We start from the raw sequence: 72,089 nt of genomic DNA on the forward strand, positions 1-72,089 counted from the left end.
ATACCTGAATGCTTTCGCAAAAAGGATGAGAGACTTCTCCATCGGAATCGCCATGGATTTCTTTGTCATCTCTACCCATCATATGATAACAGGATCACGCAACATGAATCAATGGGTGTGTGTTGTTTGCTTTGCATTTATGAACCTAGAACCCTAAATTTTAGGGGAATGAATTAAAACCCAATATACATATACATCAAATCACGCAACATGAAACAATTGAAAAACTAAAATTGCTCTTTAGCTTTAATTTTATAATTAGGATAATGACAATTTACCTGGGAATACAAATGAAGATGAACAATCACCAGCCATCATCCCCTGACAACCCCTTGACAACCTTCGAACACCACCTCACACCCTCACCTGCAAATCGGAAAAAAAATAAGAAGGGAGAACAAGGGTTGTGATCGAACCAGAGGAAGAAAGAGGAAGAATAGGCACATCTTTTCTTTCTTCTTTTTTCTTTTCGCTCTCAAACTCTGGCTGTAAATAGGAAAGCGCGAGAGATATTGAGAGAATAAACACAAGAGAGACAAAGATATTGATTCAGGTACGGTTGAGAGGTAAGAACATATAATCATTTGAAGAAGAAGGAATTTGTATGGGTGAGGGTAGGGATGAGGAAAACTTGTTTCCTGTGAGATCCAGAGCACAAAAGCCCTAGTTCTTCCAATTTTGGGATGGCGTGTCTTTAACGTCTCAGAGGGAGAAAATGGTGGATAAAAGAGGATAGTCGACATCGTTGACCACTGTATGGCTGCCAAGCTCCAAAAATACGAAAGGGAGGAAGAGTTACAACCGCATAATGAGGTCTAGGGTTTACAGAGAAAAGGAGAAGCAGATAATGAAGGTTGTCGGCGGGTGGAGAGGATGAGTTCGTTATTCCTTCCCGAACAACAACAAATTGATCAGAGAACAAAACCGAGGTCTAGGGTTTACATGGAAACCCTAAAAGATGGATGAAACGCGGGGTTTTTAATTTTTTAGGATTTCATTTCCCCCTGCTATTAAAGGATGGAACGCGCGTTCCGTTAAAATTTATAAAGCGACATCCTTAGATGACACACATGTGCCCTCCGTGTTTTTTTTGTTTAGACACTAATTTAAACGAACGCAATAATGCGTGACTTAAATCCTTAATTTTTTTGAATAGATGACACTGTTTTAATGTCACTCTCTTTTGGGTAACATAAATCAATGAGTGTCGTGGTTTGCGCGTCGTAAAAGGGTCTTTTTCTTGTAGTGACACGCCATCCTTTTGGAGTTGGGCGATGTGTTTCTTGTTGATGTGCCCAAGACGACAATGCCATGGGCATGACTTGTCTAAAATATTAGAAGAGTCAATATTATACACATTTTGCCTAATTTATTCACACAAACAATGGTCTCATGCACACCATCACAAGGATAAGCTTTAAAAATAAACGCACCATTAAAATATATTGAAATAGCACCATCATTATTATCAAAACCATAATGACATCCTTGTCTAAATAAAGCATGAAAATACATAACGTTTTGATCCATTTATGGCGAATAACAATTTTCCAAATCAACCTTAACACTATAAAACATAAGCTCATAAGCCCCAATCTTGGTAACAACCAATCTTTGCCTATTTCCCATGATCATGTTTAGCTCCTCATGCTTGATCTCTTCACTTTTCTTTAGTCCCTGCATATATGAACAAATGTGTAAACCACATATTGTATCAAGAACCCAATAATTAGAAATACAAGTGTTATTAAATTGAATAGAATACGTACCAAAAAAAGAGCCCAGTGCTTTCCCCTTGGCCTATTTCACTTCCTGCAAGTACTTAGGGAAGCTACTTCTCCAATGACCTGTTTGGCTTTTGGCCATAATAAAAACACACGACCTATTTTGGATCAACAACATGGGGAGTATTGAAGTTGGCATTTCCTTTGGATCCACTAGACTCTCCATAATGGGCCTTCCATTTCCATTTAGATTGAGAAGGGGCCTTTCTCTTATTTCCTCCGCTTAGTTGGATGGCCATGATAGGGGCAGTTGCAGAACTATTGGAATGAGAATTTTTCATTCCCGTCTCAGCCGTTTGCGACAGATTATGAAGCTCAATCAATGTGGACTCAGTATTGTTCAAATGATAAGTTAAAATAAACTGATCATAACTGCAAGCCAGAGAACTGAGGACCATGTAAATGTCAAGGTCCTTGTCAAATTTCATGTTGATATTTTCCAGCCTTTCCATGTGCCTTTTGCATTTTCTGCACATGAGCGCACATACATTCCCCTTCTTGCAACTTGCACGCCATAAGACACTTGACCACTTCATAATGCTCTTGTCTCACCTTTTTATGAAACATTTGAGACAAGGTCGTGTTAAGCTCATATGGCCAATAATCCTCATAAGTTTTTTGGAGCTCAGGTGCCATAGTTGCAATTATAATGCAAGAGACCTTGGTCGCATCATCCACGTGTTGATCATAATCAGCAAGCTCCTCAGGAGTAGCAGTTTCTTTGTTAATTTCTAGAACTAGAGTAGTGAGAACATACTCTTTGTTCTTGTACTGAAGCATCATCTTCATATTTCTCATCAAGTCCATGTAGTTTGGACTGACAAGCTTGTCCTTAACCACACACGCCCCACTAACGACTCATAAATATTGATGTGTGTTTTCATGGATTAACATACGTTTTCACATTTTCCTAAAGTAACTAGAGTGTGATTTAAAAAAAAAGGTTCTATTACTTTATATCATTATACTTTTAATGAGATTATGTCTTATCGAACCCGTTCTGCTAACAACCCTCCACCACATAGGAGAGTGGTGGGTGAAAATGACACTCATTCAACAGTCATTTTATAGGTTGTTTCCTAATACCCTCTCTATAGCATGGCTTCGTAAATGAGGCGTACTAGCAATTCGAATGATTCATATTATACATATAGTATTAAACATTTAATACATAAGTATAGGGGTGTATTTTAAATATTTTAAAAAACAAGGTTTAGAAACTAATTATTTAAACATTTTAATTTATTAACAATTTAAACCAATTATTTATTTTAATATTAATTTTTTAATCAATCAAATAATTAAATGTAATTAAAATCATTAAACTAATTCACAAATTGAAGATTTAGGAAATCAGATTACCAAGTTAAATATTCAAATTTTATACAATTAAAATAATATTAACTAATTTGTTTTGTTAAATTCTACTAATAACGTTCTTGTCAAACCCCACGTCGTGGCTGCGACAGAATAACGATTTTGTCAAAGTCCAAATTTGTTTTGTTAAATTCTACTAATGCGCTTTCAATTGTTAGACAACCTAATATTTTGATACCAGTAATGGGTTTAACATGTAATAATGTAGAAAAATTCCTTATATTCTTAAGGGTACATGCAACCTAATAGATATATGTCATAACACTATTGAAGCAAAATACTATTAAATAACAAAACTTTAAACCCTAGTAAAAATTGAAATACATAAAAGGTTACATACCTCTGATTTGTTATTATAAACAAATCCTTTGATTCCAAAAATATCAATATGAAAGTCTATTTGAAAACAAGCTCCCATTGTATGCGAGCCTCTAATGGTTCACACCCACAAGACAAGAACCCTAGAAAGATTAGGAGAAAGGAGCATATTTTCGGATTTGGTATAGAGAATAGAGTGGCCGAAAATTCCAAGGTATCATACCCTATTTATAGATGATTAGGAAACATCTAGAAACCCTAATTTGAACATAAAATAATATTATTTCAAAGAAGGCATTTATCTAGTTCGTTGATTATCTAAATGGAGGCTTCCAGAAACCCTAATAGGGTCTCCTATAACCGTCCATAGGAAGAAGGTTCTGGGACCTCTCCTCTGCTCAACTTTTGAACAACTACAAATTTAGTCGTTCAACCTTTAATTAATTATAATTAACCCATAATTAATTCCAAATTAATTCTAATTAAGTCTAAATTAATTATAACTATTTCTAATTAATATATTAATAATTCATTTATTTATATCTCCTATAATCAATCTAAGCAATTTCTTGGTTACGAGGGCAACCCAAAAAGAACTTTACTTTTATTCATCAACATTGTACCAATTTAGTTAAGACCTTAGACACCTTAATCCAACCACCTTGAATCTCTTAGCTGCAAGTGGTGCTTGACCATGCACCATCTCTTTCTTCCTCCGTCGGACCTCTACTCTGGACTTTAGGATCATATTCTCGATCTGCATTGGAAACACCCACCCTTCTCAAATGGGATCAAAAATGCGACTTGCGACATGGTCTCCACTATGTTCATCAGACCAACAAAAAATCATATCTCGAATATCCCTTCATTGTAAAACAAAAACAATTCACAGCGAATTGGACTTTGTCTCCTCGGGGGCAGAAACTGGTGTGTAAAACACTTTCCCTCTCTTTTATCTAGCGACTGATAACAATCTGATATCTTCTTTCTCGAACATGGGAGGCTAACATATGTAACCCTATAGCAACAAATGAAAACATAAGTCATTAGTCGACCATCCTGACAAGGGTTGCAATCTTCATGTCGATCATTAGAATTGTCTCCTTCTTGAATTCCACTACTTAAATTGGTCTGCACCATTCAAACCCAATTCACCATGGCCACTTAGGCCCAGATAAATACTATAATCATTCTTATTTCACCTTACTATAGGTAAACAACCGATAGAGACGACGACAAACTACAAACAAACCCAGTTTCATACCACGCTATCTACCATCTACCAACTCCTTACTAACCTTTTGACTCTTTATGATCCTCGTACGGATCTTGTGCTTCTGGTAGTATGAACCCATATTACCTTCCATACTTATCCGCACTCGTCCCAAGAATTACCCTAAAGTTTCAAAGTCACTACACTCGACTATTGCTAGGTTTACTAACACACACCTATATGATCAAAATAGTTACAAGTTAATATTCATAGACTCTTATTTTAGGATTTTTTTTTCCAACTACGCTCTCGTACTACTAGAAGTCTCTACTAACATTAATGGCCGCCTTCTTTATTCAACCTATATATAACCCAAGATTAGATAAACAACTGAATAAATGATTCCACCCTAAGTGCACAGCCAAACAAGGAGCATGAAATAAGGCTAAATCAAGCATTCTAAGGCTATAGAATCCTAGTCATACAACTCTAAGCATACACTTAGAAACTAACAATGTCAACATAAACTTCAATTAACACATGTCACACCCCCAAACCAGGCGGCGGAAACGTTCGGGGGCTGTCGTGACTCAATTGAATACCATAACATTGTATATATATGAAACGTAACAACATTCGTCACCATGCATTAATATTGTACAACCACTAAAGTTTACATGAAGTACATTGTTTAAACATTACATTTCCAAAATAAACTGTTCGATTCGTACATAAATAAACTGCAAGCCATCACTGAATACGATTTCCTTTGATTCACTGGTTCCCTGAGAATACAAGTATTTTGAAAAACGTCAACATATGAAATGTTGGTGAGTTCATAAGTTGTATTTGAAAAACAATGTTTCGTGTCGTTTGAAAACCGCCAGAAAATCCGATATTTTCTGAAAATAGTATAGTCAAAAAGGTGTGAAGATCTATAGGTATGCTTGTTTGTTTTCTATACTTGTAAAAATTGTTTATTGAAATTGTATGTATTTCGAATCTGCATGTATTGAAAACCCTAGGAAAACCCGATGTTTTCCTAATTCTTTGAATTCCATGAATTTACTTTGAAACCATTGCAACGCATGAAGTTATCATTACCAGACGACATTGGATTAGTTTTGAGCATGATTATCTGCTACAAACACGCGTTACACAAACGACTAGTCTATAGCAATACTAACGATCCCGTAGGCATCGTCCGTACTAATCACGTTATCCAACCGTCCTGACTACGTGTAGTCCCACATCCGAAGAGAAAGAGGACACGAAGGCCTCGATGACTCCATTAGCCGGTTGGGGATAAAAAGGTACGAGGGGTCCCAGACCCGCCTCGCAAAAAGGCAGACTCTACTAGCGACACTAAAGGACCCTTGGGGACCAGTAGTCTACAAGCCATTGAAAGTCCGGTTACGTCGTGTCGGATTGGTAAAACCCAACACTTCGTAAGATGAAGTCTTTGGGCCTTAAGATCAGGTCGTCGGGCTAGCTAGGCTCAACGAGCAAGATTTTACACTTGTGGGGCCCAAAGATAGTGCGTAGGCGTCTGTGCACATTCGCATATATAATGAATTCCCAATCGTTAGTTGTATGAATCGTAGTATTGAATTTTCATAGTATCGTCGTGTTAGTAGTTTCGGATTTTTATTGGTCGAGACCGAACCAATTCGTTTAACAACGACTTTTGGGTGTTGTAATGTATTGTATTTTGTCGATAGTCGTAGTACCATTATTTGGTCATATTGCATGTATTGAATTAGTCTTGGAAATTTTTTGTTTTCAGCCCCTCCTTGTTTGTAAAATTTACTTTTTCAACCCTTTATTTAAAATACTTTCCGGTTTGGTCCTTAAATCAATTTTCTTGACATTTTACCACCAAAAATTATTGAAATAAATATTTTCCAGCATATTTTTCATAGAAAACAGCTTAAGTCCCTGAAATTTCAGTTTTTCTCGGTTAATACCCTTCTTTTCGCAATTTTGACAATTTTGGCCCAAATTGTAAAATTTTTGCAACTTTGGTCCTTTTTAAATTTAAAAAGCATTTTAAACCTTTGAAAAGGACTTGGATCACTTATGGTCCACTGTTTACAGAAAATCACAGTTTTGGCCCTCCAAAACAGAAAAATTCGCATAATGGGCCTCATTGGGCCGGAATTTTCATTTTTAGCCCATTAAGCTTGAAATTTATGTTTTTAACCCTCTAAATGAGTATAATTCCAGAAATTATTTTATTGAAACTGTTTTGACACACTTCATCCATCAGAATTCGTGAAATGTCAATTTGGGCCCTTAATTTTGTATTTTTCACATTTTAGGCCCAAAATTTGTGTTTTTAGCTTAAAGAAAATTGTTACTAAACCACTTAGCTATTTCTCTTGAAACACTTTGTATGTAGAAATACATTTGAGGCTAAAATCATATAACATAAGTTACATCTCGGTTTTGAGGAGTTTTATGGCTAGATCCATCATTAAAGCACTTAAAAGCATACATATAAGCATGGAAATCATACAAGGCATATAAACACATATAGATCTACACTTTCACTTGCATTCCCCCCCCCCCCCCCACAAAACTCATAAAAACAGAAAATAGGGGGTATGAAGGTCACCTTGAGTGTGGGGGCTCGGTTTTGCAAAGAAAATGGAAGGAAAATGAAGTGTTTTTGGCCTTAGCTCCCTTCCTTGGTAGATCTCGAGTTTGAGATGGTTCTAGGGTGCAAGATCACGATTTTTGCATAGATTAGGAAGGGATTTTGATAAAACAAAGAATTTAGTTCATAGATCCAAGCAACTCTTACCTTAGATGAAGAATTTTGTGGAGATTTCCTCTTGAATGCCTCCTAATTTTCGAGATTTTTGGAGAGGGGAGAAAGGAGTGTTCTTGAGTGATCTAGAGAGAATTTGTGAGAGATTTGTGAATGTGTGTGTGTGTTTCGGCCGAGAGGGAGAGAGATAGGAAGAAGAGATGACCCTTGAAGTGATATGCATGGAGATATGGACTAAGGTGCATGGATATCCAAGGGACAATAATGAGGTGGCAACCCAAAGTCAACTCTCTTCCTTATCTTCTTGGATTTGGGCCTTGGGCCGAGATTTTTGGGAGGGAAAGAAAAAAATTGGGCCTTTGCCCCTAAGCCCACTATTAGAGTTAGTTTGGGTGTTTATTGGTCTTATAAAATAAAATTGTGATTTTTATGCTTTTAATAAGCTAGATTAGGTTAATTATGGATCAAAGCTTTTAATTTATTTCATTCTAGGTCCATTATGGCCCATAATATTGAAGTAAATGAATGTGGGTCCAATTAGAGCCCAATTAGGGTTCTAAGCCCATGATAATCTAATTGGAAGCTTATTGGTCCATGTGGATCCAATATGGGAGTCCTAGTCCAAAATGGACTTAAACAAGGACTTCTAGGGTTTCCAATTGTTTGATGACTATTTGTAGTACTTGTATGATGTATTTGATTGAAGTTTTTGAATTCACATTAGCTTGAATGTATAGATTACATGACACAAAATTTCCAGTTGTGACAACACATAACAAGGAATTCCCATGCTACAAGACATATTAAATATTAGGCAATTATAATACGCGATTCTTGAAAGATGCTTAGCCTACTTACCAACATGCATTTCTAACAGAACACATATCAATATATATATATATATATATATATATATATATATATATATATATATATATATATATATATATATATATATATATATATATATATATATAGATAAACAAGTATGGATATTTCAGGAGATCACTTTCCTTCGAGCTTCGGTTGACTGTACACATCACATATCTTTTCCCTTTTTATTAAATTCTTTTTTCGAAAACATTTGTAAAAATTCTCATGTCCTAGTTTAAGTTTGGAATCACACAAGTGTTCATCCAAATCCCTCAAAACAAGGCTTTCATTCCAACTTGTAACGCCCCAATTTTCATAATAAATTTTTAATTTTTAATTGAAGATAACTACCCAATTTCATGAAGCTAATATCAAGATAAAATCATTTGCTCATAAAATTGTTGATGTATGTGTACAATCACATTTTTGCCTTCTCACAATCCGAAGAAGTATATGAAAACATTTACTCCACAAATATAAGCATAAAGCTTAACGAGTTCCCCAAAATATCACATACAACACATAATATCCAACATAATAATAACGAGTATGTTTCAACTAACCGGTGTCTTTCAACCTAACGGTATGTTTCAACCCAACGACCAGTTTCAACCCAACAATCATGTAAACATACACGCAACAAGCAAAACCCTACTAGTCTAGTTAAGCATACAATCATGACATAGCAATTGTCTTAAGTAATACATTGAGGAGACTCGCCTCAACGAAATCCATAAATCACTATTGTACGCGGATAAATGTAAAGGCCGATCTCACAAACAACCTAGACATTAAATAAAGGTCAAACCTCTAAGCAACCAAGATCTAAACTTTAAGCCTATAAAATGACTAAACGTACCATAAATCTTGCATGAATTAATATGATTGCACAAGGTCCTAACTTTCCAAGTCCAAAAGGTCTAGAGAGCATTCCAAGGTACTTAAAACGTGTTGGAGTTCTCTCAACTCCATTAACATAAGAAAAATGGACCAAAAAGTGAAAATACAAGAATTAACTAATTCTAATGAACTAAAGAGCAACGTATGAACTTTATACTCACAAAGGTTCAAAAATTAAGTGACTTTGTTGAATCTAAACTTGGAACTACCTTTCTTGTAACAAGGGAAATCTTCTTGATCTTCAAGCTTCACCAAAATGGAAGAAATAAGCTCTTAAATCACCAAAATGCTCAAGAATAAGAGGGAGAGGGTTAGTGTTTCTTTGGAGGTTGAGAATGACATCTCCTAGGATTTTGTGATCTTTAAATAGGCCTAATTCTCGAGAAAAGGCCATTAGCCCACAGGCAGGATGCATCGCGTCCTATTAAGTATGTCCCATGTCGTTCAGTATTTCTAATATTGCAGATTCCAGAGAATTAAGCATTTAATCTTCTAACTTTGGTTCATACTTCTACCTAGGGATGGGTATGAGACGGAACCGGTACCGTTACCGATTTCTAGAAAACCGAATTTGATCGAAAATCAATCTCGAATACCGAACTGAATTAACATTACCAGTACCGGTATTGTGAATGGTACCAGTTTTCGGTACTAGTACTGGTACCGACAGTACCGAATCTCAAATTTCATGATTTTGGAGTACCGAGTATCGTCACATGTTTTTAAATTCGGTACGGGATTAGGATTTGGTACAAACTGCTCATCATTACTTCTACCTTTCCTTGGACTTTGAAACCACCATTAAAATAATAGAAAAACACAACTGGAACTAGGGTGTTACATCAAAACCCTGCCTAAAGCTTAAATCCCTCAAAGTTTGACCAAAAGTCAAACTAGTCAAAAAGTCAATGGTCAACGTGTAGTGACCCATCTTATGGCCGTGTCGCTAACACTAAAAGATAAAACAGACGCGATTGGCCATCACGACTTGTGTCATGACACCTTAAGGTTCGCGTCGCTAATTTCGGTCAAAACAACAAATTTTCACCAAGCTCTTAATCTCTTAAGTCCAAAGCCTAAAACTTCAAATCTGAACCTCATAAAGATTATAGTGGATAAAGTTTCCAACTTTATCCAAATCGAATGCTCAATCTTTCACAAACTCTAACTCTAACTCAAAATGAGTTCCAAAATGACTTGATTCCTTGCATGGATCCAAAGGAGTCCCAAACATGCATTCAAAAGGCCTTAGAAATGTTTAGAGGTCTATTAATGACAAGTCTAATGTTCCAAAGTTCTCCAAACTCCAAAAGCTTCTAGCATAAGGGACCAAAGAGACCAAGAACACATCTATATTTTAGATCTTAACATGAAAACACCTAAAGCAAGGATCTTGTTCACCTACATAGGTCCATAAACAATGTGGAAGGTTTGATCTTCTTTGAAATGGACTCATCACTGCATCAAATGACATCAGATGCTTCTTTTCTTCACCAACAATCCACTCAAGGCTCAAGATCTCCCAAAACATTCAAAAAGGGGGTAAGGCTTTACTATACGAGGATGGAGGTTGAAAGATAGATCAAACCCTAAAAATTTTGGTTCCTTAAATAGGGTCTAAAATCCAAGACCTAGGGGTTTGGGCCCTGGCGTCCACGCATCGTAACTCACCCCAACATCGTGTCGCTACTTATGACAAAACCTATATCTCGCGTCACTGATTCCACACCCCCCCCCCCCCCCCCCCCCCCAAATAAATTCGAGAATAACCCGTATCATAAATGGATGTTACAGTTTGCGACGAAATTTGTAACACGTGTCTACCTTGGTATATGTGGTGTCATTTTGTTTTTTCTGATTTTAGGAATTCTTTTGTAAATTTATTTTTTATATAGTTGCTACATGTTTGTTAAATACTTGATATATATTTTATACATGCAACCTATCATTCGTCAAATACGTTGTCGTGGCCGCAAAAACTAAGTTAATAATCGTACTAAGTTATAAACCTAAAAAAAAAAAAAAAAATCATGTTTTATTTCCTTAACATAATAACTTTACTCCATTCACGTGCGGATATAAATAGACCTCGATCTTCTTTACCAAATGTCTTTTGCTTCGTTCATTTTCCTTTACGTGTCCCCCAAATCTCTCTCTCTCATAGCAGCTTGGCCCCCGGCGGTGATCCACAAGATTCGGTGGTGTTTTTTCCATCACAAAACCTCATCTTCTTCCTGTAGATTCTCATATATTTCACCCGATCATAATCCACAGCCATGACTCCTGAGTAGTAAGTTCTTCGCCTTGCATCAATTTCAAATCTTTTTACCGATTGAGTCTTCTTTTAGTATGACCAATTCTTCTTCTTTTTTCATAATAGCCTACATAATTCTTCAATCAGGCGATTTATGTAATTGGATCGTGGTTTATAGATTTGATTTAGATGATTAAATTATGATATATGAGAGATGGATAAAGTTAGGGTTTTGAGTTTTTGACGTTTGATTGCTGTTGGATCGGGTTTGATCGTATATAATTTGTATACATATCGAGACGCGAGAGGGTAGATCACATAAGATACAAGCGATCTCATAATCTGCTACTCAAGAAAGGAGTATCAGATCAGGTGAGTTCGTAGTGTGTCAGATGGAGTATTAGGAGATAGATTCCAAGCCTTTTCTGCTCGAAATTGAGAGTTTGATGTTTGGTGCAAAATTTCTACCATAGGCTTTGGTCTTTTCTATCTGATGCAATAAGATTTTAATTGACCTAGCTTTGTTCTATAGCATAAAGCATTGAATGCTTGCTGTTTGCACTTGTCATTAAGGATCAATATATCCTTTTACCAGTGTTTTAGTCATTATAGAGAACAAACAACCTTGCTTTTGGTTTTGTTGCTTGTACAAGGTTAAGATTTGATAAGTTAGTTAGCGGTTTTTTCTTTAGAAAGTTTATTAAGAGATTAAGATCCAATTGAGAATCTTATTACTCAAGTCTTTTGTTGATGTGCCATTTAGCAGCTCTCAGTAGGCTACACATAGAGTATTCTAGTCATTATTTTATCATGTGTTACAATTTGATGCAAAATCTCAACCAGTGTGATTCAAGATATTTTGTTCTGTTTTTTTTTTCTCAGACACTATTGGAACCATATCATTCTGTTGATTTTAAAATCTAAATTATTATTTATTTACCACCATCATTATCTTTGCAGTGACTACCTATTCAAGCTTTTGCTTATTGGAGATTCTGGTGTAGGAAAGTCATGTCTACTCTTGAGGTTTGCTGTAAGTGCCTTCAATCTTATACACAATTCATCTTATTTAATCTACAAATGTTTATATTACTTCTTTTGAGATATCCCTTCAATCTCTTGATTTTCTTACCTTTTTTTTTTTTTTTTTTTTTAAATTTGTTATAGGATGATTCTTACTTGGACAGTTACATAAGCACCATTGGAGTTGATTTTGTAAGTAAACATTCCAACAAGTTAATTTATATAACCTGAATACAAATCTTGAAATTCAGTTTAACCTTTTTTTTTCTTAAATTTTCTGATAGAAAATCCGTACTGTGGAGCAAGATGGCAAGACTATTAAGCTTCAAATAGTAAGTTCATGTCATGTTTTTATCTCTAATTTAAATTACACAGAATCTTCTTTCTTTGATTTGTGATTATACTTTTTCTTTTTTTTTTTTTTTTTTTTTTTTACTAATGTGTAGTGGGACACTGCGGGGCAAGAACGTTTTAGGACAATCACAAGCAGCTACTACCGAGGGGCACATGGCATCATAGTGAGTGAACTTCTTGAATTACCTATTTTGCCCCTTGTGACATTATCATCTTTGCAAATTACTATTTGGTATTGACTTGAATCTATAAGCTAGTGTTAGTATCATGGAATGTAATGACTCATTCCATCCAACTAATTTCTTTATTTTGTCTATAATGAAGGGTATTTTAGACATTTGACAAAGTGATATATGATTTTTTTTTGTTGTTATGTGATCAGGTGGTTTATGATGTGACAGATCAAGAGAGCTTTAATAATGTGAAACAATGGCTGAGTGAAATTGATCGTTATGCAAGTGAGAATGTGAACAAGATTCTTGTTGGAAACAAATGTGATCTTGTTGCAAATAAAGTTGTTTCAACTGAAACAGCCAAGGTATAAATTTTTCTAAATTGTATGTATAATTAATTTAAATACCAAATTTATATTGTTTATATTTTATATTTTCAGGCATTTGCTGATGAAATCGGAATTCCTTTCTTGGAAACAAGTGCAAAAGATTCCACCAATGTGGAACAGGCTTTCATGGCCATGACTGCTTCCATCAAAGACAGGTACTCAATAATTTATAAATTTCCAAAAAAATATAAATCTTTTTTTGTAATGAAGTGGATTTTTTACATGCATAAATTGGTAAAAAAAAAAAGTTATAACAAGCTAAAAGTTGGCTTTATAAATTTGTAAGAAATTCAACTTTGTTGCATAAATTGGTGAAAAATAAGTCCAATGATCAAGTCATGAACACTTTCCAACACTAAACCCTAAAGGCGTGTTTGGTTTGCGGATTCCAACGGAATTGGAATTTGAGATTCCATTCAATGGTTGCCAAATAGACTTAATTTATTTTCATTCTTTCTTTTTTATTAAAGACCAAAATGCTCTTATTATATACATATATACTCTTGAGATAAATAGAAATATATTATTGAATTCCATTCTGGCGAACCAAATTTTCAGATTCCAATTCCGATTCCAATCTTGAATTTACCTATTTACCAACCATTAATTTTCAAGCCCTCCTCAAGAGTTCTTTACCTAACAAATCTTGGAGGGCATTTTAGACATTTACCATATGACAAAAACACTTTAGCACAAACACAATTTTCTTCCACAAATGGGAGTAGTACTCAAACTACAATTTTTCTAGGGCATTCTTGATGAGAACAAGGAGGGCATTCTCGTCTTTTGTCCTATGTCCATGTCAAATGCAGTTTAACTTGTTTTGTTATGTATTTTAAAGATTTGATGTATGGATGCAGGATGGCGAGTCAACCCTCATTGAATGCATCAAAGCCACCAACGGTCAACATTCGTGGTCAACCCGTCTCACAGAGCAGTGGATGCTGCTCTTAGTGTGATTGCTTGTATTTGGATGGATGACGTGGAAAAAAAAATGTAAAAGTATCGTTTGTGTTAGCCATGAACTCTTTTTTTTTTTTTTTTTTTTACTTTGTTGGGATTGTATAAAAGTCAAGAATTCTTTAGTTTAATGTTTTTAGTGGTTTGTTTGGTATGTCCAAAAAAAACACAAATTTGTTGTCATCGATTTATGTGTTTGATCAGATACTATTTCGAATTTGTTAAAATCGTGGTTTAAAGTTTTTATTTTTATGTTTTCATTGTTTATACTTTATATGCAATTAAATATATTTGAAGTCGATTTTACTTAAATCAAGTCTTATTCAAGAAATTTACCATTTTGCTAAAGCAGCCATTATTAACTTGTTGGTTTGTCAAATGTTGGTATGTATTATAGCAATTAAATGAAAACCAGAACATTTTTTCTTCTTTGTGGTCAAGAGGAAAAATCTCTAGTGAATTAAATATATTAAAGACAAAAATAAAAGAACAAAAAGGACACTTGAAAAGCAAAGTTTAAGGCTAAGGATATGGGGAATGGGACTCGTTAGGATGCATCACCCCCTGGCTTTAGCTTGCGTCAAGGGGCTCACTATGCATTTGACTAGGCATTTATCCCTCTTTTAACCAAATATTTTTAAAACTCAACCTTTTTTAATATAAAAAAGTCTCATTTTTACAATAATAATAATAATAAATAAAATCAAATTTTCAAAATTTTTTCTAACCACTATAAATAAACAATTAAACCTCAACATTTCACCACACATAAATACCATTCTTTCTCTAAAAAAAAATTCTCAATTCTCCAAATACATGTCTTTATCTAGCCAAACCAAAACCCCAAAGAAGAAACAAAAAAAAAAACTTCAAACCCCGGCAACACATCTTCACCAAACATTGTTATCGATTTTCTCTCGATCAACTCATCCATTCACCCGCTAGTTACTATTATCTGCTCCACAATTGTATCCATTTTATCCATACTTTTCTCAATTCCAATCTCAACCCATACCATTTTTCCAACCCAAACCCCAAACAATTTTCCTATCACAACCATACCCGATCCATGTCCCGAACTTGATCTGCTTGAGTCGGTTCAAGAAACTCAATTCAATGGATAATGAGTGTCACTTTACTAGTCAAGTATACCTGAAATGGAGGACTGTAAACAAAAATTCAATGGAGTTCAATGACATCTACATGAATGTGACTTGCAAGCCGCAAAACGATGCAAATGAGGTAAATGTCATAGCAAAAGCTCGTCAAATTTATAAGGCAAAAGTCGATAGAGCTTTTGCGAATGACGCGTTTTGGGAAGGTGTGAAGAATAAACCAAAATGGCTTGCTCTTAAAAGTGTTGATGATTTTGCGAGTATGTCCAAACGAAGTTAAACTTCCGAGACAACCCATAGTCAGTCTTCTTATGTGCATATCCGGATTGAACTGAACAATGACGATCCATATGAAGTGTCAACTTGTCCTATGGGACAAGATAAAGCAAAAAAGAAAGTTAAAAGGTGTTCAAAGTCCATCGAGTGAAATGGAGGCGACGAGGAACGAGCGTCAACAGTTGGACAGTAAGCTTGAAAAATATTTGGAAGTGGGAACGGAAAAAGAAAGGAATCATGTGCTAAAGTTTTTTTTCAAAAATGAAGCAAAGTTGTCCGAAAAGAATCATCGGAATGTGGCAAATACAAAGGCGGAGATTGCAAAACAATATAATTTGGATAAGTAGTAGGATTTATGTCTTAAATCTAGTTTTAAATTATGTTTTAGGTTGTGTTTTAAATTTTAAAGTCATGTTTTAATTTATTAAGCCGTATTTTAAGTTTTAATTTATTGTAACCTTTTTATTTAATATTAAATGTTTGCGTTTTATAAAAATATAATTTGTTCAAGGTTAAAAAATCAAAAATAAATCTAATGTACTAGGGGTACTATCACTCCTTATGAAATGTTAAAGAAAACATGTCAGTGAGTGACAACAAAAAGATGATATGGCAGCATAAAAAATGTTACCATGAAGCCGAACTTTAGAACGTAGGAAGATGAGAGATATAGGAAAAATCATACAACTAAAGCTAAGTACAAAAAAAAAGTCTTAACAATGCTCAAAATATTTTCCTTCCAACAATCTGATTCCATAAATATTGTCCAGGGGAACCTCCTCGACTTCCTTTTTCATTTTCCACTAAGATATTTGGAGAAGATGAATCTCGAAACTACTATCTTAGGGATAAGGGTAGATTTTTTGTTTTTTTTTTTTTCCAACCATTTGAAGCCATGATTATCAACACCATTGGTGGATAGCTCAATTGGATTTGAACTAGATATAAGAACCACATGGATGGGACAAATAGTGCGGCTATGGCCAAAAACTTCGCAATGGTCACATCTCTTGCGAATTTATCTCAAATTCACATACTTACTTACTAAGATCCACACATATAATTATCATTTAATTAGATTTATACACAGATGATGAGGTTCACACTGTGAATTTGAATGAATTGTAAGGTTAAAAAAAATTATTTTTTTCTATATTAATATAGATTTTTATTTACAGAGAACACAAAAATTTAATTTTTGATATATTCATTTTTATTTTTGACAATAAAATAAGTCCTATAAATTAAAAAACCAAAAAAAAAAAATGTTATAATCTTATGCATGCAACTAAAAATATACAACTTTATATTTGGTCGTCAATTGTCTGAATTTAGATGTTGAATTTTTTTTCATTGGTTCCTGTTAATTTATGATATATATATGGAAAATAAAAAGAACCCTAAAAATTATAAAATACATAAAAAAAATACTTAGAGACCACAAGTCTTTTTTTTTTACTTTATATATAAAAAAATCGCAGTTGTTTTTTTTTTCTTTTAATTCGTTGAAAAAAATTAAAATTTGATTTTTTTTTTCAAAAAAAATTTCAGCTAAATTATATAAAAGTTAGTGAATTTTAAGAAATAAAGTAAAAAAAATTGTGATCTCTAAGTATTTATTTATGTATTTTTAGGATTTTTTCCATTGAACCTAAACTTTTATATATATATATATATATATATATATATATATATATATATATATATATATATATATATATATATATATATATATATATATATATATATATATATATACACACACAATTTTAGCATACATATTAAAAATATATTTAATAATGTTTTTAAAAAGTTTTATTTTGGACCGATTCGTCTTTAAAGTTGTAAATGCCATGCTTTTAAAAAAGAAAATACAAGATCGAGTTTCAAAATAATTAATCTATAAAAAATAAAAATATTAATATAATCAATTATTATAGTTTTTAACAGAAAATTAACCGAACTCAAAACACCCCCAACTAACCCAAAATAATTAGTCTATAAAAATAAACTTTATTCTTTGGTTTTTGGTTTGACTCATTAATCTTAAGTTCATTACATAGTTGACTAGCAAAATTGATAATTAAAAAATAAATTTTTTTAGTAGTTGAATTGACATGTCGATCAATCAACATCTTTTTTTCTTTTTTTCTTTTAAAGATGTCAAGATCTACATAATGGAAAAAGTCCCCCGCTCCTTTAATAAAGGATTTAAAGAGAGTTATAAACATTTTTTATGCCTTTTCTATAACTTTCAACATGTTTGACATATTTTAACTTCATTCAACCTGTTTTTTTAGCCAATTATTTTATCGATCCCCACATACCCAAATCGCACATCTTCTATATCATTCCTTTAAAAGATGGACTCCACTGAGTTCTAATCATATCAAATAAACAAGACTGACAATCACATCTTTAACATCATATAACAAACCCAAAATTATCTTTAACATCATATACCATGAGTCGCAAGACAATTGAATCCATGATATTTTCTTTTTAACTTGATAAATTTAGTAATGACATGTCTAAAACGCCGATTCTTTTTTACCTAATCACTTAATGGATTAAATACATAATTTTGATAACTATAAGCATGACCCTTTTTACTTAAAACAGACATAATGATTCAATAGATTAAACCAAAAGAAAAAAAAAAACTTATATGCTATAACACTAGCCTTTCACTTATTCGTTCTTCTTTTTCCTTCGTAACTTCTAGAGTATAAAACTATAAATATTGTTGAAATGGATAATTATTATGAAACAAACCTAATGTATTTGGTAACATAAAGGTTATGTTGGTCTTGTTACTTTTGATAGCTTTAATAAAATTCAGACATTTGTTCATGTTCGTTTAAACAAACGCTTAAGGATTCCATTCAATGACCTTAACAAACAAACAGTATACTTTTCATTCAGAGCCTTATAAATCATTAAAGAGGTTATTACAAAATAATTTTTGTGTCATTTCCTCAAACATGCAATATTTTTAAACATCATTTATCAACAAAACAAAGGGAAGAAGCCTAAAAACCAATAAAAGGAAACCAATACATAAAAAGCATATAACAAAATACAACAAAAAGAAACAAGTAAAAATTGTCATCTATCTATTTCATAACAAAACTGAGAAACAAGCGTTTTGAGTTTTGACCCACAAATTAATTGGTCTCCATATGCCTCAAAATCTCTAAAAAAAAAAAAAAAAAAAAAAAAAAAAAAAAAAAAAACTTGAAAAGGTTCTCACAAAATAAACGACAAAACAAAGGTTACAAGTAGAGAGCATATAGGAAAAACCAATAAATCCACATTTAAAAACGTGACAAGTTTTTAGCAAACCCTTTTTTCTGACACATGAAAGTTTTATTAAAAAAACTTCCATTATTTTTCTTGTATTCCCGCCATTTTACTAAAACTTTTTTTTATAAAATCACCATGGCGGGCAGCAGGCAGCTCACTTGCCCCCCAGTGTCGGGAAGTGACTCGGGTCTTCAATTTTAGGAGCTTCCGGTGCATAGTTTGACGAACCACCACCACCACCACCACCACCGCTAAACCGCCCACCACCACCACTGCCGCCACCTCTAGCACCGCCACGTCCACGCCCACGGCCGCCAGGGTTGTAATATCGTTCGCCTTCAGCGGGTTTCAAGAACTCGTTGATGCTGAGTGACTAAGCAACAAAAAAAAACAATAAGGGTAAAATTGTCATTTTCAAAATTTCGACCAATTTGAATAAAAATATAACACTCAATGTTGTTACCTTTTTAGCCCTCTCTTCTTTCTCAGCAATCTCTTTACGTTTATCTTTCTCAGAACCCTAGAAAAACAAATCAATATTTGGTTACAATTTTTTTATAAAAAAATAAAAAAAATTGGAGATTAAAAAAATAAAAAAATCGTTACCAATTTAACAAAAACATCATCGTTGGTTTTCTTGTTGGAAAGCTGCTGCATGGATGCAAGCTCTTTGTCAACTTCCACTTTCCTTTCTTCAGTCTTTAGTGACTCAAGAGCTTTTCTTTTTTCCTCAAGAACTTTTTGATATTCTTCAAGTGTCATTTCCTGATTTACAAATACCAAAACCTTTTTAAAAAACATATTTCTTAAAAATAAAAAATAAAAAAATTGATATTTATTTACCTTATTCTCAGGCTCCTCCACACGTTCATTTGCAGGATTCTCTTTCTTCCCATCAACTGCTTCTTCTTCAGCATTTGGCTTTTCAGAAACCACGGTTTTCTCACCTTCAATCACTGCTTCCTCAATTTCACTATCAAAAAAAAAATATTTGTTTAAAAAAAAAGACAAAACTAATTATAAAAAAAGTGAAATAAATAAAAATTTTATACCGATTGATGTCATCAGCTTGTGTTCCCCAGTTCCCACGACCAGCTCCCTCGCGTTTGAATTCATTCCTGAACATAAAATAAAATGTTAAATGCAATAAATAAATAGCAATGTACTTTTTATATATTTTGTTATAGCTTTATATACTTTCATTTCTTCATATTAACTCATTTATCCTTTAAAATATTTTATGTATCAAATATGATTATAAAAACTACTTCAAAAAATAAGCGATTGAAAGTAGAATGATATAATTGGGTAAAGGGTAAAATGGTAAATAAAAGTTTTACCCGCGCCCGGTCCCACTACGGCGTTCATATGTCCGGCGAGGACGTTCACCCTCCTCTGAGTCTCCATTACCAAAAGAACCACCACGGCCGCCACGGTAACCGCCACGAGAACCACCATAACCACCAAGACTACCAGCGTTACGTCTCTCAAAAGATTTACCATCCGCCTCTTCACCACCACCACCACCACCACCGGAAAATCCACGATTACCAAAACCACCCTCGTTGTTTGATGAATCTCTATTGAATCCTCCACCACCACCACGGCCACGGCCATACCCACGGCCGCCACCACCACCACCACCACGGCCGCCATAACCGCCTTCGTTTCTTGATTCTCTCACTGCTCAAACCAAAAGAAAGAAAGAAACGTAAAGATTATTGTGATAAGAAATCAAATCAATTACTAAAGGGGAAAAGTGAAATTACTTATTTACCCCTACATTCCCTAATTTATACACTTTTATTAGCTTGTTAAGTAATGAGAATATGCCAGGCTCAACAAAATCAAAAGGCAATATTAAGAAAGAATCAATTTGAAAGACATACCAAGACACCCTTTTAGATGTTTTCCCAAATCTTATTATTTTTTATAGATTTCAAGTTGCAATATAATAGATATAAATTAAGATCCAAACACCCCCTATGGCTTATTGTGATTTAAAAAATATTGGCTTTATAATCTTTTTATCATTAATATATGCATCCACTAAAAGGATTTCAACACTAAAAAAACAAATCCAGAAACCCTTTTCCATGCTTCTCCAAATCTTGTTAATTTTTTATAAACTTCAAGCTGAAATAATCGTTATAAATTAACAACAAAACATCGTTTATGTATATTTGTGATTAAAAAATGGCCTTTTATTTTTTTATCGTTATAACTTGCCCACAATCTATTCATATTGCTTCCACTATGGATATATCAACACATCAAGCACAAAAAATCATACTTGAAATTGAATCGAGTTGAAAAATAGTTGATAAGACTAATGAATTATTTAACAATCTAAATCATCCAATTAAAAACATGTATATACATAAAAAAAAAGTATGTGAACGAATGAAATAAACTCAAAAACTCACCGGCTTGAGCTGGAGGGAGAGGTTTAGAGGGAAGTTTGGCCGAAGGCTTAGCCGGCGGCGCTGCGGTTTTACCGGCGGGAGCAGCGGGTTGAGCTTTCTTCGCCGGCGCAGAAACGATCTTTTGCACAAGTTGTGAAGGGTCGTCGTTGTCATCGTCTCCGAGCAAATCGAAAGGGTTCGCGGTGGCCATCTCTTCCTTTCTTTTCTTACACTCGTACAGAACCCTTTGAAACAAAGTTTCAGTCTTTGCAACAGATAAGAACCCTAATTCCAATTCGTAGTAGTCATGTCTAATTCAGATCGATTAACCCACAAAAACCCTACAAGTTGCTTGAAGATAGAGTGAACGAGAGAAAGGGTTTGGTGAAACCCTAGCCGCAATGCAGAGTGGAGATATAGAGAGGGTAGAGGATTGTGGAATAATTGAACCTAATCTATAAAAGTTTTGAAGTTTATTTCTGGAAAGGGGTTATTTTGTATTTTGATCCCTGTACTTTTAGTTATTTACAGTTTGACACTATTCTTTTCTTTGGCAATAGGAAATAAATATATATATTAAAATAAAAATCTCTTCCAAGTTGGGTCTTTTGAGTTGGATTGATTTGTTCGGTTTCAAACTTTATTCAACTACTCAAACTTTACAATCAAAGTCAGTTTCACTATTTGAGTTTTCATTTATAAAATAAAATATAATTTACCAGCTTCAGATATAATTTTTTTTATAAGAAATATAGTTATGAGTTAATGTTTTATTTGTTTCCCTTTGAAAATATTTGGTTTGAAAATCAACCCAAATTTTAATTTTAATTCACAAAATCAAAACATAACTCATACTAAAAAAAGATCTATGTAGTTATCTGGGGTAACCTGTGGTATCCTTAAATTTTCAGTTCCAGACGTAGTGAAAAAAAAATTGAGAATATTTTTTGTGTAGTGTATTTTTTTGGTACGCTAACCCATAAATTTACATGTGTTTTGGTTCCGTTACTGACCCATATACATATTTCAAATTTGGCCATTTAAGAGTAATTATTTCATCTCATGATAATTTGATATGCCTTTTAATATGATTATTAAGTCATTTAAGAATCAAAATCATATAATTGGTTGTATAAAGTGGTTGAATTTGGATACTCAAAGTTTTCATGCCTATGAGGATCACATGTGCCCATTCATCAAAGATATGCTTCAAACACTACAAGAAAATCACAAGACATTGAATTTAGCCGAAAATATCTCAAACTTGAAAGTGAGCATGAGAATTAGGGTATATAGCATGACAAAATAATTTATACCCAGTGAACTATATAACATAATATAATAAGATTTTTGGATGATAAAAAGTAATGAGAAAATATTCATAAGATATGTGGATTTATGAGGTTTTAAGATGCATGTTTTGTAGCGTTGTCTTTTGAGATATACTTGGGAGTCATTTGTGGTATTTCGGCAAAAGTTTTTGATATATATATATATATATATATATATATATATATATATATATATATATATATATATATATATATATATATATATATATAGAGAGAGAGAGAGAGAGAGAGAGAAAGAGAGTTAGGTTCATGTATAAAATCTAAATATTGTGTGAACGTGTGACTAATTATTGACCAATCAACATATAAGGGTAATTTTGGAATTTGATATATATTTATTTTTAATAACTAAAAATATAATACGCTATTTATAGAACTTCTCTTAAATCATGGATCAGTTATAATTTCTAATATACAACCTAAAATTTATGTTTCTTTCATCTCCATAACCCTACATCCATTGGTGGAGGCAATCTAATAAACCTGAAAAATAGAACCTTCATTCATCGCTTCACAAGTCATGTCGGTCAAAGGCTTGTAAATTTTTATTGCTCTCTGTCGCCTCAAAGCTCGACTCAACCTCCTTGCATCTCATCGGGTCATCGTTGTCCATGTCCATTATCGGACTGCTCAAACGGCGGTCACACTATTTGACGACCAATCAACTAGTCCGCTTCTTTGTCATTTTCAACTCTTCCTTTCCCTGTATGTATCTCCTTATTTCAATCTTTTCCTCATTGTGGTTATATGTCTCTAACTAACAGACTGAGAGAAGTTTATACAATTTAATATTAAAGACTTTTGAACCACGAAAGGTTTGTTTACATTACCTCTTATGTCAAAATATGTTTATCAAGAGTTAAGAAATCAACAAATACATCAAGGAGGTAATAATTCTATTCCATATTTGAACAAAGAAAGGTTTGTTTACATGACCTGTTATGCTAAATCATTTTTTTTTGTCAAAATGTGGATTAACAATGATATTCTCAAAGAATGTTAACATTTGAAATTCAAAAGTTAAATTTGAAATATTTTTCGTTTATATGTACTATTAAAAATTGTTGCCAAATGTTTTATTGATAATATAATTCTAAGAATGTCATATGAGAATAAAGAAGTTTTGTTTTAGAAACTTACATTTTAAGCTAACACATTCTGTAAGAATCTGATAGTTATTTATTCATAGATATTGTTTTCGTAAATTTTGTTTAGAATTGTTATCGTATCTTAAAGAATTCAGAAATTTTATTTATAAGAACTATTATCTCACTCTTAAATAATTCGGGATTTTGTTTCTCAAGAACTTTAGTTGTTTATAACAATTTAGGAATTTTTTTTACAATTATTGATTCATGGATTTTTGTTGTGGTTGGTTGTTATCTCATTTTTAGAGAATCTGATTGTAGATATAAGAGTTCAACAAAGATATATTGAAACTGATTCTTGAAGATGGAAGTTTGAAGAACGAAATGCATAATGGAAACTAATTATTGAATGAAGTTGTAAATAAAACATGTGTACAATAAGAATGTTTCATGTATTGTAATTTTTGTCCTTCTTTATTTTTATGTATTACTTTTAGAGAATGATTTTTTTTCTTCAAAAATGTAAGTTACACATTTGGATTGTGTCAATGTAATTTATGAACTTGTAATTCGTATCTTATGTAATATATTCTTAAAGAATTAACTTTAATTGTTAAAGAATTAACTATAACTCTTATAGAATTAATCATGGTTCTTTAAGGATATCTTATGAGAATGTCAATATCAACTATTCTCATCATCAATAAGTTTTAACTAAGTTAATTGATTCCTAATGTTTCTCATGAAATAGAACAAACTTTATTTTTGAAAATAATTCTTAACCATGAATATTGAATATTCGTCAAGAATATAATAAACTATATTCTTGTATTCTTAAAAAATTCAATACGTAAAAATTTATTATATCATATTGTTAGATAACACGTAAAAAAAATAATCAACTTTTTTTAAAATAAATCTCCAGATTTTACCAAGAATATTAAAGAATATTGTAATTAAATTAAAATGTAAAAAAATAGAATTTTATTCTTTTAAAATCTAATTTAAATTGCATCCATTAATATGCTCACTTTCCATAAATTATTGTTAACCAATTTGACTAATTTACCCTTATAATTAATTATGTGTAATTATATAATACATGCTAGCCCATGGTAATACCATGTGCCCCTAAGATCATAACCCTTTATGTTTTTTAATCTAATGATCAAAATTTAGTCATACACTCACACAATACTTATGATTCACATTTAATCATAGCCATGTATATATATATATATATATATATATATATATATATATATAGAGAGAGAGAGAGAGAGAGAGAGAGGAATTATCATTTAAGAACCTATAGTTTCCCGAAAACCCGAGAACCAAACAATGACCGTTAGATCAAAATAAAAGAGGGTCAAGATGATATGTGACATTTTTGTAAATAGTTAAGGAAAATAAGACACGAGGGTAAAGAAATTGGAATGAATCAATGACATTTTAAGAATTATCTTAATTCCCTGATTACACCTCTTATTTACGTCTCTCTCTCTCTCTCTCTCTCTCTCTCTCTCTCTCTTCCCCCTATTTCACGTCCTCTTCTTCACTGTCTTCCGTCTCCGTCCCTCCTCTCTTGATCGACCACCTCTACCTTTGCAACTAGTACAAATCTACTGTCATTCATCTACAAATCATCGATGAATAATCCACGATCCAAGAGATCGATTCCCGTCGTGTTCATCTTCGATTGCAGAAGTGTTCATCAAAAACCTAAATCGTTCGGTGGTGGATCAACTAGTTACTCGTGACAAGCTGACAATTCTTTTCTCTAATTCTCCATCTTCACCTTCATCGTCTGCAATGACACAAAATTGTCAGGCCATCTGTCTCTATTCCAGATTTACATTTTGAATTTGAAAATGTATCTTAAGAAATTGTTATACTTCATCTGCAATCGGTTTTACTACTGAATGCTAACTAGGTTTGACATATAAAACATCAAAATTCAGCTCTTTCTTTGGGACATATGTTGCAGTTTACATGTTTTGTGCTTTTCTAGGGTAAAAAGCGAAGTATATTTTCATAAACACTTCTGTGTTTACTGGGAAATTGAATGGTTAGAAGATTTGAAATTTATGTTAGAAAGTAAAAACTAGTTTTGTTGATTGTATAGATGTGGTAGGATCAGCAATAGGAGTGACAATATTTTCAGCCATGCTAGCTTCATGGGCCCTCACTTTCACCATCGGAGGTGAACGTCTTTTTGGGCATACATGGGATGAACTGGTAATGTATAATGTTGCTGGTAGATATGGTTTGACAGGTTGGATTTAGTGATTGGAATTGGAAAAACACTAGACTCATGACTCATTTTGTTTGAAACTCCAAGAGATAATATGAATTATGTATTATTCGACTTTTAGAAGTCACTTAAATACATATAGCTTGAATTTTTTATTCATGTCATCAAATAGGTACTCGTGACAAGCTGACAAATCTTTTCTCTAATTCTCCATCTTCACCTTCATCGCCTTCCACTGATTCTCATCGACTTCATACGGTACCTTGTTTCTTGTTTATATCATATCCTCACACTACATAAATATGTGTATTGTTTGCTTTCTGATTTTGGTTCTAGAAAGTTGTAATCGTATCGATTTTTTTTATTTAATTGATTTTATAGCGTAGGAGGTGGATGATCTTCCTATTCGTTTTTAAAGTTTTATGAACCTGGTGTTAGGTTTATAAAGTATATCGATGTGATTTAGAAATCGGTGAGTTTATTCAAATGTTGTTAGCTAATGATGTTTTTTCATAAAGTGAATGTAATTAAGAGCATATTTTCGATTTGAGACCTTGAATTTCACTTTATATAGACAAGAAGAACAAATTGTCATTTTGAGGTTTTGTGTTTCACAAGATTAAGGGGAGCTTTATGATGAAGTGTACTTTGATACACCTTTAGATTTCAAGGATAATTTAGATCAATGAACTTTTCTCAACATCTGCTTATCATGTATATGAGTCACGTGTACAAGTCAATCAGGAAATTTTGCCTCAACTCAGTGAGTTTTTGCATATGATTTTCATTTGTTCATGCTTTACAAAAACATTGTACTGATTATTCAACTATTTAAATCAATGGATAATCACAAAAATGAACAAAATACAAAAACAAAATATATTATTGATCTTAATTTTTCAACTTATTATTATTTAAAAAAAAATAACCTTATCTTGAATGTGATGTTTTCAAATGTTTCAGGTGACTTGTTGAAGTTTTTAAACGTGTCACTAGATGAAAAAATCTTTCCAACTACATATGGCCAATTGAAGTCTCCTATAAGAAAGCATCGTTTAAAGGTTATTTTTTTAAAATATTTTACCTTTATATGTTTTTTTTAAATATGCATAATAACAAATTTATATCAATAAGTAACAAACATCTAGTTGTAAATTGTGGAGTTCATTGCAGTTTTATTGAAAACTAGAAACAAAGTTACAGAAAAGGAATTAGTCATCTCTAGAACCATAAAAATAGTTCTTGATCTTTTCTTCAAGTAAGCCACAATCATGTCACAAAAATGTCAGATTTAACCATTTTCTAAATATAATTAATTAAACTCTATATATGGTGCATATTTTAATTGTTAAATTTTCCTATTTAGATACAAATAAAGTTGTGCATGGTTTTGGATATGGAAATTTCAACTCTAGGAAAGATTTAGCATTCCATACTATTGAAGACTCAAGACAACATCAAAGATTTAGCATACTTGTTATCAACAACTTCAACTCTTTTGTTCCTACTACAAAGTACAATTAAAACAAGTGGTTCACCTTATATGTCTCCACATTGTAGTCGCGCTTCACCAACCACATTGTTTAGTAGGATGACACAAGTAAGCTCTTTTTAACATTGTACTTTCATAATTTGCTTATTATAGCATCTTACTTTCATTTTTTCCTATTATAGTATTTTACTTTTAAAAAAGTGAAAGTATAATGCTATACTTTGGTAGATTATTCAAAGTATGATAATGCCTAAATAAGAAAAGAACTGAAAGTGCAATGTTGTAATAGAAATAAATGAAAGTAGGATTCCTATGTAAATCACAATTATATGCGATTACATGTAAATCACACCTAATTCACATGTAAATCAGAAGTGAATTACATATGAGTTACATGTGATTCATATGTAATTTACATACTAATCACATGTAATTCACAAGTAAATCACAAGTGATTCACATGTAAATTACATGTGACTCACATGTAATTCACATGTGAATCACAAGTGAATCACATATGAGTTACATGTGATTCATATATAATTTACATATGGATTACATGTGATTCACATGTAAATCAGGTGTAATTCACATGTAAATCACAAGTGAATTACATATGAATTACGTATATATGTACACATTCATATATTAATCACATGAAAATCACATGTAATTCACATATTAATCACATTTTATTCACATGTAAATCACATGTGATTCACATGCGATACACATTTGAATCACATGTGATTCACATATGAATCGCATATGATTCACATGTGAATCACATGTGATTCATATGTGTATCACATGTGATTTACATATGATGTCATATGTGAATCGCATATGATTCACATGTTAATCACATATGTATTTTTGTGATTGTTTTTGCATCAATCATTTTTTTCCTTATAGATTTGGAAGAAATTTTGGTGAATATTGAAGAGGTGAAAAATGATAAATTGAAGAAAATAAGGAAATATCAACACGAAGACATGGAAACACTTTGAAATTTGAAACATTTTGTACTTTTTTATATTTTATTTTGTATCGAATAAAATTCTTGTACTATTAGGTTTATAGATTAATTAATAAACATGAGATTTTTTTATGATTTAATTACAAATATTATAGGATAAGAAATATGTATATATATATTTGAAAATATATGCATATATGTACCTAAAACTTTGATTTTTATTGTTAAAAAAACAAGAGTATTTTTTTTTTAAAAAATATTCTAGTTCTTTTTTTTTAATTTATTGATTTTTAAAATGTACTTTAAAAAAAATACAGTTTTTTTTTAAATTGCAGTTTATTATTAAATGCATTTTTTTAAAAAAAGTGCAGTTTTTGTTTTAAAAAACTTGCAGTTTTTCTTTTTTTTCTTTTTTTTTTTTTGCGGATTTTTTTATTTAAAAACGCAGTTTTTAAAAAAAAGTGCACCTTTTTTTTTGAAAAAAATGAAAAAAAGTTGCAATTTTTTTTTGAAAAATTTGTAGTTTTTTTATTTATTTATTAAAATTGATGTTTTATTTTTTTAAATAGAATGCATTTTTTTTAAAAAAATTTTTTTTTGAAAAAATTACAGTTTTAAAAAAAAGAGTTTTCATTTTTTTTTCAAAAATTCATGTTTTCTATATAAAATTAAAAAAATCTGCACTTTAATTTTTTTTTGAAAAAAACTATATTTAAAAAAATCCGAAAATTTGATTTTCTATGTAACTTTTTAAACATTTATATTAATATGATCAACAACACAAAAAATTAAACATTAAATGAGATTGGTAAGATGACGATCATGTTCTTAATGAATTAATTTTGATCCATCGTTCCACTTTTAGTTCTCTGGTTCTCGAGAAACTATGAGTTCTCGACCGATCTTCTATATATATATATATATATATATATATATATATATATATATATATATATATATATATATATATATATATATAAAGAGAGAGAGAGGATGATTCAATTGATAATGAGAGAATCATTCTCAGCCACTCATTTAATGGGCTTAAAAAACATTAAAATACAGTGACAAACTTGTAAATAATCCAAAAACATTAAACCGTCAGGGCACTTTGTAATTTTATCGCATAGTAAATCTTGACAACAAAACCATTATTTCCCTCATCGAACACATCATCATTTCTCCATAACAAGAAAATCATTTGGAGAAGGATTCAATCACCGAAAGCATTCTCAAGCATTCTCACTGTTGACTATGAAAGGTAATCATCGACGTTTTTTTCTTCGATTTTTAATGATTTGTAATCATTTCTAAACTTATCACTTGATTACTTGAAATTTTTCGAAAGTATCTAGAAAATGTCACGATCATGGTGATTTCAAATATTCAAACGAAATTCAAATATGATATACGAATCTCAATGAAACATCGTTCGAAGTTTCGCGTTAACTAGGTTCCGATTCCTCATTTTTCGTGAATCCGATTTCAGTTCGAGCTAATAGTACTGGAATAGTAAAATCAAATGCTAAATCAAAGCCTGTGTTTAGGAACATGCTCAAAATTAATTTACGAGATGTGTAGCTATCTCAAACTGAGCTATGTAGTGTTTGGTACTAGAAAAAAAAATCAGGTATATACCTACTTAAAAATCTTAAAACATGCATAACTTTCTCATACGATATCCATTTTAGACGTTATTTATATATATGAAATCTTGAGAACATGTTCTATCCAATTTGATCATCCATGTCCCCCATGTAGGTCAAATGCGGAAATTTGATTTTAAGGCATCAGATGTCAATGATTTTTTATTTGCTTCCTGTTTGATGACGATGGTAAACTTTTCGAGCGTTTTAAGGTATCCCGAAGGCATTTGTGAGTAACATGATCTCATCTGTACTTAAAATCATCGAGGTACTATGTTGTAGGTCCTACTACAATGTGTTTCACAGTAAATTGACTGTCAATAGTTTTAGACCTAAATTTTGAGATGTCACATAATGTGACCATAAAAAAGTAGTGATTTTTTTCTTTCGGATTACAAATGCATAACTAAATTATTCGGTTACAAAATACGAGCAATACATTGTTTAATAATTCTCATTAAGGAGACAGTGTAAGAGGATTCACCGTATCAGTTCTATATGTAGCTTAATACATTATAGAAGTCAAATCAAAATTAACTAGTTGGTGAATGTCTTACATGATAAAAGATCTCAGTGCCACTATCATGTGCCCGTAAAATATATAACTTTTTTTTAACCATTTCCCACATGTATAGATCCTACGATTGAGATATACAAATTCAATCTATAAAAGATTCATAACTTCAAAGATGAAGCTAAAGATGTGTCTTGCTTGACAAACTTAAGACTTTTGCATCTTCTTATGAAGAATATTCTTAGCATAACATGCAGGATCAAGAAAAATCTCCCCTGTGCAAAAAATAACATTATTGTCATTAAACGCTAAAAGTAGTTATCCTTAAATAACGATAAATAATCTATAAAAATGTATTTACACATGATGAATCGACTTTCAAACATATGTTGAACTGCCTCACGGACAACCTTAATGTCTTTCGTTATTGGTAAATATTATGTACCCACCGATAACCTTTTCACGACCATGGGAATATCAATTGTCATTACATTAAAATGAATTATAAGGAAAAGGCCCTTGCCCATTTCACAAGAGCGATATTGTCAAGCCAGACAAGTTCATTCTCGTTAATTTGATTGATGATTACATGTTGAAGTCTACCCAAACACAAATGAAAAATCATACATCCTATAAGTTTTGCATGTATGCTAGAACAAAAGTTCCACTACGTTGTGCAACCAATTATAACCTATAAATTCTTAGCTTCATTCCTACAATAATACACATGCTATGAACATGAGAAGCCAATACTAAGGGCTAAGTTTATGGAATTGGACACGTCGCTTATGAAGGCGACTTACTTGGTGCCCATAAGGCATTTCTTCAATCTCTCAAGGAACCAAGTCCAAACGTCGTTTGAGGTGTTGGAAAGACAAATTTATATTAGGTTCCCACCAACAACATATTTGATTTATAACATTATATTGAACAATATATACCTTTACAATTGGATCATTATCCAACAAATATAGACGTATATGAGCTGAAAGTTGAAGAATAATCTTTTTTAAATACTTCACATCGCCCTCATCATCTATCTATATAACATGCTTCATTATGAAGTGTTGGAATGACAAGTTTATATTAGGTATATCTTCCAAACTTTTAATTTATTTTTCCAAACTTAATAAACATGGGAAATTTATATCGAACAAAATTTCAACACCAAAGTTTACAACAAACGTTGTAACGTATGTAAATTTGCTATCTTTCAACAATAAAATACTCATCTTTAATAATTTAAGATGTTTTTAACAAAATAAAAAAGGGTAAGCTGTTGAATTTGCTAACAAAATCAGACAAATAAATTTGGAAAAGTTTGTTAGCAAAACCAAACAAAGGAATATGCAAAAATTTGCCAACAAAACCAAGTCACCACCTGCAAAAACCTAGATTTTTGCAAATATATGTCTTTAAAAATCTAGAAAACAAAATAAAATCGCTGACCATCTAAAGTTTTATAGGAGTCGACCTACGAAAATTATGACTATTTTGGTCAATTTGCTAATATTTGACGAATTTTTAGAAAACAGTTGGTATGATTAACCTAATAAAGTCATATTTTGTTTGTGAATCAAAATATCAAATGCAACATAATAACTCATAATAGTCGAATAGTCTCGGCTACCTTGTATTTGTTGACCAAGACTATAATTTCAACGAAATTTTGATTGTGAGCCAAACAACTAAAAAAATAAAAATTGCTTCATGTTTCTAACATGTGTCGGGTAAAGAAATGGCTAAAGGCTAAACGTTTAATAAAAAATGCTTCATTTCTAGTCTCTCGTGGTTTTAAAACCACACATTAGGATCTTAAGATTACAAAAACTAATACATGTTTGTGGTTTGATTTTGATCTAAAACCTGACCATATATATATCACTAGTGATATTAAAAGTTATAAAAAGTTACAAGCAAATAATCCAAAAAAAAAGAAAGCTTTTAGAAATGGATCCGCAGATATTCGAAAAAAAGATGCATCGTGAAGGGCTCAAATTTAGGGACTATTTGTGGATTCATCAGCAAAATCAACCCAGCAGCAGAAGAGGCATATACCTCTACACACCGACCACCAGACTGATTCCAAAGATTTGGGGGTGAAAATCCCCACAAAATCAGGCGCTAATGGCAGAAGAAGAGGAGGTATTGATCGAAGTCGAAGCTGCAGAATCGGTGTATGGCGACGATTGCGTAGTTCTCGAACAATACCCTCCTCATCTCCACCTTCTAATCAAGCCTCGAACCGCAGATGTTTCCTCTCAACAGGTTTCTATTAAGATCTCGCAGTTTCCGTTTTTTACTTGCTGATATACTCCATCGATCATTCGAAAAGGAGCTAATTTGTGCCGGATATATTAAATTTTAAAATTAATTGCAGTTGTTATAAAGCTAGTTGTACAAGGTCGTATGTACATGTTTGAATTCTTATTTTTTTGAGCTATGTGATGATTTCGTGCCAATTAGATGAAAGAGCTGGAGTTGTGTATTCTATTTTGTTATGTAATGAACTAATGAACTAATGATTAAATCTTTGGTGAATGAACATTGCGCATTTATCCCTAGGGTTACTAAATGTACCACAAACCTCAAGATAGCTTCAAATTTTGTTTGCAACTTTGCATTAGTTATTTCCTTTTAACATCCAGTTAAATTATTTGACATTCTTGATAGTGATAAATCTCAAGTACACTCATGTTCTTCTTTCTCTTTGCAGTTTGTTGAAGCAGTTATTGGGATAAAAGCAAGCTCTAAGGTACTTGTAGTTTAACTTAAATCAATAGCATGGTGAAAGTAGGTTATGATTTTCTCTATTTTTATGGCTTTTTATTATACTCACTCTCTTTCTTTTAACTTCAGTATCCAAATGAACCTCCAGAAATTATGATTATAGAATCCAAAGGTTTAGATGAACAAAGGCAAAAGCATCTCATAACCAGTATCCATGAAAAAGCATGTGAACTCTCTTCAAACTCAATGCTTGTAGCACTTTGTGAGGTATCATTGTCATTAAAAATTCTGTAAGGACCTATTTTAATTTTTAGCAAATATAAATCTTTATTGATGTAGTTGAATTTTTACTAGGAAGCAGTTGAGAAGCTCACTAGCATGAATCACCCTGATGGAGATTGTCCTTTGTGTTTATCTCCTTTGGTTGTTAATGAAGAGAGTGCTTCAAATATTTCTCTACCTTTTATGAAATTAATGTCTTGTTTCCATTGCTTCCATTGGTAAATAAAAATATCTTATTCTTCCCTAAATTCTTATGAGCAAAAGCAAATGATGTCTTTGTGAATTATGAGCTCTAATTTTGTTCATCTTATGCAGTGAGTGCATTATCAGGTGGTGGAATTGGCTCCAAATGCATCAAGAAGTTGATCATCATGCTAATTCATCTACACATGCACACCAGATTAAAACTCAACCAGGTATTCTACTTAAGGGTATTAAAAATGTATTATTATATGCTTTTTATTTGACTATAAGTTGACCAAAAGTATTGTACTTAAGGGTACCAAAGGTGGGCCCTACAGATTCACAAAAAAGCATATCAAAGTTTCTCCCAATTGTAGCAACAAATTAAATGTGGATCACCTTTTTCTTTCTTGTCACTAGTAAAAAGGGTATTTTAGACATTTGACTAATATGTTTATTGAACAGAAATGCAAAAAAACATGGAAGATCGAATGGGAATCTGCCCTGTATGTAGAAAAGTGTTCCATTCCAAAGACATTGAACATGTGCTCAACTTAGTGGGGACTTACTCTCAATTGGTATCTCCACAAAATTATAATTTACTTTTTTTTTTTTTCCTTATTATACAAATCATTATTATTCATATCACAAAATCATCAAAATTTCATTACTTTTGAGATTCATGTTGCATAAATTTGTCCCTAAAGTTTAAAAAACATTTGAGAATGTGACAACAAATTTTAAAATTTTGGGACTAACATTTTTGAATGTCTGTTTAATAGTTGCTGATTGAGTCAGATCCAACCTCTTATCAGACCTGTAAGAGGCATATCAAACTCATACATTATAAAAAATAAATTTCAGAGTAAATTACACGAATGGTCCCTATGGTTTTGGGTAATTTGCACGTTTGGTTCCTAACTTATTTTTTTTTAACTTGGAAGGTCTTTACTGTTTGTTTTTGTTGCGTGCTTGGTCCCTGTCTTACCTAAAAATACTATTTTGCCCTTGATTTTTTAATTTATTTAAATAAACACACCCTCAACCCCACCTCCACCTTACCTTACCTACCCCACCTTATATAAATAAATTAAAAAATCAAGGTCAAGATAGTATTTTTAGGTAAGACAGGGACCAAGCTTGCAACAAAAACAAACAGTAGGGACCTTCCGAGATAAAAAAATAAGTTAGGGACCACACATGCAAATTACCCCAAACCATGGACCATTCGTGTAATTTACTCTAAATTTCACAATTTTGATCAAGATCAAATAAAAAAGAAACAACCATGTACATACAAAGTCTGTTATCTTTTGGACCAAGCGAACAGTCTGCATGTGAGTAAATGACCATTTTACCCTTGGATTCAACTTTCAGAATCTTGATGACACCGAAGATACAAAAAACGATACGATTCTTAATTCGGATTCAGAAAACACAAGGCGAGAAAAGTTCGAGGCTACGATGAAGCTACAACAGGAGAACAATGGCTTAATCGAGCCAAAAAAGACTGAAGTTCTCATGCCCGGAATGTTTCTTCCCCGCCCCACCACCACCACCACCACCACCACCACCACCGCCGCCGGAGAACAGGCGGTGAAATCTGAGACGGATAATGGTGTTCCGGCGAATAAGCCGAGTGGTAGTCACCGGAGAAGCTCAGGGCCGAGAAGCAAGTATAGAGGAAGAAATTCAAGAACTCAAGTTAATAATAATAGACAATGGGTTGTTAAAGATAATGGAAATGTTTAGTGAATGTGTGTTTTTCAATTTTTTAAATTTGTGGAAGAAAATTACAAATTTTGTCCCTCTACTTGTGAAAATTGCGGATGTGGTCCTTCAACTAAGGGTTTTGTACTTAATAGGTCCCTGACTTGCGAGGCAAATTAACCTTCAAGGTGGTGTTCGGAATTAGTTACTTTTATTTATATAACCTTGAAATATTTCAATTAAATTAACCTTTTTTGTTATTTTCTGAATATAATTAGATCTTTTGTTATAATTCTATTTTAAGATTCGTGGTATTTTATTTTTGTTTTTGCTTTTGCTTTTGCAACCAATTTTCAAAGTAATAAAAAGTTTGGCTATTTGACATAGTATATATAATGTATATTTCAAATGTGTTGAAATATAATTTATTTGATTCAAGATTATTTTTATAAAATAACATTTTGTATTTGTTATTTGTTATTTTAGTTTAATTTTGTTTCTAGCTATATGATTTCATTCCCTCGTTCCATTACTTTGTTCATTACAAGCTTTTATGATTTCATTGAACACATTTAACTGGTAACTTTGAAAAAAAAAAGTAGCAAAAGGGGTATACGTTGCTATATTAATTTAGTGAGAAGTTAATATTTTGTATACATATATGTAATTCCATTAAACAAGTGGCAAATTAGGATAATACTTCAGTTTATGTATATTGTATAGTCTTGATAGCTTGTGTTTAGTTGCATCAAATTATAAGCAAGTTTTAACTCTGGTTAATAAGAATGTGAAAATAGGAATCTTAAGAGTTAAAGACTAGTTCATTAAGGTGTGAATCCTTTGGGAATGAAAGTGAGCTTGATAATGTCTAGAATAAAAGTCTTGGCCCAATACATTCAGCAACAGAATGAGGTTCAGGCCCAATCATTTTCAACATCTAGTTCTCGCCTTCTCGGCCTGGTAAAAAGATAAGAATAATAATAAAAAAAAAACAAAAACAAAAATAGTTTTTCTCTTATTGCTAATTATAAATATATACAATAATTAAACATACGATTTGTGCTACCTAAAATGCACCATGTACAATAAGCAGCTGCCGGAGCTTTGAATTGCTTTGAAATTAATTTACTTAAATTGCCCTTATAGTTTTACCGTTCTATTCATAAGTCACCCATGTACAAACCATTTTTTTTTTCCACTTTTTACTCTTACAACCCAATTAACTTGTCATTTGCAATCTTTTTTCCTTATTTTTTTTTTTCGGTTTTTATCCTTATAATACATATAATACATATGGTATTACAATAGATATCATTTTTTTTACTTGCCATTTGAAAGTCCTTTCATTTTTATCGTGAAAAAAATATATTTATATAAATACACCTTGCAAGATCACTATATGCAATGGTATGAATTTTATATAATTTTCTACCAACAAATACAACTATACCTACTTTTTATCAACACAATTGTTAAATTTAATTAAAAATAGATTGGACCCGCCACAACAATTTTTTTTAAAATACTTATGTCCTCTACATTTTTATAGATTATTCAAAAACATCAAACTTATAAAAATAGTCTCTAAACTCATCTTAACTTTCCTTAAATTGGGCATTGTACTATTTCTATTTAAAGTTACATTTTTATTGATTATTTAAAAACCATCAAATTTAAAACAAATAGTCTCTTAACTCTTCTCAACTTTTGATAATTCACTCAATGCTTATTTCTTTTAAACTTTTAATGTTTTTTAAGTTATGATATCCGTATGAAAAACACACGTAGGAACCCGCGGCAAAGGACAAACTCAAATACTAGTACGGTACATTATATAAGCATTTCTGGATTTTGGAAAAAAGACCTTGAAGTGTTGTTGAAAAGAAAGAGTAAGAACAATGAAAAAAAAATGAATAGCTTGTGGTGTACGAGGAGTCAAAACAAAAATTTGGATAAAAAACATTTCTATCAGAATGGGGTTAATTTTTTTTTTGGCTGTTCAAGAATCACACTTGTCTTTGTCTCAGATAGATACTTTTAAACTATATCCCTATAAAGTTTTGAAAATTGGTCTAATCAATCATTAAACATCTTTTTTTGGTTTTATAGGAGCATAAAGTGAGTTTTGTTGGGTCTAATAGTGAAGGTGTAAAGGGTTACCCCTTATGCTAGCTCATTTTGATTTCACAAGTATAAAAGATAAAAAACATCCCCACCCCACGTTCATCCTAAGTTCACCATCCATTGATATATCTCTCCTTTCTCTTTTTCTCAAAAAAAAAGTCGTTGGAGTCCTTTGAACCTCCGCCAGAAACATTCGATCTGCCGCCGACAACCTCTTACCCACAACCGAAGAAGGTGTAGGATTTCGTCACCCTAAAGCCTCCCATCTCCCACCCATTATCCCCTTACAGTCAAAACAATTTAGAATAAATCCTAGATCTCGACACCGTTGCCATTGTTTCTGGTGAATAGAAACCATAAACGAGGAATGTGTAGGGTCTCGTCACCACCATCGAGGCTCGGTCCGACAACTATGTTGGTGGTGTAGTAGACCGGGCTGGATCCTGTTAAGATAACAATAATGGTTTTTTGGTCTGCTTATACCCTTACCGTCAACTATGAGCACTTATTTTCTCAAAGGAATGAATTTCTTACTCAATCTTTCAATCGTTTAATTGTTTAATTAATGACATGAGAAGATTTGATATCTTCAAACACAAGTCTGTCTAAGTTCTAAAGTTTTTAGATTTTCTCGATGACAAATGGGAATATAATGTTGATATGCTGAAGAACAGTGAGAAAATCCACTCTAGGGATCTTCATAGCTTGTATGGAAATTAAATTTTTTTTGAAGAGACAAAGGTTCTGAGGAAAGAGATAATGAAGGACTACTTCAAAGAAAGATCTTTTGTGTTGTTCACCAAAGAGTTAAGTTTTTCCCCTGAAAGTGAAAGTGACAAGTCAGATAATTCTGATTCTAATGAAGAGTACAATGCCAAACTTTACTCAAGTGTTGCTATAATTGTGAAGCACTACGAGAAGAATGAAAACAAAAAGTTCGGCAGTGCAAGAAAGTTTCCTGCAAAATCTAGCTCATCAACGTCTAAAAGGTCCGACGCTGGTGACTCCAAAAAAGATGATGTGAAGTGTTTAAACCGTGGAGGTGCTGATCACTTTGCTCGAGATTGCAAAGTTAAGAAGAATAATCCAAAAGATGAATCCTATGAAACAAAGTACAAGCTTTTGGTTGCCTCTCTAAAAAGGCAAAATTTGGAGTCCAAGGTTCTTGTTGCTGAAGAAGAAGAATGGATTGATGATGAAGAATCATTGAATGAAGAGGTTAAGAAGGATGTGTGTTTGATGGCTTCCACTGGTGAGTTTGTCACTGATGAAGGTAGCAGCAGTTCAAGTACATTTGAAGCTGATATTGCTAAAGCTGCCAATGATTTAAAAATTCAGAACTGAAATTCATCATCCTTGTATCATGTTAAAATGTTTGTAACTTGTTATGAAAGTGAAAAATCTATAATGTTTGATTATATGCGTCTTGATCTTTCAAAATCAAATCAAGAACTCATTAATCTAAGAAATAAAATTGAATCTCTGAAAACTGAATTATCCAACAACAAGAAGTATCTTTCACTGACGAGTCTATAACTTCGTAATGTTTTTATTATCAATCATGATCTCAACAATGAAAAGGACTCTGCCATTGAATTTGCTTAAAAATGTAAAAGTATTACAAATAACTGGGCTCATTCCCATTTTAGAACCTTCAAAATTGTCAATGATCAAATACCTCGTTAGTGTGAGAAAATTATTGGAGAAAATTTTGATGAAGTTGTTGATACTTTCAAACAAATTGAAACTGAGCAAAATTTTCCAACTAAAACTGAACTTATTCATGAATACAAAACTAAATTTGTAAGTGGTGGAACTGTAAATCATCAAGACCTTATAGACAAACATTGTGTCATAAATTATGATGGTCTTAGCTCGTGTGTTTCTCCTCTAACCACTATTGACCTTTTGTCAAACCCCTTGATTGTGAGTACGAGTGTCCTAAAAATGCTTCTATAATCAATTTTTCCTATCTCTAATGGTCATATTCATAATGTTAGGAATATTCTTTGTGAATTCACTGAATGTAATACTAGTGACTATGATGCTCATGATTGCTTGGTGACCTTTGACACCGATAACTCTGAATGTTAATCTTTTGAGCATAATACTATTGTGTCCACATTTGTAGTTCTGATCATTCTTATTTTTCTAGAACTAAAGGAAGAGTTTTTAAATTAAATGAAAATGCTTCTACTATGTGGAAACCTAAGTTATTTGAAAAACGAAAATCTTACTCTAAAAGAAAAACATGTTTTGGAATTAGGAAGTGCTATAGATGTGGTGATCCCTCTCATAAGGCTAATAAATGTACTTTTGGGGAAAAAAACAGAGAAGAAATTTTGATTAGAAAAAAATGGTTGAGGAAAGAAAATTCCTTGAATTATCTTCTTGTTGAGTGTTATAACATTTTTGGATCTGCTAAAGCTTCTATTGTTAAGCCCATTGCAAAATGGGTCAATAAAGTGTTCTAATTGTGTATGAGTGATGTAGGGTCAAGAGCATATCTGGTATCTCGACAGTAGATGCTCCTGACATATGATATGATTTAAGTCTCTCGTGGAGGATTATGTAAAATGTCCCTATAAACATTCTGTTGAATGTGTCTAAATCTCTCTAAGTATCTCATCAATGAGACCATCTGCTGAGATTACATTATGTCACTCACTTACGTTGATGATTTGGAATCGTTCATATCTTTAGGGTGAGACTGCCTGGTCATTTTCAAGAAAAATGTGATATAAGGCTTAAGTGTTTTTCTTTTCATATTATCTAATCTCCAAACCCTTTCCTTGGAAACATACTGATGTATGTATCAAGTCAAGTGTGAATCACCGTGCATTACCCAATGGACTACTCTAATTGCTCTATCATCATTGTAAGAGTTACTTGTCTGGTCCTTTAAAGTCAAAGGGTTATTCTTATTCTTGACATCCTTGTTTGAAGTATGACATGGTACCATTATGAATTGATTCCATGGTTTTTACTATCCTCTTCCTTGATGTTAATGATTGGCTATCAAACCAACAATTATTGAAATGTCTTTCCCCTATGTTAATGATATTGTTGTGACATTAATAGTGAGTGAAACATTCTTAACCTTGATGTCAAGGAATTTCCATATTAAACCATACGGTAAAGGAGTTTCAGCAATCCAATGTCAAGGAACAAGTTGTATTATCCCATACAACATGGGATGCATGACAAAGAAATTGAAGTCTAAGACCAACTGTGATAATCCATACAGTAAATGAGACATACAATATTCCACCTTATTCTGCTGTGCAAATATTCTCTCACTGATTATGTTTACAAGAAGTTTTTCAGTGTGCTCTTTGAAACGTTGAGTAATGATAACTTTTGGATTACCATGGAATGGCCAATTATTGGGTTTCGAGAATTTCAGAAAACTTTTCTCACACATGTTTACCGATCACGTCATTAGATTGTCATAATCTTTCCATACCTATAAAAGGAAGACGATTTTCAATTCAAGGGTTTATGATCCTCATCTCTCAAAAATTTCTTATCAGTAAAAACCTCGAAGAACCCTAACATGCGATTATGTCTTCGTCACTTTTCGTATATATTCCCACTAATGACGCTATTAAGGTTGATAACACACAAACAACTCCTATTGTGATCAACTCCACAAATGTTTCATTCTCTCAAGTTATTCCTGTCTAACATCGAAACAGAGGATTGGTGGCCTTTGTTCAGATTCTTGAAAATCCATCCTCTAAGATTTCTGGTTAGGGTCTATTGTGTATATGATTAGTGTGGGGAGTTCCAGTATCGACAGCTCGAGTTTGAGATTGTCTGTCTTCAGGTTGAAGGGAGTCTTCTCACTATACTGTGTAGGATGCTAGTTTTCTCTATGATTCTTGCATGTGTATGTTGGGCTGCGACCATTTATTATATGTTAGTCTCGGTCCATTTACATTTGCATGATTGGGATGGGCCTATTTGCATTATTGGGCTGGGCCTATTTGTATGTACGTTGGGACGGTCGTATTTACATGTTGGGTTGGGCCCATTTGTATGGTATGTGGTATTTTAGGGAACTCACTAAAATTTGTGCTTATGGTTTTGTGGTTTACCATTTTCAGGTACTTCCTGTTCGAAAGGGAAGGGCCCGGCTTAACTACACAACGTTTCCCCAATGATTTTTTGCATTGATGACTTTTGTTATACTCTGATATTTAAGATACATTTATATTTGGAATGGTTTTGAAAAACATGATGTATGAATTTCATGGCTTAAAATTCAAAAAATTTATTAGTATTTTGGGATGTTATGTAACGCCCGTAGATTCGGGCTAGTCAAGTTAGAGACAATGAGCCTCAAAAATGAGTTTTTGATGGAAGATTATTTAGAAGGATTAATATTAACAAAGTTATAGTATATGTCACAAGGGTTCCGTACATATAAAGAACGCCGAAATCCGAGATATAACGAAGAAGTTATGGCCCGTCGAAGTTTTAAGGCAAAACCGACACGGCACCGGGAGACGTAAATAATGAATTTTTGATAAGGGACTTTTTAGCCTTATCGATCCTAATAAAAGTTGTAGTATATGTTAAACTGAGAACATACAAAAAAAGAACGCCTAAATCTGACGTCGTATGAGGAAGTTATGAATTTTCTAAGATTTGGCATAGAAGTGCACGACCCGAAACTCGAATTTTAGTTCGAGCGGTTTTTGGCCTACGCGACCTAAATGAGAATTGAAGATCTCATTAATAGTAACTCAATGGTAAAAAGACAGATGAAAACAGAGTCCGTATGTAGAAGTTATGAATTTTTCGCGGACATTTAACAGTATAATCTCCTCGTACTGTTAAATTTAAGATCGGTTGAGAATTAGCCGACGGAGTCAAAATGAAAGTTGTAGATCTTATTTTTACCTACGCATGGATATAAATAACGTCAAAAACGGAGGTCGTATGTGAAAGTTACGGATTTTAGAAGTCGGAAGTGTGCTGTGCGAAAATGGGTGATGTGGCACAATCTTGGCCATTGCTTTCTCCCCAAGTCTTGCCACTAGATGGTGACATGTGGCACCAAGTCCAGCCATTTTCAACCTATAAATAGAACCTCTCCCACCCTCATTTGCTTCACACATTTCTCATTCTTTCTTCTTTTTACTCTCTCTAGCCATGAAACCCCCCGAAAAGACTAGGGAACCTCCCTAGCACGAGGCGGAAGCCTTGGAGTGCTCGAAGGCTCCGAGAAGAAGAGCTTTTTCGGCTCGGGAACGCTGCTCCAAGAAAAGCCCGGTTTTCTATAAAACCCGCTGTAAGTGAGCTATGCATACGCTATTTTTAATATATCATTTATTTAATTATAGTAACGTTATTAGGAACCTATAATAAGTACTTGGGCTATTATTATGGGTTATATAAGTATTTTTTAACGCTTATATAATAGTAATAATAGCTAGACTATTAATTAATCTCGGCGAATAATAGACTAAACTCTAGTGGTAATAATACTAGGTTTCGTCGAAAGAAATTATTTTTAAGAAGCGAAGCGCTGTCTGAGTTTGAATTCACCACCTTTTCAAGTGAGTGCATAGTCCCTTTCATGAACATGATTTTAATACAAGTATCGATTGAAGTATTAAACATATGTTTATGTGCGAATTGTTTGATGTTGCCTGGGATACTTGTTAAAGAACATACCTGATTATATATGCTGATTTAGGATAAAGAGTAAACCTAAATTAATTATGAGGAATATTGGGTAGTGTTTTCTTACGAGTACGAGTGAATTATACTCAGAGAATAAAACCTTAGTATATGTCATTGATCCGGGAGCATGGATTAGACATAGTCATTGTCCCTAGTCCGAGAGTATGGATTAGGCATAATCATTCATCATTAATACGAGAGTATGGATTAGTCATTTGTCCCTAGTCCGAGAGTATGGATTAGGTAAAACGGCTAATCTTAGGTCCGAGAGTATGGATAGTCTTGTTGTGAGGATCAACGGGGTGGAATAAGAGTTGTTTATATATATATATATATATATATATATATATATATATATATATATATATATATATATGGTGAAATTGTATATTTTGTGAGTTTTAAACTATATATATGGTATAAAATTGTGGGATTGAAATCCCTATGTACTCACCAGGTTTCCCAACCTGACCCACTCAGTTTATTTATATCACAGGTGTTGATATGAAGTCACGTTACACTGAGAGATTAAGGAGATATAAATCACTAGTGATAATGAATGTAAGTTCTGTTTATGCTTATGTTTCTGTATTGACGATGACATCCCAAATGTTTTGAAATTAATAAAAATACTTTTCTTCGGAAGTGCTTTGATAACGTATTTATCATGTTTTACTGGGAACAAATTCCGCAACATTTTTATTAAAAGAGGTACTCTGATTTTTATAAAGTATAAACAAAATCGGTCTTTTCTGGCCGTGAAAATGAGGATGTCACATGTTACACAAAATATCTTGATGTCCTTAATAGAAGATTTTCTCTGGATCCTATTATAAAAGTTAGGTGCTCTAAACCTAAGGGAGAAAGAATTTTGACTGTGAATTTAATGAGAAAATGTTCAAAAGGAGAATACCCTGAAAAAATTCATGTGTCTATAAAGCTCCCACTGAACATCTTTTTCATATGATCCTGGAATGCAAAGGAAAAGATGAAGTTGATTACTATCACTGGATTATCTCTTATGAGCTTGACAAAAGACGAGATGGAGTAGCTTGTGAATATTTCAAGTGGATTAAACCAGATGTCAGTTCAGATGCCGAATAGGTTCTTTTTGAAGATATTATAGAATAGGTTTTGACATCATCAGATTGAGGGAGATTGTAAGGTCAAACCTTATAATCCGATGAGTTAAACCTTTATCACACCGAATAAGCCATCAGCATTAACACAATCAAACGCTGATCAAGCTTCAGGAACAATATAGTATGTTTCTTATTAGTTAAGTTTTGTGACCCGTTATCTTTGTGATATGATCTGTTTTGTATAGTATATATCTTTAATATATGGTATTTATCATAGTTATTTAAATCCCTGATATGTAGGGATTTGAATCTAGAATAGTCATCAACCTAGTATATATGTTACACCAGGGGTGCATGTAAAACAGTCGCTTTGTGCATTCTCTTTGTGAGAGATTTTCTTAATCAAAATTTATTTTTGATTAACCTCTTCCTGTTCTTGTCATTGTTTGATATTTTCTGTTCTAATCTCGATCCTTCACATACAAATATCTTTTACTTAATATATAAATAATTTTTGTTGTCTAGAATTTATCTAAAATATTCAAACTATAATACATAATTAAAAATATTTTTCTGTTTTTTACTAAAAAAAATTTGAAGTATAAAAACATCATTTTATTACTTTTTAATTTTTACATGATATAATTTTTAACATTTATCTTCATTTATCTTATACAAATATATTTATTTTTATAAAAAATATGACATGTTATTAAAAAAAATATGTTATTACATAAATAATAGCATGCTACTATTTTATTTTAAAAATATAAGTATGCGATTTTGAGTTAAATTTTTTTTTTCGGTTTTGGTTTCATAATATAACCACGGTAAATTTTATATTGGTTCGATATAAACTTATATTTAATTAAAAAAAATTATTTAGTTTTATCAAAATTTTAATATATTCCTTAATAAACACATAAACTTTTCTAAGCAAAATTAAAAAAATATATGTTAGCTAATAGTTAACTACGCTGCTACACATGCTAAAATAATTAACCATATGAATAATACGACATTAAATTCTGTTTAATTCATTTTATGTAATGAAAAATATATTTTGAAACGTAATTAATGTTATATTATTTCCTTTCAATTCTGTTTAATATGACATTAAGTCTATTTAATTTATTTTATAGAAATATCTAACAAAATTATTTTCTATTAAATAAAATGAATTAAACAAAATTAATGTCATACTATTCATATGGTTAATTATTTTAGCATGAATACCACCATAGTTAATTTCTAGCTAACATGCATTTTTTTAATTTTGCTTTAAAAAGTTTATACCTTATTAAGAAATATATTCAAAATTTGATAAAACTAAATAACTTTTTAAAATTAAATATCATTTTTTTATCGAAGCAATATAAATTTTTTATTGTACTTATATTATGAAATCAAAACCGAAACATATTTTTATCTTTAACTCAAAACCGCATACTTATATTTTAAAATAAAATAGAAACATACTATTATTTCTGTAATAACATATTTTTTTTATAATAACACATCATATTTTTTTTCGTAAAAATAAATACATTTTGTATAAGATAAATGAAGATGAATCTTAAAAATTATATAATATAAAATTAAAAAGTAATAAAATGATGTCTTTATACTTCAAATTTTTTAGATAAAAAATAAAAAACAAAAATATTTAATTATGTATTGTAGTTTGAATATTTTAGATAAAGTCTAGACAAAAAATTACTTATATATCTACAAAATATTTAATAACAAAGCTGTAAAAAAATTACGGAAAAATTTAAAAGAAATTTGAATTAAAAAAAGTAAAAAAGAGGGTCGAAAATATAAAAAGAAAAAAAATGAGAGACTAACATTGTAGTATTTAAAATTGCCCTTGCGAAAATTTTCATAAATGGTCCTTTAGTAAGTTTCACAAAATGGAAGAAATAGTCCTTATCCAAAATTCTTTCAACCTAACGGATCCATCTAACGGACATTTACGGTAAAGACCATTTGTGTGCAAAATTTGCTCCTTAGGGACCATTTCAGGGAAAAACGGTAAACCTAAAGGACCATATGTGAAATTTTGTCTAAAGTGAAATATGGATCCTAGCCTTGTTACATTATTTTGTTTTGGGTATTTATTTTTAAGTATTAGTCAAACTAACTAAAACTCTCTTTTGTAGACGTCTCTTCCAAATAATAACAATAACCTTTCTAGTCCTCCTCCACTTCGTCTACCACCTCATTCAAACTTTTCTTTGCTCTCTGTTCTGTCAAAGGAGAAACTCATGGGACCTAATTATCTTGATTTGATCCGCACCTTAAGTATCACCTTAAGATATGATAACAATGAGTATGTTCTCGATGAAGATATGCCTGAACTTGATGATGATGTTACTGAAGAACAAATGGATGCATATGAAAAGATTTATGATGTGTTGAATAAGGTTACTTGCCATATGTTAGCAACCATGTCCTATGAGCTCCAAAAGATCTTTAAGAACCTTGGGGTGTATGGCATAAATTACCTACTCATGAAAATGTTTTAGGAGTAGGCTAGGCAGGAACGATTCAAGATCGTAACGTCCCTCATGGCGTGCAAACTTCAAGAGGGAGCATTTGTGTGTATGTATGTTTAGAAGATGACATCGTACATAGATAGATGGGAGAATCTTGATGTCCAAGTTCCCAAGGAGTTATCCATTTATATGGTTCTTAACTCACTTTCTGGTTTATACCAACAATATATTATAAACTATAATATGAACAATTTGGACAAGACCTTGATGGAGCTACACAACATGCTTAAAACTACTGAATCGAGTATGACTAAAACTCATGGATCAAGCTCCACCGCTCCTGTCTTGGCCATTGTCCATGGTGATGCTATAAACAAGAAAATTTCTCATCATAAAGGAAAGATAAAGCCCAACGCTGGACAATCTACCCAAGGTTTTAAGAGAAAAGTTGATTTTGAGATGGCTCCCACTAGTGACCAAAATGAATCCATTTGTTTCTACTACCAGCAGAAAAGGCATTAGAAACATAGTTTCCTGAAATACCTTGAGGATTTGAATAAGAACAAAGTCAAAGAGTCTAACACCTCATGTATGTTTATGATTGAGCTCTATAGTACAACTTTCAATTCTTGGGTCCCTGATATAGGATGTGGAACTCATATTTGTTCTAATATGCATGAACTAAGGGAAAGTAGGAAGTTAAAGCATGGGAAGCCCAACATAATCATAAGAAACAGACGTACTACTGTTGTTATAGGGATTAAGGATAAAACTCATGCTGACTAGTGGTGTTTATATTAGATTATTAAATTATACTTTGGAGAACTTTGCATACATCTCGAATCCAAAAATCACATTTGGAGAACTTTGCATACATCTTCTCCTTATTTAGTACTTCTAACACTTCTCGCAAGTGTCTACCATGCTCTTCTTGGCTCTTTGAATAAATCAATATGTCATCTATGAACACTATCACAGATTTATCTAGGAACGGATTACAAACCCTGTTCATTAAATCTATGAATGCTGCTGGAGCATTGGTTAGTCCAAACGACATAACCAAGAACTTGTAGTGTCCGTATCGCGTTCTGAATGCTGTCTTCTCTATATCCTGCTCTTTCACCTTCAGCTGATGATATCCTGACCTTAGGTCGATCTTCGAGAAATAAATTGAACCTTGTAGTTGATCGAATAGGTCATCAATCCTTGGCAACATTTATCTATTCTTTATTGTTGCCTTGTTCAGCTCTCTATAATCGATGCACATTCTCATACTTCCATCTTTCTTCTTCACGAATAACACCGGAGCTCCCCAGGGTGAGGAACTAGGTCTAATGAAACCTTTGTCCAATAACTCTTGAAGTTGCATCATCAGCTCCTTCATCTCCGTCGGTGCTAATCGATAAGGTGCTTTTGCTATTGGCGTCGTCCCTGGCAACAAGTCTATTCTAAACTCCACGTGTCTATCAGGCGGTAATCCGGGAAGATCTTCGGGAAATACTTCCGGATAATCACATACGACAGGAATGCTCTGTATCACCTTTTTCTCCTTTTTAGCATCGATCACGAATGCTAGATACGACGTACATCCTTTAGCCAAAAATTTTCTGGCTTTCATCAATGAAATGATTCCAGAATTTACTCTGCGTTTATCTCCATACACCATAAACGACTCTTTCCCAGGTGGGTTTACTTTGACTATCTTTTTCTTGCACAATATTTCGGCGCCATTGACGCTAAGCCAATCCATTCCCAAAACGATGTAGAAACCTTTAAGTTCTATAGGCAATAATTCCTCGTGGAACTTATTCCCATTCAATTCGATTAAGATGTTTTTCATACGATGACTAACAGGTTCAAACTTGCCACTAGCAACTTCGACTAATAAAGCATTATCTAGTTTATCAACAGGCAAAGCTAGTTTTCTACCAAATTCATGCGATATAAAGGAGTAGTTGGCTCCAGAATCAAATAAAATTTGGGCAGGCAATTCGTTAACGAGAAAGGTACCTGAAGCGACATCAACTTCATCTTTAGCAGCTTCCAGTGTCATCTGGAATGCTCTCGCCTTCGGCTTTGGCAGAATGTTGGGTCTAGCTGCCTCCTTCTTCTTCGGGCAGTCCCTCGACATGTGTCCCTCCTCACCACAACCATAACAAACTTTCTTAGTGAGGGTGCATTCATTGGCATAGTGCCATGGCTTTCCACACTTGTAGCATGTGGCCACTACCTCACATTTTCCATGATGCTTCTTCTTACATTTTTCGCACCATTTCGCTTCCCCTCCTCCTCCTCTCGAACTAGACTTCGAGAACTTGTTTTTCTTGTTGGACCCTGAAGTTCCATCGAACTTCCTCTTTTCACCAACATCTATCCTTTCCAAACCCTTTTCCTTCCGCTGAGCCTCCACATTCTTAGCTGCACGAACAACTGTTTTTAGAGTAGTTGCCATCTTGACTGTCGGACCAAAGTCGGCAGGCAGTCCATTAGCAAACCTCTCAATCTTGGAGAGTTCTGTTGGCACTGGGTATGGAAATAACTTCATTTTCTCGGTGAATGCAGTAACATAGTCATCTATGCTCATCCTCCACTTCTTCAAGTTTTGGAACTCATTGTTCAGATGAATCAGATCTATCTCTGAACAATACTGCACCCTTAAATGTTCCAAGAACTCCTCCCATGACATTTTCAGGGTTCTTCTCGTGGCATAGTATCTGCCAACAACTTTCACCAACTCAAGACTCCATTCTTCAGTTGTCTAACTGCAAAGACAGTCTTCTGTTTGTTGCTACAGTCACAACTTTCAAATACCATCTCCATTTCGGAGATCCAATCCATAATCTCAACAGGCTTCGGGCTTCCAGAAAGACTTGGTGGCTTGGCGCCCAAGAATTTCTTGTACATTCGCCTATCCTTGTTGTTTCTCCTTTCCGGATCGTTCCTTCATTCTCCTTAAGTCCCAACTTGACTCACCATGCGACTAGTGTTCCCTTCCTCCGATTGCTCGAGAATCAATTCGGGTTCCTCAATAGGTATGATAGGTTCGTCCCTATTTCCATGTAACATTTGTCGCATTTCATCCCTTTGTTCGGCTAACATAGCCTGAATCATGGCTTGCACCCCAGCCATCGTTATTGGTTCTGGTGCTGCTGCTACAACAGGTATTTGCTCAATCACTGGCAGTTGATTCCTGTTTTCGTCCGCGTTTCCAACGCCACTCCTTGTTCTCACCATTTTTGATCTACACACCAAATAAGGTAAAATTAGATCCTCATTCACGATAGATAATCAAATCATCCTTATTACTCCGAAACGTTTACATGTTAGTTCTAATACCGTAGACGTACGCTTAGAATCCTACACACATAAGGTTTCCAGATCCGGTCGGCAACATACCATAGATCCGAACAAATAATATCATATATGGCAACATATAACATTTAGCACATAAAAGCATTTTAGGCAACTTTCCTAAAATAAATTAGTGCTCGTGTCTAAAATCCAATAGACACACATCTCAAAATCTTCACTTAGCATTCTAAGTTTAAGTCTAGAAATCCTACAAATTCCTAGTTCGCTTAAACTAATGCTCTGATACCAATTGTGACATCCCCAAAATCACGGCCAGAAAAGACCGGTTTCATTTATGCTTTTTAAAATAATTTCAGAGTAAATCCTTTTGATTTAAAAGAATTGCGGAATTTGTTCCCAAAACAAAATATGATAAAATAATATTTATCAAAGCATTTCATCAAGAGATGCATTTTCATTATATAATCAAAATTTGGGATGTCATGTTCCGATACAGACCATAAAACATAAACGATAACATTACAAGTCATTCAACAAATATATACATATACAGACTTGTAAACAAAACAACTTGATGATTCATCCATCTTATGCCCTCGCGCCACTACCTGTAATACAAATAACTGAGTGGGTCAGGCTTGGGAGCCTGGTGAGCATATAGGGTTTTCAACCCACAATAGATAAATTATATTTAATTTCACCAACCAACAATAACCCGATTACCCATTCCCGTTATCCTCACTTTACGTCCCTAAAAAACATCTATCTCAAGGGACCTAATCTAGGATTTTCATCGGGACGGACATTACTGCTAATGGGTTTCCTCAACAATAGATGTCCTAAAGGCAACCATGAGGGGGATAGAGTACACCGGTGAACACATCGTTCACAACACCTACAGGTTATGAACCTGCTATCGTTCCACATGACTGTCTAGAAAGAGTCTGTGGTCGTTATCCATACTCTGCTGAATAACTAGATCAACAACAACAACATCGAGGCCTCTCATCTGTTTATTACACACCAACTATCTACCCATGTTCTACCCAACATATTAGTAGATAAAAATATATATTTTTATACATAGTTTAAAACTTGTATAACATTTTCATTCAATACATATTCCACATAACAGATGAAGCACACCCGCATAACACATATTTCATAGAGGATAAATCAGATCTATGAGATAGAAGAAAGTGAATATACATTCACACACATAACAACAAAATTATACACATAACACGTATTTCTTATAAAATACTTCATAATTATGCGTTAGAAGAAAGTAACTACACACTCACTTGATCAGAAGATGATCAGACAACACTACGACTTGCAGAAGTAATATTCTTCGGTAGATCTAGAAGATCTTCACAAAAACTGGGCTCCTCGCGGGCAGAGCTTCGGCTCGGGAATCGCACTTCTCGGTATCTTCGGGGCTTCGGGGCTCGGGAATAATACCGGGGCTTCGGGATACTTCTGGCACACAAAAAGATGCAAAACGGGAGAAAGATGAGAGAAAATGAGCAAATGAGCCGTCTGCCCTCGCATTCCTTTTTATAGGAGGCTGAGGCCCCGCAGTACGCTGGGCGTACTCATCCGAAATCGTCATTGCATGCGTCATCCGAAGAACTCGAGTGCGAGGGTCGTCATGCTTTGCTGTACGTTGGGCATACGCCAGTACGCTGGGCGTACTTCGGATAAGTCCGATGACTCCCCTTCGGATAATGTCGGATTTAATAATTAAATTTATATATTAATTATTTAATAAACTTCAAAAATTCATATCTTCTTCATATGAACTCCGTTTTCGACGTTCTTTATATCCACGCGTAGGTGAGACTACGCTCTACAACTTTCGTTTAGACTCCGTCGGCTAATTTTGAATTTATTTTTATTATTTATTTTTAGTAGGCTGGGACAGGAAAACTTCGTTATAAATTCATAACTTCTTTATCCGATGTCCGTTCTCGCCTATCTTTTTATCGCTTCGCCACCACTAACGAGATCTTCGATTCTCGTTTAGATTGTTTTGTTTAAAAACCGCTCGATCTCAAATCGAGTATTCGGGATGCATACTGCTAAGTCGAAACTTCAGAAAATCATAACTTCCTCATACGAAGTCAGATTTGGGCGTTCTATATATATATATATATTTGAAAACCTCGTTTTGGCCAATACAACTTTATGTAAAGATATTGAGTTTATTTTACACTTAAATTTTGACGCTTATTTTTATTCTTAATTAATAAAATCACATAATTAAGCAATTAAGCACAAAACACATAATACTCAAATAATACACTTCTATTATTTCAAAACGGGTTACAAAGGTTTACCTAGACTATTATATCAACATTAATGACAAGCCCAGAAACACAGGCTTTGCATTTAAGGAATTTCATACAGAAATTTAGCTTGTAGTCGGGATTCCTTCGAACACGTGAGGGTACCTGCTCTTCATTTTATCTTCCCGTTCCCAAATATACTCTGGTCCTCTCTTAGAGATCGATTATACATTTACTATGGGAATGAAACTTTGCTTAAGCCTTTTCACTTCTCGATCCATAATCTCTATCAGTTACTCGATGAAGTTTAGCTTGCTATTGACTTGAATCTCCTCAAGAAGAATGATATTTGTATCATCTGAGAGATACTTCTTGAGATTTGATACATGGAAGACGTCGTGCACATCACTAAATTCTTGGGGTAAATTGAGCCGGCAAGCTACTGGACCAATCCTTTCGAGGATCTCGAATGGTCCTACGTATCTTGGGTTTAACTTTCCCCACTTTTCGAATCTCATGACTCCTTTCCAAGGAGAGACCTTTATCATAAACCTGTGTAACACTCAAAAAATCACAATAAATTTAAAATTTTCAAACCCAACCATTAATCAACAATGTTTACAAAAATAGTCATTGTTTCAAAAGCGTTATTTCAAATCAGAGTTTTTTGAAGACCCAGTGACATCAAACAGGAAGCTGTGTATGATCATGCCTTTTCCTTTCCACGGTCCTCTAAGGTACCTGAAATGATAAACTAAAAACTGTAAGCCAAAGCTTAGTGAGTTCCCCCAAAGTACCATCACACACACAAATAACAACATATATCGGGTTCGCAACTAAAAAGTCTGGATTACCTCCGAGCCATCAGTATGAGTTTGGCATACCATTCGGGCACTCAGCTCATATCTGGAATGCTTCTGAGCCCTCAGTATGAGTCTGGCATGACCATCGGTCCCCCAGCTCATATCTCGAATGCTCCCAGGTTTTTGTTAGCTACATCACAAAGCAGTACAACCGCAACCCAACACAATATGCGACATATGTAATAGATAAACATAAACACAAGACCAACAAATATAGATGATCATGAAGATCTACTAATTAGCCACAAATTAGCATCATACTATCCTAACCACGATAAATAATCTAGTGGGCTGACATTGTTGCCTTCGACCCACGGTACAGTGAGAAAAAACTCATGTCACAGTCTGACGAATAGCTAAACAATGCAATGCTCCGAATATTGGCTCTACCGGTCTCCTATTCAATAGATAGAGACCATGGCTTAACTTTAGCTCAAAAATACCCAAAACACCCTTAAGTCAAACTTGGTCAACCCTGGTCAAAGTAAAAGTCAATGGTCAAGGTCCAAAAAGTCAAAATCCCTTCCTAGTAGAGTACACCTTGCGTACTAAGAGTACGCCCTATGCACTTTGATGTTGACCAAAAATGGGGCGATGACCGTCTATACACAACGTACCTCCAGGTATTCCTATCGTACGCATCCTAGTCCCAAAACTCCACTAAGAGCTTATTACATTAATCCCTTATGTCCAAAAATCATACCCAATCCCAAAATTTTGTCCTAAGTCATAAATTTTCCAACTTTATGACTTTGCATGGCTATAAAGTGGTTAATGTCCAAAACCCTAAGTTCTTAACCCAATAGGACCATCTAACACATGCATGGGTTACATACAACACTCAAGATCATATTTTTATGCATCACAACGCTCTAAAATGTTTAAAATGATGGCTCAAATGACTTAGAGTAACCCATACTTACAATGCCAAGCTAATGGAACCAAAATGTTCACAACTTCAAGGCTAACAAGAACAAATCATCGTCAACTTCAGAGATTTTTACCTTAAAATGATGCCAAATGGTGATGAGATTCTAGATCTAAGGTGCCTCACTCTTCCAAGGTGGTTTTATCTTCTTCTCTTTCCTTCTTAATCACCAAAAGTACCCACAAAAGCTCAAGAACATTCTCAAGGAGGATTTGGGTTCTAGATGGATGAAATGGCAAGTGAAGGCTGAAGAGTGAATGAGAAATGAGGAGTTAATGATGTCTATATATGGACCAAACCCTAAAAATTAGGGTTTGAGGATCCTTCACTTACGTCCCGCGTATGTGGTATACGCCCAACATACTAAGGTACGCCTAAGTACGCCTAACGTACTAAATCTTTGGCTAAAAGTCACCAAAATGCTACTATAGGCCATTTTTGCAATATTTATCAAGAATAAGGGTCAAAATGAAATATTCCTTAATACATAGGGTTAAAATGATACTACCTCATCATCGAGATGTTACACCCTATCTCCAACTTGGAATGCAAAGGGTTTGCATCTGACATCAACATAGCTCTTTTGACAATTACAACCAGTCTTCAAACGCTCTCGTATTTGCACGATCTTCTCATTGGTCTCATGGATGATTTCTGGGCCTGTTAGCAAGGTATCTCCTGCAAATTACTTTTCTACTTTTGTATCTCCTACTTCTTCCTAACGTATTGGTGATCGACACTTAAGACAATATAAAGATTCAAATAACACAACCTTGATGCTGGTGTGATAGCTATTATTGTATGAGAACTTGGTCAAGGGTAGATGAGTGTCCCATGCACTTCCAAAATCTATCACACATTCCCTAAGCATATCATCCAACTTCTGGATTGTCCTTTCAGTTTGACTGTCGGTCTGAGGATGATAGGTTGTGCTCATATCTAGATGGGTACCAAGAGATTTCTATAGACTTCTCCAGAATCATGAGGTGAATGTACAATCTCTATCTAAGATAATGGATAATGGGAACCCATGTAATCTAACTATCTCTCGGAGATATGTCCTAGTCAACTTTCCTATCTTGTCCGTATTCTGGTCAGTCTATCGACTATTACCCATATAGTGTCGTAACCACTAGATGTTCTTGGTATTTTTGTTACAACGTCCATCGATATTTGTTCCTAATTTTATTCTGGGATTTCTGGTTGTTGCAACAATCCTGAGGGCTTTTGGTGCTCCACCTTGACTTTCGAACAAGTCAGGCACTTGCCTATATATGTAGCAATCTCTACTTTCATATTTGGCCACCAATAAAGCTCCTTCAAGTCTAAGTACATCTTGTCTACTCTAGGGTGAATGAAATATCTCTGCTTATGAGCTTCATTCATGACTAGCTTCCTAGTATTACCAAAATTTTGAACCCAAATTCGGTTCATGAAGTATCTTGCTCCATTTTCCTTAACTTAGACTTGTTTTTCCATTCCTCACAGATCTTTAGTACTCATGTTTATCTCGTGAGATCATTCATTTGAGCATCCATAATATGCGTGGACAGATTAGACTGGATAGTCATTGTGAGTGCTCTAACTATTCAGGACTTGACTGGCTCCTTTCAACTTAAAGCATCAACAACTACATTGGCTTTCCCTGGATGATAATGGATCTCACATTCATAATCATTCAACAACTCTAACCATCTTCGTTGTCTCATGTTCAGCTCCTTTAGATCGAAGATGTGCTGAAGACTCTTGTGATCCGTGTAGATTGTGCATTTTTTTGCATAAAGGTAATGATGCCAAGTTTTCAGGGCAAAAAACTACAACTCGCAACTCCAAATCATGGGTGGTGTAGTCATTCTCATGCACTTTGAGTTTTCGTGAGGCGTACGCTATGAATTTCTCTCTCTGCATCAATACACATCCTAATCCCTGATGCGAAGGGTAACAATACACAATGAAATCTTCGATTCCTTCTGGAAGGGATAGTATTGGTGCACCACACAACATTTCCTTTAGCTTTTGGAAAGCAACTTGTTGTTTGTCTCTCCAAGCAAAATTTATCTCCTGCATTAATATTGTGAGAGGCTTGGCTATCCCAGAGAAGTTCTCTATGAATATTCATTAGTAGCTTGCGATACCTAGGAATTGACGCACTTTGGTTGGTGTCTTGGTTGCTTCCCTGTTCTTCACAGCTTCAATCTTGGAAGGATCAACATGAATTCCTTTCTTACTAACTACGTGCCCTAAAAAGTGAACTTCTCTAATCCAAAATTCACACTTAGACAATTTTATGTACAAATTTTCTTTCCTTAATATTTGTTGGATCATCTGTAGATGTTGACCATGCTCTTCCTTGGTTCGTGAGTATATTAGGATATCATCGATAAATACGATCACAAAAGTTTCCAAGTAGGGATTGCATACTTGGTTCATAAGATCCATGAAAAGAGTTGGCACATTAGTCAGTCCAAATGGCACGAACAAGGATTCGTAATCCACAGTGTGTCCTAAACACAGTCTTTGGAATGTCCTCTTCCACGAATTGGAGTTGATGGTATCTCGATCTTAGGTCGATCTTGGAGTAATAAATCGACCCTGAAGTTGATCGAAAAGATCATCGATCCGGGGAAGTGGATATTGATTCTTGATGGTCAATTTATTCAACTCGTAGTAGTTGATGCGCATCCAGAAAGATCTATCCTTCTTCTTGAAAAATAGTAGCGATGCTCCCCAAGGCGAAATCTGGTCTAATGAAGCCTTTATCAAGAAGTTCATGTTGTTGGCTAGAGAGCTCTTGCATCTTTGATGATGCCAATCTATAAGGAGATTTTGCTACAGGGGCTGCCCCTGGGACTACATCAATCCTAAATTTGACTTGACGTGCATGTGGTAATCCTGGTAGATCCTAAGGGAATACATCAACACCTAAGGTACTTCCTTGATCTCTTTCTTCTTGTCTCTCTTATCGACAATGTGGGCTAGAAAGGCGTAATACTTCTTATGGAGGTATTTCATGGCCTTCATATAGAAAATGATCCTAAGGTTTTCACTATCCCTGTTTCCGTAGACGGTTAAGGATTCTCCATTCGACAAAGAAAGATGCACTACTTTCTCGAAGCACAAGATTTCAATGTGATGAGGGGATAACAATCCGTGCTTATTATGACGCTGAAGCTTCCGATAACTATAGGCATGAGGTTGATGAGAAGTGTGTTATTACTTAATTATATAATGCAATTCTCTAATACTTCCTGGGTGTTACCGATATGACCATTGGCCATTTCTACTATATAGGTTTCCCTAAGTTTACTAGATGGATGATTTAATAATTTCCTAAACTCAGGGGGTAATATAGCTCCTATCGGCACCATAATCTAAAAGTACATTTGCATATAGATTGTAAATTAGGTACATACCAGTGACCACAGTTGGGTCATGGATGACGTCCTTTTCTCCAATGACAAATGCCATTCCTATGGCATTTTCTTCTTGTCCCTTCAACTTCAGTCAATCTCTCTTATAATGCCTTACATACCCACATTTATAACAAGCTTTGCTTCCTGCTGTTGTTGTAACTCATTGGTTTCTCACAGGTGCTGGAGGTGTTGGAAATCTACACCTTTAAGCAAGGTGGCCCTTCATGCCACAATTGCTACATACCCACCAAGCACTGTTGTGATGGTACCCATATTAAGTACACTTCAGACTACCCCTAGTATACGACTTTGGGGTGGTAGTCTCGATTGCTGCTACTATAACTACATATGCTTGAATCGCTTCATGCTTCTCTTAGATAGCTACGTAGTCTTTCCACTGAATCTCTTCCAACCTTCCTTTTGTTGCTCCTCACCTTTGGGACATCCACCTTCTAAACCATGGTGCCACGCCGTATCTCTTGGTTCGTCAAGGTGAAGTCCAACCTATTGGCACTATCTTAGGTGGTCGGCTTAGAGGCAGTAACTAATCCTTGAATGGGCTGAGGTAGACCCCCGATGTATCTTTTTATCTTACTGTATTCCAGAGTGATCATCCCGATACACAAGGTAGCCAGATCATTAAAATGATTCATGTAGGCATTCACATCAGCTTCTTTCATCTCCAATTTCCATAGCTCTTGCTCTACCTTGTGCATATCCTTGTGTGGACAATACTCTTCTATCATGAGCTTCTTCAGTTCGCTCCAAGACATGACATTAGCATTTCTAACACCCATTGTCTTCGGATAACTATTCCATCAAGTGAGGGCTGTATCTGCTAGGGTGCAGGTAGCAAACTTCACTTTGCAGTCCTCAGTATAAAATCTAATCTCAAAGACAGACTCCATTTTCTCTATTCAACAGGTTAAGCCTACTTAACCTTCATTTCTATAGAAGGATTTCGGCTTGCAGTTCGTAAAATATTTGTAAGAACAGGCCATAGGTGGACCTCAATTGTCTCCCTGGGAACTCTCTCCTCCAATACCAGCTCTTGATCCCGTATTCCTATTGGGTTTGAAATTAGCCATAGTAGTGGTGACTCTTTAGGATACAAGCGCCTCGACAGCTATTGGGTCCATAGGCATAGGGTCGGGGTTATTATGGGAAACTGGTTGGTTTTAGTTGGCTTTTGTATGAGTCATGATTCTTTATTAATGTTATGGTAACTGTTAGATGTTAAAATGCCTTGATCGTTTCGTTATTAATTCGTGAGGGTTAGAAAAATTTGAACGTCGCAAAACTAAAATATTAATCAAGTAAGTTTGTTATATCGCACACAATCATTTCACAATGCAAGATAATCATTCGTTAAACCCATATTTTCATATATTTACTTATGTGTGATTATAAGTTAGACTCGATACAATGTGATCTTTCAAAGTTACACAAAAGAGTGTGGTTTGAACAGGAAAATCATCTATTTTATATACAAAAGAGATGGCAATATAATACTATCTGCCTATTGCTTTTCCATCCTTTAAACCCAAAAATACAGCTCCTAGCTTCCCTAGCTAGAGAAACCACCAAATACCAAAATATACCACCACCAATGCTACTAACTGTGCCTTCTGATAGTGGAGGTAATCAACCATCACCTCTGAGGTAACTGTCCTGATCTTAGATACTATCGCCCTCTGCTCCAACTCCTCCACACACTGCTCCAAAATTTTCTAATCTCAAGATGCTACGACTAAATCTGGTCATGAGTCTCCTCAATATGATTATATGCATGTAGGACTCTCATCTCGTCGATATCACATCCCTACACACACTGCTCCAAAATTCTAATCTCAAGCTGCTACGACTGAATATGGTCATGAGTCTCCTCGATATGATTGTATGTATGTAGGACTCTCATCTCGTCGATATCACGTCCCTGCTCGATCGCACGAAATCTGTCAGTCAATAATCTAAGATCCCTCCTCAACGACCAAAGAACCTCCTCCGTGTAATGAATACTATGTTCATGTTGAGCCTGTTGGATTAGTGTCTAAGTCCATAACTATTTTGGTATGTACTTGACCCGATGGTGCATGGTCCTTTTGGGTTGCCTTCACCAAAGCAACTTGATAGGATGAATTATGGAGAGAGAGGATTAAATATGATTTATTAATATATTATGAGAATAATATATTAAAGGAGAAATCATATTGTTTAATTAATATTAGTCAAGAATTGATAAGAATTAAGTTTGTGGCTAAAAGACATTAATTAAACTTAAGGGACTAGAACTGTCAATTGTGTGATAGTTGAATATTGGGCTAATGGACTCTATATTATAGGGGTGGACGAATTCTATGGGGAAACCCATTAGAAATCGTCCAAAGGCCTTTAAGAAAGGGGTTCATGGGTTGCTTAGGGCCTAAGCATCCAAATTAGGGTTTCCTTGTTAGATAACCCTAATAGCCTCACTATTTAAGGAACCATTATGCCCCAAAAACGTGGTGAACTTGTTCTCTAGGGTTTCCACACGTTTTTGGCAGCCTCCTCCTCTTCTCCTCTTCATCCTCTTGCTCTTGGTGTTTGTGAGCCATTAGAGGAGTGACATTTGTGAATCTAAGCTTTCTAAAGTCATTACAAGGAGGATTTGGGATTGTTATTGCTACATAACAATCAAGGTAATATCTTAAACCCATTATTATGTTAATATTGATTATCATATGCTAGAATTAGGGTTTATAGTCTTGGATGAATTGCATATACAATAGAGAAACCTAGATCCAAGCATTAGGGTTTGTATGAGCATATAGGATGTTCTTATGGCTAAAACCCATCAGTGGTATCAGAGCCTTGATTGGTTTCTATTGTATTGATGCCTTGGTTATTTATTCAAGCTTCAAAAATTGATTTTTTGGCCCCCTGTCTGATGAACTCGGCGAGTTCCATTGTGGACTCGGCGAGTAGCTCCAACTCGGCGAGTCCATAGAGGAACTTGGTGAGTTCGAGCGTCAGAAGGAGGCTGTTTCGGGATTTTTTTGTCTATTTTGACTTAGGATAATTACCATAATTGTTTAAAATTAATAAAATTCGAATTTTATTGATTCCTTATGATTATCCTTGTCAAAATAAAAGATTTTGGTCATCTAATTAGATAATTGTTACCTTATTTGATAAATGTTAAGTTATGGAAATTATTTGATCATTATCTTGCAAGAATTTGAACTAGATCTAATTAGATAACCATCAATTATAGTTAAGTGCCTTATTTGAATTATGTGATCTAGAATATTATTGACAAAGTTTGGAAAAGTTTCAAATTAATACCCTTTAGGTTTTATAGTTTAAATTTGAACTTAATAGTTTTGTTTTGAAATTTAAATAGTTAAAACCCTAATGTTTTGAAAAGTTTCAATACTTTCCCTCAAGTTTTGTAATTTAAATTTTGATTAAAAAGTTTGATTTTGAAATATTTAAATTCTAAACCCTAATGTTTTGAAAAGTTTCAAAACTTGCCCTCAAGTTTTGGAATTTAAATTTTGATTAAAAAGTTTGATTTTGAAATATTTAAATTCTAAACCCTAATGTTTTGAAATGTTTCAAAACTTGCCCTCAAGGTTTGGAATTTAAAAGTTGATTAAAAGTTTAATTTAGAAATGTTAAATTCTAAAACCCTAGTATTGTTTTGAAAAGTTCAAATCACACCCTTATGGTTTTATTAATTAATTAAGGTGTATAATTAAAAGAGGTTTAATAAATCCATAAAATTTTGGTTTACAATTTAATTGAATTAAAAGTATAATTATTAAATTAGACCACCTAGTATTTTAAAAGTGTAAAATACACCCTATACTATATATAACATTAAAAGTATAACATTATATATATGTATGAGTAAAAGTCAGTCTTACCGTTAGTAGGCCTCATTCATGAAGCTGGTCTATAAGGGGTGTTTAAGGAAATTGCCTATAAAATGGCGATTGAATGGGTATCCACTCTTACCCACCGCACTCTTGACTGGTGGAGGGTCGTTAGCCGAACGGGTAGGATAGGACATAAACCTTCGATTATAAGTATAATGAAGTATAAAAGTAAGTAAAAGCTTTCATAAAATTCCCAATCTTAGTTACTTTAGGCAAAAGTGAATTGATGCAATTCCATGAAATTACACTTTGTGCCCTTGAGAGGACGTTAGTGGAGCGTGTGTGGTTAACCGGCACACTAAATGGTTTTAAGCAAAGGTAGAAAAGGGTGACTCAATGTTTGTCATAGTTCGGTGGAGCGTGTGTGGTTTACCGGCACATCAAATAAGTGACCGTAACATGTGAGGGCACCATGTAGATTTGCATGGTTATTCACACCAGCTTTGTGATCCTCGGCATCCCAGTCACAAACTAGAGGGGCATATCGAGATTTAAACATGCCATCGAAATGTTCAATGAATCTTAAAGGATCTAGGAGTTTTGATAGATTTAAAACTTAAATTTCTTTTTCGTTTTTAATGGTGGAAATTAGTGAATCGTCATTCACTTACCTTCAAATATTCTGCAACTAAATTACGGCATCCCTTTTCTAGGTTGTAGCGTATTTTGTTGGGTCCTAGCCTTAATATCTCATTTGGGTGATTTATTAAGGACTCAATCAATCGACTAACTTGAATTTATTTTTCTCCCGTTTTGTAGATGTCAAAGTTCGACAACTATGGTCTTCCCAAATCCCGTGGAACAAGCATTCCACACGAAGATGATATTCCACGATTCGATCGAGGAACAAGAGATCATGCTTCACTTCCTCCTCCTCCTCCAATTATTCTCCCTAACCCACAAGATCAAAGAATTGAAAGGTTCAATGTCACTAAAGCCCTATTGGAAATGAAACATGAAGATGGTAAACCCGTGTGTGCCCACGTTCTAGGAATGAAATCACACATCGATAGGTTGATAATGTTAGGTGCGTCATTCCCGGATAAGTTGGCTGTGAACTGGGTTCTGCAGTCACTTCCTGAATCATATAATGAGTTCAAAAGAAAGTATTATATGATGGATCATGATGATAACCTCATTGACCTAACTTACATGGTCATTGCTGCTAAATCAAAAATGATTTGGCAAAGCAATGGAGCATATTTGTTGGGAAAGTCAACCAAACATGCTTCCGAGGACGATCTAGGAGAACCAACCTGCGTTTGCTGCCAAGAGAAAGGGCGTTGGATACAAGTCTTCCCTAAGAACCTGAAGAGTCCAGAAGATGAGAGAGTCAAAAAGTATGGCTGTGCTTCAGGTAAAATCCACTATCTAATTCCATTAAGTTCATATTCTTTGATTCTCAATACATGATGTGATAAGATTGCTTTTGAATGTTTTGCAGGATCAGTGAAAACAGAGGAAGCTTGATGAAAGAGCAAGATGAATCTAATCACGAAGAAATGGATCTCGATCGCATGGATTTGAAGATTAGATTTTGAGCTTAGAAAGTTATGATAGAGTTGTTAGGAATTTTTCTTCTGACTACATAGTTTTCAGTTGATTTTGCATTGTAAGGACAAATATTTTCCGCTGCTTTTATGAATAAAATAAATTTTTTGATATGACTTATTTATTTATTTATTTCCTTGCAATGAAATCATTATGAAAATTGATGTTTGCATATTTCTACAACGAATGGATAAGATTCTTAATTATGGAAATGTCAAGAATTTACCAAATAGGGAGAGTTTCTCATCGCCCAAGTTTCAATTGGACAGAAACTTGGAATCATGCAACTTGGTTGCACGATGAATGAGAAATTTCATATTTGGAAATTATACTAATTCGTTGACAAAGTGTCAAGTGAAAGACTATTAGATCGAGTACACAAAAGTTGTGTGTTGATTAAGTCCACCACAAGGGTAACAAAGATATTCGTCATGATTTACTAAAGGATTAGTAAATATGATTATGCTTATAAGATTAAGTGTAATTCTGAATTGATTGAAAAAGGTTTAAATCAATAGTAGAACGAATAAGAAGAATCAAGTAGGCAGAAAGATAAAAGTTACTCTATTCTAAGAAGAAGGGAGAGTACCTTTTATGCTTTATGATATGACTTAATGATTAAGAACCATATCTCAATTGACCCTCTAAATAAATCTTAGTACAAGTGTATGTATAAGAAGAGGAATCAAGAATTGAAGAAATGGTTAAATCAAGAAGTCAATCATACTTCATTCCAAAACAAGTCTTAGAGTTAAGATTGTGACATTAAGTGACAAGTCTTAGGAAGGTTTTTAAAATTCATCAAATGTAGAATTTGGAAAAAGGCTTTTCTATTCTCACACATTTGAAATTGTAAAGTTGTGATGTCTTGGATAAGACAAAGACCAACTAGGACCAATTTTATGAAATGTTTTGTCTTGATAAAGGCTACACTAACTCTTGAATATTTGTTTGTCAAGAAATGTTTATTGACAGGAGAATCTTATATGCCAAGGAGTCAGTGGGAGTCTTAATGGTCTTGAAAGGTTTCAAGAACAAATCAAAAAATAAACCTTATCGATCATCACTAGCACACGATTAGAGGTTTACAACCTATCGTGTTGACATTACCTTGTTTCTATGCCGTTCCAGTTGAGTTAATTATGCATGTGAGCCCTATGAGTTCTCATTTGAATGCATAAAAGGCAAGGACCTTTATCAATTGAAAGTACATTGATAGGAAAGGGTGAGCTGCTTAACTACTTGGAAGACATGGTGGGCAGCTGTGTTACCATAAGGCAAGAAATCAAGATTAAGAAAGATCGGTCCATATGAGTTTGAATTTGTCGTAAATTTTAGTTTTAACAAATTCACATGGATAGGAACACATACACCATTAAAAATCTAAGTGTCATAAGATTCCATCCTCCATGAAAATGACTGTGAGGAAATGCTTTCACTAAGGAAGATTTTAAGAAGATAGTGATTGTGAAAATTGTATTCTCGAATTCGATTATGGTTATGGTATCCCTTTCCATGATTCGAATTATGAGATTTGGCAATTAGTCTAAATTGGTTAAGACACACATATAAACTATCTAAGGCATAAGTGTATAAGTTTAAGAAACCTTGATAAAAGATTATCAAAGCATTGGGTATTAGAAATATGAACTTAAAGAAATTCAATAGGCATTGTTTTTCTGAAAGTTAAGCTGTTTCTGAATACATGTCAAAGCTAGTGGGAGCATAAGTGTTATGTTTATAATAATCATCGTGATAATGGGAGCATAAATGTTATGCTTGTATGATTATTAAGGCAAGTATTTCAAGTTAGCAATATTAATTATAGAAAACAAGAGTCATACTTTGCAAAGTTGTAAGAGTTATAAAGTTGTTTTTCTATAATTAAGGGAGAGAATATTATGCTTCATTTCAAATCTAAAGGCTTAGGTTTTGGAATATTAATAAATTTAGTCAAGGATACATAGTGCGTTCTTAAATTTCGATTATGATTACGACATTCCTCTTCATAGTTCGAATTGTGAGAACGTAGCACATAAAATATTATGGCAGAAGATTGATAAAGTATCAACTCTTCATGTAAGACATTATGCATCGTATCCCATACGCTTCGGGTATAGGACCGATTACAAATGCTATAATATTTGACCATTCTAAAATTTTCTAAATGTCTAGCGGATTTAGAGGGAAAAGGACAAGAATCGTTTTGACTAAGATAATTAGACAACTATCAAAGGATAATCCAAAGTTCGCCGAGGATTGGTTGCTTGTGAGTAGTTGGAAGTATAGTATTGGAGGGACCATATTGACATTATTATGAATAGAAAAGATTCTATTAAGAATGGGTTGTTATATGGAAAATATGGAAACATTTCATATTAGGAGTTGGATATTGAGAATCTATGTCTAGATTAGAAATTTTATGCAAAAGGATGTTCATAGGAATGTACTTTGAGTGAGAGACATCATATCTAAGGAATTGTCTTGTAACAATCTCCGATAGAGGAACTTGTAATTTCATTGGCAATAGTCATTGTGACTTTTGTGCTATGACATTACGAAAGGATCATTGCATAAAATGTTAGAATCTAGCATATTCTATAAGTGGCAAGAATTTGATATTCTTTCACTTATGATAAAGGATTAGGAGTTGTGAATTGAGTATGATTGGAAATGTGTTCATTTGATCTATTTCACAAAGTAAGAACCATAGGTAAACATTGTGTGCATGCTAAGATCATGGGACAAGTGTTGTAATAATTCAAGTAAGAAGTTGATTACCCGAAACAACAAATAATGAGTAATCAATATGGTGATAAATAAAAGGTGTTTTATTTATACTCAAAGGTTTGAGGCCATATGGAATTAGTATTATTCTTGTGTTTCAATTTGCAGGTTTTGACTTCCTGAATAATTTAATTGGTTGAGAACAGTCAAATTATTCGAACGGGCCACAGTCGTTCATATGTTGGAAGTAGATATGAATGAAGACTGTCGTGAATTGGTGTGTGGATTGTCTAAAGAGCATTAGACATAAGCAAATGTTTGCTGCAACGTTCATGAGTGCTTATGAATATGATTTGAGCATTGGATTAAACCCATACTCACTTGGATCACTTCATGGATTTTATCACGAGTGATTGGTGAGACGATAACATCTTATATTCTTGAAACCGAGATGTGTGAGTTGTATCTTGCGAGTCGGTTGCACATTGATAATATGTAAACGCACCAGTAACTTGGTGTTATAAAATATATTGTTGTGTGTGATTCAGTGAGTGAGTGCAAGCGAGCATTGAGTCAAAGTTTATCCGTTCCTTTTATTCAAAGTAGGATAAAAGCGATATCTGTGGGCCCCTCGATGATTTAGTGATGGCACCTAAGCGCTTGGCCAAGCCAGGACTAAATTGATGTGTTCAATTGTAGTCTGTTGTTAGTCGTCATAAATCTGAATTCGGGAAACATCATATAGACAGAGAGAATGATTTAAATCCATATCTCAGTCTATACGATATCTAGAATAGAGGAATATATGACCCCTTATCTAAAGGACACGCGTATCTGATAAGATCAGAGTTGACAACGGCTTTGGAAAGCTACGATTGCAGATCAGGATCTGAAGTCATACACGGAATAGTTATTAGACTTATCCAAGTGGGAGACTGTTGGATTAGTGTCTAAGTCCATAACTATTTTGGTATGTACTTGACCCGATGGTGCATGGTCCTTTTGGGTTGCGTTCACCAAAGCAACTTGATAGGATGAATTATGGAGAGAGAGGATTAAATATGATTTATCAATATATTATGAGAATAATATATTAAAGGAGAAATCATATTGTTTAATTAATATTAGTCAAGAATTGATAAGAATTAAGTTTGTGGCTAAAAGACATTAATTAAACTTAAGGGACTAGAACTGTCAATTGTGTGATAGTTGAATATTGGGCTAATGGACTCTATATTAAAGGGGTGGACGAATTCTATGGGGAAACCCATTAGAAATCGTCCAAAGGCCTTTAAGAAAGGGGTTCATGGGTTGCTTAGGGCCTAAGCATCCAAATTAGGGTTTCCTTGTTAGATAACCCTAATAGCCTCACTATTTATGGAACCCTTATGCCCCAAAAACGTGGTGAACTTGTTCTCTAGGGTTTCCACACGTTTTGGGCAGCCTCCTCCTCTTCTCCTCTTCATCCTCTTGCTCTTGGTGTTTGTGAGCCATTAGAGGAGTGACATTTGTGACTCTAAGCTTTCTAAAGTCATTACAAGGAGGATTTGGGATTGTTATTGCTACATAACAATCAAGGTAATATCTTAAACCCATTATTATGTTAATATTGATTATCATATGCTAGAATTAGGGTTTATAGTCTTGGATGAATTGCATATACAATAAAGAAACCTAGATCCAAGCATTAGGGTTTGTATGAGCACATAGGATGTTCTTATGGCTAAAACCCATCAGAGCCAACCTTGGAACTAATATTAATATTAACCTATCGATCGGGGAATCTGGGATGGGATCTCACAAGGGTGCCTTAGACGACTTACCTACCTCATAAAATCTGATGCTATTATCCTTAATCCACTCATTAATCTGAGGAGTCCATTTATGGATGGGGCAAGGCCTTTTCGAGACTCTAGGTGATAATAGGGGTGATACTGCTCTCTTTTGGTAGGGTAAGGAAGTGGATTGGGTATTCTTTCAGTGCGGAAAAAGGATGCAAAGTCTGAACAACTGGTGAGAAGGAGATGGTGTTGATGATAGAACCTCTAATGTCTGTGAGGGCTCTGTGTCACTCTCTCGGGTTTCATCTTCAACCTGAATCTCTGTTTCATTAGGATCTGCAGGGTCACCACTGGATGATGAATCATGATATGGAGAACTATACACCAGACCCTCTTCGTTCTCTCCCTCGGGTGATTGCTCCTCCTCGAGTGGCTACACCTCTTCAAATGACTCCTCTGGATATATAGGTGAAGGCAACACTGGCATCCATGGATCATAATGGTTATGTAGATTTGGCGTGCGAGGTAATACCTGATCTTTTTCCAGTTGGGGAAGTACCATCCAAATACCCATGTTGGCCATCTATCTCCTGCAAACTTGCATAATACATCAAACGGGTTAGATGTTTATGAGAGGTAACATAGGAATACAAATAATATTTAATTATAGTATATAATAGATAGTAACAAGTCTCTCTCATGACTCTCTCTACATATGTATGTCGGATACCAAACTCCAGACCATCAATCAATGCAACTTCAAACTAGAAGTCGAATCCTTGAGTAATGATCCATAAATCCAATCCAATCCAAAAATCGACTAATAGAATTAGAGTAATGATCCATAAATCCTCAAGCATTTAGATTGTGAACTACCATATCCATGTTTAGTTGTGCATCGGTCGGACCATAATAAAACTTAGTTGCGCATTCTAGGTCTATTTGTGGTACGAATGATGTACTGTACTAACCCTAGGTATTGTTTTTGACTTAAAATCTTGAGTTGTGATTTATATGGATGTTCTTTATGATATTGTGGTCTATTTATACGAGTTTCTATAACTCTATATCCCTTTACTGTTTAATTAAAGGTATTTTATTAATTCTATATTTTGTACTTTAATACTATCAAGTAAGGATTGGCCTGATGAGAAGTGCCGGAGGGCAGGACCATTTTGGCATATAGTCGTTTTTGAAATCCAGCAACCCAAGCGACAGTTCAAACTAGTCACCTCTCCCATAATTAGTCTAGAAGTAGTGTAATTAATAATACTTCATTGAACATAACCGAGCCATATGATTTGAAATTTCCCCGCCACGATGCTTCATCGAACATCGTAGAAAAGACTATAAAGTTATGCCTGTCAGGGTTGTAGCTACCAATCGCAGGTAAGAGTGTTAATCCCATATATATATATATATATATATATATATATATATATATATATATATATATATATACATATATATATATATATATATACATACCTTTAACGCTCACTTAAAATTAACGATTATAGGTCTGGGGTAGCCAAATATAAATGAACTATGGATGAATAATACGCCTCATTTAACACTTACTTTGTTTACCCTTTTTTAGTATGATTATTTATCTTTGTTATTCTTTCTTTAGTTGTTCCCTTTAATTTACTTTCCTTACATAATTACTCATATATATACTTAATTCTCTTTCTCTCTCTCTCTCTCTCTCTCTCTATATATATATATATATATATATATATATATATATATATATATATATATATAATCTTTCTTATAGATATTCTTTGATAGGTTATGGTACAGTTAAGTACTTTGCCTATCCTTACATTTCCTTTGATATAGATTATTCCATAATTATTCTGATACGTATATATATTATACCATATCTATAAAATAATCATTAGGTTCTTGATATTTTTAGGATATTAAGGTAAAGTAACAACTAGGTACAATGCTTATCCTAAAATTTGGCCAACATAACGACTAGAAACTAGGTTATTTTAAGGAATACGCTAGCATAACAACTAGGTATAACCCTTGAGTATAATCTTAGGCATTATAACGACTAGGCATAATATCATATTTAAAGCTTAAGCAGGGTAACTACCAGACATAATAATATCCTAATGTTTGCATGCAATTTCAAAACTATTGATATATTACAAGTAATAATCTTTTTGTAAAAAGCATTGAAATAGTTTTATAACATGTATTCCCCCCATGAAACATTTGAAAATGGTAAAAGTGGGGCCATAAAACTCACCTTAGTAGCGTGATACGTTGATGTAGTGTAGATTCGGGCTTGGGACCTCGGAAATCACCTCAGGATGGAGCGACTTCGACCAGTGAGAGAGGAGAGATGCTTAAGATGGGTGTAAAGATTGGGTCTACGGACACCTCTATTTATACCAAAGTTTTAAGCTGCACATGACACAAATATCTGTACACGTCACGCATGAGCCTTATGACTCTATCCGGGAGTCGCCACATGTCACTCTCTTGTTGGGCCACGTCACCTACAATCTTCGTGTATCTGGGGCCAGGATGTGTTTCGAGAAAGGCATGCACCTCGCTTGCACAAAAATTATTTTGTAAAAATCATATCTTCTGGGTATGAGCACAATCTTTACTCTTTATATCTATGGGATGGTCTCAACTAGTACTACAATTTTCTTTTAGATTGTTTTGGCTAGTTTTGACTTTCACCTTTTGGTCTAACAAGGTTAAAATTAAATGGTTTTATAACAATCATATCTTCTTCATACGACCTCCGTTTTCGGCATTCTTTACCTTATTGTTCTCACCTGAAGAAATACTACGACTTTTCTTGTGGTGACACTAGTTGAAACTTGACCAATCTCTTAATCCTATTTCAACATTTATAACTTTAATTACGAGGTTGATTTTACTTTTTACGAAGATCATAACTCCTCAATTCAAAGTGAAATTTTTACGAAGCTTATATCCCTGGAATCACATTGTCGTGTACTTTCCGAATACATTAACCAACTTAGAAAACAACATGACTTTTTGGACACTCACTTTTGTGCCTATGAGTCGATTTATATTTATACGTAATAGTATACTCAATGATATTTATTTATAGAAATAAAATATCGCATTGATACTCTATTAAATTTATTTATCTAAGTTAATACCTAACGGTGGTCAGTGACGGAGTTTTCCTAATTGTCACAACATGAAATCAGGTCTGCAAGTTGCAAAAATGAATTTATGGATTGCGACAAGCGTCTAGAAATTGGTACCAAAATTCACTAAAGTTCTTATGAGTAATGGATTTCAAAAATCAAACGCTGATCACTCTATGTTCATATTTCGAAAGGATGATATATATATATATATATATATATATATATATATATATATATATATATATATATATATATTGTGTCTCTCAAATATCTTGATGATGTGCTTCTAATGGGAAATGAAAGTGAGGAAATAAAAGATACCATGCTACAATTATAGTCTCATTTCAGTATAAAAGACATAGCGACTCTCAAATACTTTCTTGATATTGAATTATCTTGGTCAGAAAAAGGTTTTGTGACAAGTCAGCGAAAGTACTCTTTGGATATACTGGAAGACAGTGGCACTCAAGGATGTCGACCTAGTAATTTTCATATGGAACAAAATTTACGTTTACATAAAGATGATGATGGTCCTAACATAAATATTTCACAATATCGACGATTGGTTGGGAGGCTGCTCTATCTTAATATCACTCGTCTTGATATCGCCTTTGCTGTTAATCAACTTAGTAAGTTTTTGAGTTAACCAAAAAGGTCACATATGGATGCAAATTTTTGAGTTATGTGCTATCTTAAAGCTCCTTCAGGACAAGGATTGCTTTTACCAACTTTATGAGATCTTAGTTTAATTGCTTATTGTGATGCCAGTTGGTTAAGTTATCCATCCTCCAGAAGATCATGTACTGGTTATTTTATTAGCTTAGTTGCGACATCCATATCTTAGCATACTAAGAAGCAGAGTGTAGTGGCGAGATCATCTGCTGAAGCAGAATACATGGCGATGGCTAGTACTGTTTGTGAAGTTTTATGGGTTCGATGGCTTTTACAAGATCTAAATATAGTACAACTAAGTGCAACTCCTTTGGTTTGTGACAAAGAAGTAGCTAGGCATATAATTGTCAATCTA

General features: G+C 33.7%; 3 protein-coding genes across 3 annotated transcripts; 2 read left to right on the plus strand and 1 right to left on the minus strand.

The window, feature by feature from the left end:
• Window positions 1–11,336: 11,336 nt before the first annotated feature.
• Window positions 11,337–14,637, plus strand: LOC111917666 (ras-related protein RABD2c). The gene is made up of 8 exons (XM_023913333.3): window positions 11,337–11,528; window positions 12,453–12,525; window positions 12,660–12,707; window positions 12,800–12,847; window positions 12,962–13,033; window positions 13,252–13,407; window positions 13,483–13,586; window positions 14,292–14,637. Exons 1-8 carry the CDS (start codon window positions 11,515–11,517, stop codon window positions 14,383–14,385), a joined length of 609 nt encoding a protein of 202 aa, XP_023769101.1. The 5' UTR covers window positions 11,337–11,514; the 3' UTR covers window positions 14,386–14,637.
• A 4,438-nt stretch (window positions 14,638–19,075) lies between these two features.
• Window positions 19,076–21,942, minus strand: LOC111917665 (RGG repeats nuclear RNA binding protein A). Its single transcript, XM_023913332.3, has 7 exons — window positions 21,515–21,942; window positions 20,429–20,771; window positions 20,141–20,206; window positions 19,932–20,061; window positions 19,695–19,853; window positions 19,552–19,608; window positions 19,076–19,461 (listed from the first exon to the last, which is right to left on the minus strand). The coding sequence occupies exons 1-7, from the start codon at window positions 21,702–21,704 to the stop codon at window positions 19,243–19,245; spliced, it is 1,164 nt and encodes a 387-aa protein (XP_023769100.1). The 5' UTR covers window positions 21,705–21,942; the 3' UTR covers window positions 19,076–19,242.
• Window positions 21,943–32,738: 10,796 nt separating this feature from the next.
• LOC111917664 (uncharacterized) lies at window positions 32,739–35,983 on the plus strand. Its single transcript, XM_023913331.3, has 7 exons — window positions 32,739–33,086; window positions 33,535–33,573; window positions 33,678–33,815; window positions 33,903–34,048; window positions 34,146–34,246; window positions 34,479–34,591; window positions 35,391–35,983. The coding sequence occupies exons 1-7, from the start codon at window positions 32,946–32,948 to the stop codon at window positions 35,763–35,765; spliced, it is 1,053 nt and encodes a 350-aa protein (XP_023769099.1). The 5' UTR covers window positions 32,739–32,945; the 3' UTR covers window positions 35,766–35,983.
• The last annotated feature ends 36,106 nt before the right edge of the window (window positions 35,984–72,089 follow it).

The sequence above is a fragment of the Lactuca sativa genome, chromosome 3 (genome assembly GCF_002870075.4).
Source record: "Lactuca sativa cultivar Salinas chromosome 3, Lsat_Salinas_v11, whole genome shotgun sequence".
Classification (NCBI taxonomy): Eukaryota; Viridiplantae; Streptophyta; class Magnoliopsida; order Asterales; family Asteraceae; genus Lactuca; species Lactuca sativa.

Coding starts and splice junctions, on each gene's coding strand:
- LOC111917666 (XM_023913333.3), top strand. Junction 12,848..12,961: donor AGACTATTAAGCTTCAAATA/GTAAGTTCATGT, acceptor ACTAATGTGTAG/TGGGACACTGCGGGGCAAGA. Junction 13,587..14,291: donor ACTGCTTCCATCAAAGACAG/GTACTCAATAAT, acceptor GTATGGATGCAG/GATGGCGAGTCAACCCTCAT.
- LOC111917665 (XM_023913332.3), bottom strand. CDS start 21,704: ATGGCCACCGCGAACCCTTTCGATTTGCTCGGAGACGATGACAACGAC. Junction 20,207..20,428: donor CGTAGTGGGACCGGGCGCGG/GTAAAACTTTTA, acceptor TTTTATGTTCAG/GAATGAATTCAAACGCGAGG. Junction 19,609..19,694: donor ATGATGTTTTTGTTAAATTG/GTAACGATTTTT, acceptor TTGTTTTTCTAG/GGTTCTGAGAAAGATAAACG.
- LOC111917664 (XM_023913331.3), top strand. CDS start 32,946: ATGGCAGAAGAAGAGGAGGTATTGATCGAAGTCGAAGCTGCAGAATCG. Junction 33,087..33,534: donor CAGATGTTTCCTCTCAACAG/GTTTCTATTAAG, acceptor TTCTCTTTGCAG/TTTGTTGAAGCAGTTATTGG. Junction 34,049..34,145: donor TGTTTCCATTGCTTCCATTG/GTAAATAAAAAT, acceptor CATCTTATGCAG/TGAGTGCATTATCAGGTGGT.